We start from the raw sequence: 70,353 nt of genomic DNA on the forward strand, positions 1-70,353 counted from the left end.
GAGTTGGTTTTCTGTCATCTCTTACCTTACAATGTTTCACTCCTCTTCGTATCCCCACTATTCCTAGCACAAAACCCAATGCACAGAAAGTGTCAATAAATATTCATGGAATGAATGCCCAATTGCTATTTTTCTTCTTGTACCTGTAACGACTACCTCACAGATAAGCTATAAGCCTTTCTTGCTCCCTCAGCCCCAGCCTAAACACCTAAGGCAGCTGCGTGGACCTCATCTCTAGAAAACTCTTCTCAGATCCACCCACTGGCTACTTACACAGGGAGCTGAGGCTTCAGCTATGAAATAAGGGGGTTGAACTAGCCACACTAGCACACCATCCAGCAGGAACTTCCCCCAGCTCCCCGCCAGCTCTAATGTCCCGTGGCTCTGTCTGAGGCTCTGTCTGAAGGAATCGTTCCGCCATTCGGACTGAAGACCCTTCTAGTGCTAACAATGTACAGTCTCATGAGAGGTCCTTCCGGGTTCCTGCTCTAAGTCTCTGTGGCTCTATGGGAGGCCCCTTCCAGCACTAACGGTCCAGGGTTCTGTTTGAAGTCATTTCAAGCACTAAAGTCCTAGGAGTCTGTAATTCTGTGCTAAGCACAAGACATATTTTGGTTGGCTACTAGACTCTTGTCTCAAGCAGAAACAAGAAAGCCCTTAACTGTCCCATTACTGTCCTTCAAGATGAGACCAGAGGCTGGCTGTGCTGAGAAACAGGCAGACAAGAGCACTGTGGTGCTCAGACATTCGGTCAGTTCCTGCACTGGGACACTCAAGTTCCCTGCGTCCATTGCTCAACTATCCAGACTGCCAGTAGCGGGAACCAAGATGGAAGGCACGCCAGTTCCCTTCTTCCAGGCACAAGGGTTCCACCTTCCGCTCACTTGTGCAGCCTGGGGAAGTGTGGTGGGAAGGGATTGCCTCCTTCCTCGGCCAACTGGGATATGGGAGAATGAGATCTCAAGGAAAATGGCCAGCAAGCAGGTGCCGTGGTCAGCCAGCACCTCGAGGGCCCAGAAATACTCTCTCCTGAGGCTGCAGTGATCCCAGGTTTCCTTCCCACACCTTTTAGGGTTCCTATTTGCAGGACAGTTACCATGTACTGGACACCTGCTCAGTGTCCTACCTACGGTAGCTTATTTAATCTTTTCAGCAGCCCTGCTGCTATGTATTATTGTTATTTTTTTATTTTTTTTTTTTTTAGGCAAGCAAATTGAGGCTTAGAAAGGTGAAATCACTTGCTCAGAGTTAGTAAGTGACAGAGCTGGATTTGACCTCAGGTCTGAGAGCCACCCCAGCCTGGGTTCTTAACCAGAGTGCTTGGTGGGAGACTTTGAGAATTTAGTGGCGTCTTCTGTGGTCTTGTAACTTGAACAGGCATGCGGGCAGGGCATGGTAAGGCCCCAGCCCCATAAGGTCAGTGCCGATGGGGAGGAAGTTAGGACCAGAGAGGAATGCAGTCGCTGGAGAGAAGGGCAAGGTTGGTGGAGACCACCAGGCAACCTGGGCCAAGTGTACAAAGGGAGTGGCCAGCTCTGTTGGTTAGAGCCTACCGAAGCCAACCAGGGCTGGGTCAGGAGGAGAGGCACAGCCCAGGGTGGACAGAGGCTCTCTCAATTAGGGGAGTGCGGTCATCTGCATCAGGAGTCCCACCCCCTACCCAGCCCTGCAGCAGGTGAGGGGTGGCCACAGGAGCAGGAGGCAGCCTGGGAGAGGTCTGTGTCATGGTCATTTGTTTGGTTTGTTGTCACATCTACTCCATTCCTTTCTCTGTTCTGCTCAATATCTCGGAAAGCAAATGACACACCCAAGACCTCCTTGCCAAATGGCTTCTGATGAGGTTCACCCAGTGAAAGGTTCTGGAGGAATACGGGGGACAGGAGAAGGAGACAAGTCTGGGTATTTCTCCCAGTGCCCTGACTTGGGTGGCATCTCTGGCTGTGGCTGCGACCCCTGCGTGGCTCTGGCTCCCGCTGGGCAGCCCCAGCTGCTGGGCTCTTGGACCAACCTCTTCCCTCTGTTTTTCCAGGCTTGGGGGAAGTGGCAGTTTCCTGCCGCAGCTCATCTCTGGTTTGCCTCCCCACTCCCCAGGTGACTTTCAGCATTTCCAGCCATTCCCTCCACTGAACCTGGTTCTGGTCTCCTGACGGAGCCCTGCCTGATCCCGGCTGGAAGGACACAGTTGCGGTCCTCATCTCCTACCCCCAGCTGAGGATGGGGCAGTGACTCACTGGGCGAAGTGGCAGGAAACTTCCGAGCATGAGGGTGAGCAGAAGCCCCATCCTGTGGCCTGGCCACCAGGGTGCCCCCTGGGTGCCAGGTTAGGTGACCATGAAGAGAACTTAGCCGCCCACCAGCAGAACCCCACTGGATCCCAGACCAGGAGCCCTGGCAGTTGGTACATCCGGGTCTGCAGAATATCTTCCTGTCCGTCGAGATTCATTCTGTCACTCATGTCCTCCCAACCTCAATAGATTCCCAGCTGGGCCACTTTCTACCTGTGTGACCTCAGCAAGTCACTTAACCTCTGTGTACCTCAGTGTCCTCATCTGTATTACACGGAAAATAATAACTGCCCCCACAGGGTTGCTGTGATGATGAAATGAGACAAAACTTGGCCGGGCGAGGTGGCTCACACCTGTAATTCCAGCACTTTGGGAGGCCAAAATGGGAAGATCACTTGAGGCCAGGAGTTTGAGACCAGCCTGGGCAACATAGCAAGACCCTGTCTCTATAAAAAAATTTTTTAAAAAAATTAGCCGAGTGTGGTGGTGCATGCCTGTAGTCCCAGATATTTAGGAGGCTGAGGCAGGAGGATCCCTTGAGCCCAGGAGTTCAAGGTTACAGTGAGTTATGACTGTGCCATTTCACTCCAGCCTGGGCAATAGATGAGACCCTGTCTCTAAAAAAAAAAATTAATTAAAAAAAAACTTGGCACAATACCTGGCACAGAGTCAGTGGTCAGTAAATGGGAACGGCAGTTGTTGTTATTGTTGACAATGACACTAGCATGGGCAGCACTAGAGGAACCTGTCTGTGAGGGCCTTGGAGAGCAGCAGCACCTGGGAAGGGGTGGAGTGGAGGATCCTGAGACAGGGGGGCTGGGGTGGGACGCACAGGGGCTGCATGGCATGACTGCTCCTCCTGAGCGTCCACTGTATGCCTGGCTGTGTGTGAAACAAGCAGTTGCTTTCTGTGCACTGTTGCATGGAATCCTCCCACCACTGGAAGAGGCTGTGTCTGTTAGCATCACCATCATCGACAGCCCCGTTTTATAAAGCCCTGAGCCTCAGAGAGGTTCAGGAACCTGCCTAAGGTCACATTGCCAGAATGTGGCAGAGCCAGCATTCCGACCAACCCCATCTGATAGAAAACGCCAGTCTCCTAAGGAGGGGTTCGTGTGTCTCTCTGTGACCATGGCTCTGGCATGGAGCGGGCACTGGCCCTGGCATTTGAGTCAAGGAGGTGGGGGGCCCATAGATAAATGGATCACTCTCAGATCCAGTCTGTGCCCCAGCCCGGGGCTCCAGGCCTGTTCGTGTGTGTGTGTGCATGTGTGCACACAGGCACATGTGGACGCCCCCGGCCTGACCTCTGTCTTGGCCCAGGAGAGGACAGTGAAATGTGTTTGGCAAGTCAGGGGGAGAGAGCCAAGTGGTTGCCACTGTCATCCCCCTCTCTGCTCCCCAGAGATGCTCGGAGATTCTCCTGGGGAGCTGGCTGTGGGCCTAAGACCCTTGCTCCCCACAAAGTCAAGAAGAGAGGACAGCAGGGAAGTCTTCCAAAATCAGTTCAGACATCCCAGCCCCTCCGAGCCTCCAAGAAGGTGACTGACAGCCTTGTGGACTCGCGCCAAGTGAGGACAGGCTGCCTCAGCACATCTTGTCCCCAGATCCCACCGCCTCCCGGAAACCAACCTCAGAATGACCCCAGGCCTTGCTGCAGGCTCTGAGCAGCGCAGAATGGCTCCCTCCTAATAGCCCCATGGGACACTGCCTGGTGCGGCATAAGAAGATGAGCCGTGGAGTCAGTGTGACTCTCAGCCTGGACCCATAGTAGTGGTGAGGCCTTAGGCAAGTGACCCTTGGTTTCCTCATCTGTAAAATGGCAATAATGCCTTGCCATCAGTAGGTGCCTAGTAAATGTGGGTGCTTCCACCTCTTCCCTTGCTTCCTCCTTTCTGTAGATTCCATAACCTCCGCTGACCACTTTACCACCTAGCTGCAGGGCCCTCATTTCCCAGAATCCTCCCAGGCTGTGGCCCAGCCTCTGAGCCTTGCAGGAGACAGCGGTTTCTCCGTCCTTTGCTTGTGGCCTGCCGTGGGCCAGCTCCCCCAAGAGCAAAGGCCGCAGAGCTGGGAGGCTCAGGCCCCACCCTCTTTGTAAACACTAGTTGGGCATCAACTGACCTCAGGAGGGAAGTGCTCCACGGGGACCCTCCTCTTCTAGCCCTGCCTGCTGCTGTATGTTCCAGGGGAAGTGCCAGGCAAATCTGGCACACTTGCGCCCAGGCCACCTCCATCCTGGAAATAGTCACTTAGAGCCAAACCTCTGGCTGAAGGTGGAAGGGAGTTAAAAGGCCCTGAGTGTGTCTCCCTGACCTCACATAGCTTCGCGCTGGGCCATCCCAGACAGGGCAAGGTCTCTCTAATTTAAATATTTCTAATGAGCAGGACAGACAGACATAAATAGGACTCTGCTGTTATGTTACTGTTTATTTCTTAAAAATAAAGACAGGAATTAAATATAACAAAATACTAATCATTTTCATTTGGGGCAGCGGAGATGTAAGTGTGTGTGTGTGTTTTATTATTCTTTGGAACATGCTTTTCTGTATTGTTAAAATTTCTCTAAATAAAAACAGTTTTAAATAAATAAGATTAGCACAGGTTTACTGGAAAAAATTTAGAAAATACCAAAAGTATAAAGGGGAAAAAAAAATCACCAGAATCTTTCCTCTGGAACCAGACCACTGATTGACTTATTTCCTTCTGGTTCTTTCTCTAACATATTTATGTTATGTCATTCTTTTTACCAAAAAGAAAAAGAAACAGAATCATATTGTTAAATAACCTTTTTTCCCTTAACAATGTATTTTGAACAGTTTCTCATGCCTTTGTTTACTTTAGTATACTTTTCCATCTTTTTTCCATGTAATCATGAGTAAGGTGTTTTTTTTTTATTATTACAATCCATATAGATCTCATTAGAATCATACCATGTATATCTTTTATTATTTTTTCTTAGCCGGGCATGGTGGCGCATGCCTGTAGTCCCAGCTATTTGGGAGGCTGAGCGGGGAGGATCACTTGAGCCCAGGAGTTTGAGACCAGCCTGGGCAACATAGCAAGACCCAATCTCAATTTAAAAATATAAATAAATTAAAAAATATATATTATTGTTTCTTATTTAAAAAGTCATGTAGTTTTGTTATAGAAAAATTAGAAAATATAAATAAGCAAACAAAAGAACATGTAAAATCACTGTAGCCTACCACCTTGAAATAATCTCTGCTAACATTTTAGTTTTTAACATTCCTGTCTTCTTTTTTATATACATAGGGAAATATATATAAACATGCATTTTAAAATAAAATTGGAATCAAACAGTTCATACTATTTTTAACTTGCATTTTTTGTTTACTTAACAATATATCTTATATTGATGAGGATTGTTTCAGCTGCAAATGACAGAAAACCCAAAGTAACCATAGCTTAAGCATGTTAATTTCTCTCTCTAGTAAGTGACTTCCTGCCTTAAGCAGCCCAGGCTGGCACCACAGCTCCATGAACATCACAGACGTGACTCCTTCTAACCTGATGCCCTCCGTCCTCAGCACATGGCTTCTACCTCATGACCCAAAATGGCTGCTCATGTCCACAATCCAAAAAGCTGAAGGAGAAGGAAGCACAGGAGAGAGCAGCTTCTCTCTCCAAGGATGCTGCTTGTCTCTCTCACCATGTGAGGACACAACAAGAAGGCACCATCTTGGAAGCAGAGAGCAAGCCTTCACCAGACACTGACTCTTCTGGGGCCTTGATTTTGAACTTCCCAGCCTCCAGAGCTGTGAGCAATAAATGACTACTGTTTATAAATTACCCAGTCTCTAGCAGCAGGAATGGACTAAGACAGACACTTCCTGGAATTCACATACATCAGTTCTGCTTATATCCCACTAGCCAGAACTTAGTCCCACAGCCACTGGGAAATAGGATATTTATCTAAGTAGGGGTTCTGTTACTATGGCAAAAGGGGAGAACAGATATTGGGGAACAACTGGCGTGTCTGCCACGTGTCACAAACATCTTTCCAGTGTATATAGTTTTGTATCCTGCTTTCTTCTCTTATTTTTGGTGAACATTTCCCCATATCATTAAATATTCTTTGAAAAAAAAATTTTTTTTAGAGACAGGGTCTTGCTCTGTCGCCCAGGCTGGCTGGAGTGCTGCAATCATAGCTCACTGCAGCCTTGAACTCCTGGGCTCAGGCAATCCTCCTGCCTCAGCCTCCCAAGTAACTAGGACTATAGGTACATGCCACCACCCCTGGCTAATTAAAAAAAAAATTTTTTTTTCCTGTAGAGATGGGGGTCTATGCTACTCAGGCTAGTCTTGAACTCCCGCCTCAAGTGATCCTCCCACCAGGGCCTCCCAAAGTGCTAAGATTACAGGCGTGAGCCACCATGCCCAGCCTTGAAATTCTTAATTTTTAATGGCTGATTCCATATTCCATAATCTATGTGTAGCATCACTTATAGATCTTACTACTTGATATTTGGGTATTTTGCTCTGATACATAAGCCTCTTTTATGCTTAAAACTTGTCAGAGGAAGAGATTCCAAGCTGTCCTCTCTACCCTGTGGGTAACCACCTACAATATTTTATTGGGGTGTCAGAGCAGTATCTGCCTGGAAATCTGGCTTAAGGGTCTGAGTTTGTTCCTGCTAACGAATAGAGCTCCTTGGCAACAGGTGTACCCTGCTGCTCCCATTGCAGGGGAAACCACAGGAGTAGGCAGGGCCAGAGGGCAGTTCCACCCAGGTAGGTGAATGGAGGAGTGTCAGGGGATGGTGGGAAGTGAGTAGGAGGAATCCCCAAACTCTTAGGAGCCAAGGGATGGCCTGGCCCAGAAAGGCTTAGGGACTCCATGGGGCTGATTCATTCTTCATTAGGGTTCAACAAATGCTTTTGAGACCCTACACAGGGCCATGGCCTGTGTCAGGTCCTACGGATGTCTCAGAGAAGACATGATCCCTGCTCTTGAGGGACTCAGTCGACTCTAAATTCTTAAATGTTAGAATTCAACCTGAGAAATACAGGCTCCTGGGGCCCACACCCAAAAATCTGACACAATAGATGTTGGTGGGTCTGGAATCTTTCAGTATCTCCAGATGACCTTGATGATCAGGGACCATTTTGGGGGAGAAATATCAGTCAAGGCTCTTGGAGGGCTGACCAGGCGCGGTGGCTCACGCCTGTAATCCTAGCTTTCTGGGAGGCCAAGGCGGGCGGATCGTTTGAGCTCAGGAGTTCAAGACCAGCCTGAGCAAGAGCGAGACCCCCCGTCTCTACTAAAAAAATAGAAAGAAATTAGCTGGACAACTAAAAATATATAGAAAAAATTAGCCGGGCATGGTGGCGCATGCCTGTAGTCCCAGCTACCCGGGAGGCTGAGGCAGAAGGATCGCTTGAGCACAGGAGTTTGAGGTTGCTGTGAGCTAGGATGACGCCACGGCACTCTAGCCCGGGCAACACAGTGAGACTCTGTCTCAAAAAAAAAAAAAAATTAAAAAAAAAAATAAATAAAAGAAAAGCTCTTGGAGGGAATCTCCTAAACCAGCAGATCTGAGCCTTTATCTGCCAAGATGCAGCTTGAACCTCGATTGAGCCTTAGGCTATAGCAAAATAGTGGGGATCCCTGTCAGACAGACCTGGACCCAGAGCTCAGCTCCATCCTTCAGTGACTGAGTGACCTCAGGCGAGTCAGTTAACCTCTATAAGCCTCAATTTCCTCGTCTGTAAAATGAGGATAATCATAGTGCTTCCCACGTGAAATTAAATGTTAAAGAGCTTAGCAGAGTGTCTGGCACTCGATAAATGCCAGATATTATTATTAAATTAATTAAAATTAATTTATTAATTAAAATTGCCTCTAGGTAAGTAATTACAGCAAGGGACTGGAAACAAGGTATGTAAAGAATCTCACATACTGCTCGACTCACAGTGGGAGGCATTCAATAAATGGTTATTATTAGCATTATTACTATTAGTAACATCCTTACACATATTTTAATTCTAGGCCTTATTATCTCTGCAGCTGTACCCTCCACACAATTTTTAGCTTCCCGATAGAAATCATGCATTTGGGGGCTCCAAAATGTCAGCTTAATGTCTACCCCTAATGCCTACCCCAGCACGAAAGAGATTTTCTCAGCTCCTTCCAGAAGGATGTGCAAGTGGCAGGCCCATAAGATGAGAGTGAGTGGGAACCTCAGGCCTCTGCCTTCAACTTTCTGCTTTTGGGGGAGCCCAGACCTGGGCTGACCCCCAAGGGTCAGGGAGCTGCGGAGGCCCAAGGCTGCCACGAGGTAAGAAGGAAGATGCGGGGTTGCTGTTGATAATGATGTTTTCGAGTGCTCATGGATGGCGCGGTTGCCATGGTAATGCTGCTGGCTCCGAACAAGCTGCGGCCTCTCTTGAGTTGTGAATCAGGTTCAGCTTCATTTATTAAAAAAGAAAACCAACTCCCTGACCTGTGGAGGGCAAAGCAAAGGTCCAGGTGGAGGCCGCGGCGTGAATCAGCAGGTGACTCAGCAGCATTGCACACGGTCCGAGGGCCTCCTGACGACAGCTGGACCAGCCGGCTGCAGGGCCTGGAAAAGTCCACAGGGGTAAGTGGGGAGGCCAGCAGCTCAAACCATGGCCCAGGAGAGAAAGCACAAACAGACTCCACACTGCTGGTGGGAAACCACTTAATAAGAAGCAGATCCCATTTTCTCGGCTCTGGTCCAAAGGCCACAGTCCTTCATGGGGCTCTGCCTCACTCAGGTGTGGGAGGCCTCAGGGCCCAAGGGTGGACCTTGGAAACCATGAAAATGTTCTCCCAGGGCCTGAATTTGTGGGGTGGGGCCCCTTTTCCCAGAACTTCTGCAGGGTAAAGGCAGTGATGACTCCAGCTTCGGTAGAGACTTCTGATAGAGCCTGGTCTGTGTCATCGCCCCACGGGGAGGCCCATGGTCACAGTAACAACGATACATGGGAATCGTCTTCCTTGCCTTGGACACTGTCCCAGAATCCTAGATCTACAGACATAGGGGCCATAAAACCTGCTGGTTTGCCTGGGTTCACTGTTGATCCCACTGGCTGAGGGGAAACTTGGTTTCTCCTCCCCCTCACTCCGCACCGAGCCTTGTCTCTGCCCACTGCCTTCATTACTTAGCAGAACATTACAGTGGTTAGGCCAGTGGGCGCTGAAGTCAGGGTGGATGGGTTTAAGGCCTCCTTCTGCCACTTGCTAGCTGTACAGCTGAGCCCCCATTCTCCCGTCTATAATGCAGGGGTGATAAAAATAATGGCGCCTACTCACAGGGTTGCTATGAGGATGAAATGCAATCATATTTGCATGTTCGACACAGAGCCTGGCTGGCACACAGTAAGCACTGGATAACTGTTCACTGTTGTTAACTTTTGCTCAGGCTTCATCATATCCTGCCTGGAGAGCAGCAACAGCCTCAGAACTCACTGGCTGATTAGAGTCTTGTTCACCTCCAATCTATGGCCACGCCACAACAGAGTGGTTTATGTAAAACGCAATCCTGATCACGTGACTTTCCTCTTTAAAATCCATCATGGCTCCTATTTGCCTTCAGGATAACTCTTAGAATTTCCTAGAGTGGCCTGCAAGGTCTCGACAATCTAGCCCTTGGCTACCCTCTCCACCCTGCATCTCACTACACCCTCCCGGCCTTGATAAGTTACAGCCGTACCCAACTGTTAGCAGTGTCCCCACGGTGCCAAGCTCTGCCGTGCCTCCATGATTTGTGCCTTGCTCTTCCCTTTACCGTGAATGCCCTTTCTCCTCTGTTCACCTAGGAAACACCTGCTCATCCCTCAAGACCACATCAAGAACCTCCTATCCTGTGAAATCCCCTATACTATTAAACGTTCCTGTCCTGCCCGCAAGCGCAGAGCAGACCACTCCCTCCTCTGGACCACTTTGGTACTTTCCATAAAGGCATTTATCACTTTACACTGCAATTATTGTCATCCATGCCTGTGACCCCTTTCAGCTTCTTGAAGGTAGCGCCAACTCCAATTTCTGTATCCCCAGAACATACCACGGTTCTACCACATTCACAAGAGATGTTTGTGACTCAATGAATAAATGAAGACAAAAACCCCATTTATAGAAGAGGAAACTGAGGCCCAGATTGGAGCAGTGACTTGGCTAAAGGAGAGTCCAGAAGCCCCATAACTCCAGCCACTCTGGCTCAAGGGACTGTGGACCATTCATTCATCCAACAATCACTTACTAAGTAAGCACCAGTCACACACCAGACACGTGTTGCTCTCTGGGGTACAAAGAACAAGGAGCAGTCCTGGGCCTCAGGAGCCCAAGCCAGGTGGGATAGAATGACAGGTACACAGACAGTGCCCCTGCCTTTCACCACGAGCTAGAACAGAGGGAGTAGAGGAGCTATGGGAATTCCAGGGACCTTTGATCTGGATGCGGGAGAGCGGGAAGCCACTGGCTATGGTCTGAAAGTTTGTGTCTCTCCCCTCAAATTCATATGTTGAGATTGTTACTCCCAAGGTGACAGTATTAGGAGGCAGTACCTTTGGGGGGTGATTAGGTCATGGGAGCGGAGCCCTCATGAATGGTATTAGTGACCTCATAAATGAGACCTGTGAGACACCCCTTCCCCTTCCACCGTGTGAGGACATAAAGAAAAGACCACCATCTATGAACCAGAAGACACCTTGCTGCTGGCACCTTGACCTTGGGCTTCTAGCCTCCAAAACTGTGAGAAATAAGTTTCTGTTGTTTGTAAGCCACCCAATCCATCATAGTTTTTTTTTTAATTTTTAATTATTATGGGTACGTAATAGTTGTATATCTTTATAGTGCACATGTGATGTTTTGATATAGGCATACAGTGTGAATTAATCAAATCAGGGTAATTGGGGTATCCATCACATGGTAGTTTTTTTATAGCAGCCTGAGCGGACTGTTTCTATGTCTCCATTCTCTCTCCCCAATCCCTAGAGGTCAAGTTCCTAAAGGGCAGGAGGCCAAGACAGCTGCAGTCTAGGTGCTGTCAACATAGGTGAAGAGACACCCACCCATGCACACACAAGACAGATGACAGAGCGTGCCTTTCCCCATGGGATAGGGCGGGCGGTCACAAGGACATGTCTGACCCTGTAAGTAGTCACGTTAAGAGCCCCGCATGGGAGTAAGGACGAATGAAATCAGAGAGCAGAGCATTTTCTGACAATTCACACGCACAGACCCTTTCATCCTCACCAGGCAGGCCCTACAAACGAGACAGATGCTGTTTTCTCCCCACTTTTCAGATGAACAGACTGAGACTCGGAGAGATCTAAATGACTTGCCCAACCCCACTGCCTGGTCAGTGGAAGTGCCAGCACTGAATCCATCACTCCCCAGGCATCTGCTGGGCCTGTAGTCTGTGCCAGGCCCCCTGCTGGGCACGAGGGATATGAAGGCGAGTGGGACACAGTCCCTGCCCCTCTCAGGAGCCAACTGCATAATGGCAAATGCAGTTTCTCAAGTCAGACAGAACCTGTGTTTGAATCTCAGCTTCCCCACTGACTAACCCTGTGAGCCTGAGCTGGTTGCTGACTTCTGCACCTTACATTTTGAGTCTCAGTTTCAAGCAGAACCTAGATCAAGTCAGTCTCATGCTCAAACCCTCCATCAACTCAGAGTAAAATCCAAACTCCTTGGCAGGGCCACATGAGACCCAGATGCTGCTCCCTATCCAGCGCATTTCCTACCTGGTCTACCCCTCATCCCACCCTCAGCCGCGCTGGCCCCTGGCCATGCCTGGAGCAAGACAGGTATCTCCACACTCCGACCTTTGCCCTCCTCTTCTCTGTCCTGGATGCACTTTCTCCAGAAGGACACATGGCTGACTCCCTCCCACCTCTCAGGTCTCTGTCTCCTTGCGGAGGCCGTCCCTGACCACAGTGTCCAAAATGGTGGCCCTGTCACTCTCAACTGTACTTTTCTTCAAGGCAATTAGATGATGTTATAAATAGAAGATGCTTAGTCTGGTGCCTGAAGCTTAATTGGCACATAATAATGGTAGCCGCTATTATTATTGTCATTGTTCGTATTGTTGTTGTTATTTTGTCTCTTACTGGGGAGACAGGTGTGAAAATAATCTGTGATAACCAAGCTCTTACTCCTGAGCCCTCTGCTTCACTTTGGAGCCTGAGAAGCAGCCCGTTCGTCTGCCTGAAGAGCGGGGCCCCAAATTTTTGCCCCGTCTGCCAAGGTCACCCTCTGGGTCTGGCCCTGCTGGTCAGGAGACCTCTGAGCCCCGCGTGGGCTGGGGGCAGTGGGCAGAGCCCAGACCAGGCCTCAGAAACCCGTGATTTCCCCCCCGGAACAGGCCCCACATCAAAGCCAGTCTTGGAGGGGTGAGGCCTCAAGATAAATGGAAGATTAAAGAAGGCTCAGTCTCCACAGGCCACAGGGAGAGGCAGCCGGCAGGCGACCACAGTGGGGAGGCCCTGACACAGCCCTGGCAGTGGCCATCTTGGGGGGTAAGAGGAGAGAAGGGGACCCAGGCCTGGGCCGGGAGGCCTGGGAGGGCACCTTTGCATGGGTCTGGGCTCCTCCTTATTAAATGTTGGCCAACCCCTCCTGCCCATGCCTGCTTCTTAACCCTTTCCCAGCCAGGCAGCATCAGGGAGGCTCAGGAGAGGAACGTCTGGGCCTCTCTTCCAGAGTTGGTTTGGTCATAGGGTTTGGTCATTGGGGTTTGCTCCCTCCAGCAAGAGAGCCTGTAATGAGGACCTCCTGGGCCCAGTCTTCCTCCCCAGGGAAGGTCTGTAATTAGTGCAGGAGGCGAGGCCGGGGAAGCTCAGACAATGTCATTTGAACCAGGATGAGACAGGGCTCAATTGCTAGTCTGTACATTTTTTTTTCTAGTGCCATTTCATACACAAAACTCCAGCAAGCTTAACCCTTTCCTGGTTGGGCCCGGATGCCAGGGTTTCAGCTTGGCACATTGCCCATTCCCGTGTCTGAGCTGTGCCATTCTCGCCTCCACCACACACACCCCAATTCAGGCGAGCCATGGTTTCAGACTTCCTTAACATCAGCCAGTCAGTCATCCAGCAAGGCTTTGCTGAGTGTCACCAGCTGCCAAGCACCAAGGGAAAGGGACCCAAAGGAAAGTCTCCCTTCCTGCCAACAAGGCGATGACAGTCCTCTGAGCAGGGGAGGAATGCACACTAGAAACAGGTGGCAAGCAGTACAAAACAAGGTAGATTCAGATGGTGAGGACCAGTGCAGGGCAGGGAAAGGAAGCCGCAGGGAGGCAGAGTAGACAAGATGGGCACTTGGAGGCTTAGCATATGGTAAGTGCTCTGGAAATATGTCCTGCGGGAGCTGTCTTCCTGGAGCAGAGTTCCTCTGCAATCAGGGCCTGAGGGCTGAACCCATAGTGAGAGTGGAGGCAGGCAAAGCCAGCCCCAGGTGGAGACAGATGTCAGAGCCATTGCAGGCAGAGGCTATTGCTTCCTCACAGAGCTCCTGAAACATTCATCCCAAATCCCTGAGCTACAGTTCATCTCACAGTGGACCGCAACCTGTCTGATTACGGATCTGGCCCCCACACTGGACCACAAGCAGCCTGAAGCTCTGTCTATTCACCTCCAGGCTCAGGTGCCTCAGCAATGAGCCTGGTACACAAGAGGTACTCAATAAGTGCTCTTTGAATAGATGGTTTGGCTTGGATGAGAGGGTTGGAGGAGTGTGGAAGAATCTACTTCTATAGAGTTTCCCAGAGGGGATGCAAAATGTGACCCTACTGCCCTTGCAAATCACGTCACAGTCTCCCCAACATATAAAAAGCTTCCAGGAATCAATAAGACAAGACCAACCAACAATTTTAAGAAGGTCAAAGAATATGAATAGAGATTCCAGAAAGGGAAACATAAATTGTTCTAGGACATCTAAAAAAATGTCAAATCTTGGGCACACTACAGCTCTGACTAGGGCGGTGCAAAGACAATATATATAAGCTAAACGTTTTGTACCCCCGTAATATTCTGAAATTAAAAAAAAAAGATGCTAAATCCTACTCAAGAAAATGCAAATTAAAAATACACTAGAGGCCAGGAGTGGTGGCTCACGCCTGTTATCCTAGCACTTTGGGAGGCTGAGGCGGGAAGGTCATTTGAGCCCAGGAGTTTGACACCAGTCTGAGCAAAATAGTGTATACCCCATCTCTAAAAAAAAAAAAATAGAAAAATTAGCCAGGTGTGGTGCACACATGTAGTCCCAGCTATTCAGGAGGCTGAGGCAGGAGGATCACTTGAGCCCAGGAGGTTGAGGTTGAAGTGTGCTATAATGACCCAACTGCAATCTAGCCCAGACGACAGAGCAAGACTTTGTCAAAAAAAAAAAAAAAAAACCCACTGGAAACCATTTATTATCTATCAGATTAGAAAAATTCAAAAGTTTGATAATACCCTCAGTTTGAGACACTGTAGAGAAACCAGCAATGCCATATATTGCTGGTGGGAGTGTAAATCAGTACAAGGTATTCGAGAATATCTATCAACGTTACAAATGCACGTTCTCTTTCACCCGCAATCCCACTTCTGAGAATTTATCCTACAGATACAGAGTGTCTGAAAAAGTCTATCAGCCAGGCGCGGTGGCTCACGCCTGTAATCCTAGCACTCTGGGAGGCCGAGGCGGGTGGATCATTTGAGCTCAGGAGTTCGAGACCAGCCTGAGCAAGAGTGAGACCCCGTCTCTACTAAAATAGAAAGAAATTAGCTGGACAACTAAAAATATGTACAAAAAATTAGCCGGGCATGGTGGCGCATGCCTGTAGTCCCAGCTACCCAATAGGCTGAGGCAGAAGGATTGCTTGAGCCCAGGAGTTTGAGGTTGCTGTGAGCTAGGCTGATGCCACGGCACTCTAGCCCGGGCAACAGAGTGAGACCCGGTCTCAAAAAAAAAAAGAAAGAAAGAAAAAGTCTATCATTGCAGCATTGTTTATTACACTAAAAAACTAGAAACAATCCAAATGGCAGTCATTTGGGGACAGGTAAATAAATGATGGTACATTCATACAATAGATGGCTACGTAGCTATTTAAAAAAAAGAATGAGGAAGTTCTCTAGGTACCAATAAAGGAAGATCTCCAAAATAGATGAAGTGAAAAAAAAAGATGCAAAAGAGTGTGTGTAATACCCTCATTTTCAGTAAACAAAAAAGAGAAATATCTATATGCATATATGTATGCACACATGCATACACACACACACACACACATACACACAGCATATAAGGATGCCCAAGAAAGTAATAAAATTAATTATATGTTGGTTAAAGGGTGGGAACTTAGTGGTTAGGATATAGGATGCAGAGATGGGAGGATTGCTTTTTGTCATATTCTTTTTTTGAGTCGTGTGAACGCATTATCTATTCAACAAATTTAAAAAGAAAAAAAAAAAAAAAAAAAGAAACCAAAGAAAACTCTACCTAGGACCCAGGGCTCTGGGATTCTTCCCAAGTTGCTGGTAGATCTGATTCTACCTCGGCCGGCTGCCCCTCTGTCATTTGCCTTTCCTTGGTCCTGACAGGTTTTCCTGAGACCCTGGATTCCAGCAAATGGTGCTGCCATCTCAACTCAGGCCTCAAGAGCAAAGATCATGGACTATGAAGTCAGACCAAGTCACTGTGTAACTTTGGGCAAGTTACTCCACCTCTCTGAGCTTCAAGAAAACAGGGTACCTGCCTCCAAGTGTTGTATCAAGGTGTAAACGAGAAAACTCTCAGGAAATGCTTGGTACAGATCCTGGGACATGATAAATACTATATGCTATATATATATATATTTTTTTTTTTTTTTTTTTTTGAGACAGAGTCTCGCTCTGTTGCCCAGGGCGAGTGCCGTGGTGTCAGCCTAGCTCACAGCAACCTCAAACTCCTGGGCTCCAGCGATCCTCCTGCCTCAGCCTCCCGAGTACCTGGGAGTACAGGTGCACACAACCACACCCAGCTAATTTTTCTATTTTTAGTAGAGACAGGTTCTCACTCTTTCTCAGGCTGGTCTCGAACTCCTGAGCTCAAGCGATCTTCCCACCTCAGCCTTCCAGAGTGCTAGGATTACAGACATGAACCACCATGCCCAGCCCAGGGCTCACCTGGACAGCTCCCAAGGATCGGAGTCTTTAGTCGCTGACTCTGTGTCTCTGTGTCTCCCTGCCAGTCACCCCTGGGTTGTCAGAGATGGTCATTCTCTGAGGCACCTCCAGCTACAGCCCTGAGAACAACGCTACCTTCTACTCTAGATTAGACTCATTCTTTGGGTCCCCAGGTTTGTGGAGCACCTGGGTGATGCCAGCTCCTATAAGACATGAACTCACTGATGAGTACGCATAATGCCTCCCCCGGGAACCCTAAACCTTCACCCCAGAGGACGGAGAGCCCTGGTCAGCCCCTTGATCCCAGAAGGGGAACGTTGGGGGACTGGGTTGGAATACACAGCCCTGGGGCACCCCACCCTGATCCTTGGACACTTGGCACTCACTTGCCAGAGAGCTGAGAGAAAATGTGGCTCCCCTGGGCCCATATCCATTCATTTTTCTCCAGAGAATTGGTCCACCCTTCAGATCTGGAGACTCAAGAAATGTTCCTCGGAGCATCTGGAATATATATTTGCTTTAACCAGTGATTGCCAAGGCTGAGGTTGCTGGTTTTCTGTTTGTTCTGCTCAACCCCAGAGGCTGCAGCTGGTCTCTGAGGATGGAGTGTGCCCAGGGCACCCACTCTGTGCAAGACCGGGGATGGGGGCCCCCACCTGGACCTGCTCCTCGAAGAGAGGAGCCTGGGAGAAGGCCAGTGGGGGATAAAGGCTGAGTCTGCAAAGGCCCCAGGCTCCTCCCAACTCTCCAGAAAGCCCCTGATTACTATGCAATTTGTCCAATCCCAGAGTCTGATGCCGCAGAAAGATGAAGTCACACAGAGGCAAGATCAAATTTCCAACCCTTCTGCTTAACAGCTGTGTGACCTTGCACAAATAACCTCTCTGAGCCTCACTTTCTTCACCTATGACAGTAAAGCTATTTGTGTATCTCTGTCTTGCTTCTAAAGGCATTTAAGAAACCCTACAGACAATGGAATTAGACGGTGTCTAATAGGAAAAAGGACATGGAGCGAGGGGAATACAAACATAAGATGAAGGCAGGATGCAGTTAATTTGTGAAATGCATCTCCATGAGATTCTGTTGCAAGAGGTAGACCTCAGCAAATTCATTTCTGAGCTTCCTCATAGCCCAGGAAAAGAAGGCATGCAATGAGCTACAAAATCCAGAGTGTCTATTAAATTATTCATAAAAATAGGCCCACCGCTCAGAAGCAGCCAGCCTTTCTGGGCTCTGATGTCAGAGTAAAGACTCTTTCCTGGACCTTCGTAAAGGGGCAAGTTGGGATGGCGGGGAATGTATGTGCAGTGGGCCCCTCCCCAGATGAGGGTCATACTATCTCCTAGGGTCTTTGTGAGTTTGGAATAAAATGCTTGACAGTGCCCCTCAGACTGGTTGGCATACGGTAGGTGCTTAAAATGTGCCCGTTTCCTTCCTTCCTCCTATTCTGTCTTCTCCCAGGGAAAGGGCACTGTGAGATCTTACAGGCATGCGACATTCAGCTCTCCAGTCCCTCAGCAAACACTTATTGAATACCTGCTCTGTGGCAGACTCTGGGTTTGGCAACCGTGGGAAGCCCCTCATACCTAGCTTGTGCCTTCCCTGCTGTCTGTCCCCACATCCCTGGGCTCGGAAGCTCTCGCCTTCCCCCTGCCAGCCACTCTGTTGGGTCTCCAGGCCCTGCCTCCTCCCCAGCAGGGCTGTAAACCCCTGGGAGGCCTGCTCCTGTGGCTTCTCCCTCATTCCCCACATAGCTCCAGGCTGCTCCCTCCGACCACCACATTCATGGAGCTTGGCCACGTGCAAAAGCACAATTAATATTCCACTCAGTCTCCCCCAGCCCTGCTGTCTATTGGGAGAAGATGGAAACCAGATTTGCAGCCGCACGCGCGCTGGCAGGGCCGGACGCAGAGGCGGGCCTACCCCTAGGTGTGAGCTGGTGCTTTGTCCTCCACAGGCGTGAGCACGTGCACAATCGGCGGAAGCCCCACACTTAGATCCACACCTCCAGACACTGGGTCATCCTCCTGGGTAGGTGGGTGCACACAGGGCTACACCGCCATGGGCTGCACACCCAGGCCCTGGCCAATAGCTGCCCAGGGGACACCTGGGATCCTCACGCACAAGGACCACGTTTGATTTCTGGGCAGAGGAAGACAGAATCATAGCATCTCAGAGCTGGTAGAATGGAATTTCAGAGAACATCCATCTAAAACCCTCATTTTACAGGGACGAATCTAAGTCCCTGGCTTAACCTTGATTGTTATCAGTCCCCACAGAACTGAAATTGTGACGGGGTACATTTTAGCAAAGCCTTTGATTTAAATGCCCATGCTGCTTCCCTGCTTCCTGGTGACAAGCCACTTTAGCCCCTCCAGCCTCGGAGGTTGGGGAAACCAAGGCATGGGGGGCTGGGGTGGTGATAGGCTGGGGACAGGGACTTGGCCAGTAAATCATAGGCAGAGGCAGGCCTCCAACTTTCCATGCCCCTGCCCTTCCTCTCAGCCCCACAGTTCCAGCTCTGCCAGCCTAGGTGGGGCGGGATTTGCAGGGGAGTGTCCCTGACAATGTGAGGCTCACCAACCCAGGAGAAACAACTGGCTTTGTTGATTTTTCTCCCATTACTTGAGACGTAGAGAGAAAGGGGGACAGAGAACAGTACCCCTGAGTGTATGTCTTTGTGGGAGGGAGCCTGGGTTATGGAGACATCTAGAAGCAGAGCTGGTGCAGGTGATTCAGGCGGGAGGGAGGGAGAAGGGTGAGCTGGGAGCAGGAGGAAGCCGAGCAGGAAGCGGGTGGAGCTGTTCCCCAGATGGCAGGCGGACAGACGGCCAAGGGGCGGGCCTGCCTGCCTTCCAGAGATGGGACCGTAGAGCAGAAATTCAGGGAAAAAGAAGCTAAAATAATTACCAGGAAAAGGAGCTGGAAGGAAGGCGAGTGTTTTCTTAGTCCTTAAGGAACTTCAGTCTTCAGAGAATTTAAAGAAGAAAAGAAATCTATCTTTAAGGCTTTTCTCCAAGTCAGGGTGGCTGGTGATTCACTCGCTGCTGAGGAAGGCCCTCCCCGAAGCTCCTGCCTCTCCCCAGTGAGCAAACTCAGTTCATCTGGGGTGAGTGGCAAGGGCCCTGGGTGCAGAGGCTCGAGGCCCAGGTTTCAGTCCCATCTCTGCCTCCCGAATCTGGGTGGTCTAAGACAGGCCTCCGATGGCCCCAGGCCTTGGTTTTCTGTAAAATGAAGGAAGACATGTCATATAAACTCTCTGATCCTTGGTTTTCTCATCTGTAGGTTGGGAATAATAATATCATATTTCATCGAATCTAAGATGTCATCAATTACATGATGCACCATTATTTTACGTACACTAAGAAGGCAAAGAACGCTGTCCGTTAAACTACGACATACCACCGTTTGCAAGACACTCTCTGACTTCAGAGGTGTTCAAATGTGCAAAGAAATGTGCATCTCAGAATCAGCGAAATATGATACTTATTTCACAAGCTTGTTCCAAGAATCAAACGAGATAGTATAAGTATTTAACGCCTGGTACACAGCAAGTACTCAATAAATGTCAGGTATTTTTATGGTTCAGGGTGGAGTGGGGAAGGGACCACAGGCCAAGGGGGTGGAGAGGATAGCGCCAAGCCCACCCCCGCCCTCCTGGCAGGGTGCCACCCCAGGGGCTCCATGTCCAGCCCCAGTAGGGGGCACAGGGAGAGCAGCTATGTAGCCCATTTTAGGGAGCCACAGAGAACAAAGGGCCCCCCGTCTGCGCCCCGGAAGTTAGCCTAATCTCCAGGATGAATATGTTTTCATTTCTCAGAAGTTCCTGTTAGAGTGTGCCAAGGCATTTTTCCCTTTACGATCCAGGCAAACAAGGCAGGTTTACTTTGGGTGACCTTCTTACCACCACCCAGGGCCTGCCTGCCGAGTGTAAACACCCGCCTTGTACCCTCCTGGAGGCTCGGGGGCAGGAGCCTGGAAAATCAGAGTGCCCCAAGGGGTAGGCCCTCACCCTCCCCCTACCCGCCCCTGCTCCCCAGACCCTGTGCGGTGGAAAAGGCACATTTGGAAGATCCCTGGAGAGGATGAGACCCTAGGGGGCGTCAACACCTCCCCCACCTTATAGCTGTGGAAACTGAGACCCAGAGAAGGGCGGCGACTCTCCAGGGGTGTCAAACTGTGGCCGTAGCCAGCAAGCCCCCCACCCCTACACACATACACCCCCATTCCTGCTCGCAGCTCAGCCTGGCCTGGCAGGAGCCTCCCTCTCCACCTGATCTTCAGTGCCTGGGACAGACAAGAAGCTTATCTCTGTCCTTTTTTTCCTGTGTGTCACTGACCGTCACGTCACTAACCACGTTGGGATGTCATTATGCATGAAGCTTTTGCTTCACAGCTGGAACAGCTGTTGGGGAGCAGCAAGTGGGTATTGCTGAGCTCATTACAGGAGTGGCTGCAGTCTGTGCTTTTCTTGACCTGGAATATTTGGGGCTGCCAGAGGTGTTGTCTGCAGAACAGACCTTGGCCACTGCCCCCTGACTCCTTCGAATGTGCAGAAGGGGCCTGAGAGGGGCTGGGCTGTGGGACCAGGCCCATAGGCAGGCAGGGATGGAGCAAACCCTCCGCACTGAGTCAAAACCCAGACTTCAGACCCAATGAATCAATTCCCTCTCCTGGAAAATCTTTAATAGACATAAGGGATGTGCTGCTGTCCACACCCTACAGAAGGCATCAGGTGGGCACAATTCTTTCCAGTACTTGCACAGAACAGAGCCTCGGCCTCAGTGTGACCATAAATACCGGGTTTATGTAGGGGACTGGCGCTTCTCGTTCACCATCTCACTCCTGCGCCCCTGCCTGCCCCTCTGAGCCAGGCCTTTCTCTCTCTTTCTCCTCTCCTTGCTGTTCTCTCTGCCTAGAATGCGTTTCCCTCCATTTTGCCCCATACATGACCCCAGTTCTTGATTCAGTTCTCAGCTGGAACATGACTTGTCTGGAGAGAACTTTCCTACACACATGGTCACATCACACTATCTGATTTCTTCACAGTCCTTCTCACTATCTGAAATTATCTTCTTAAAAATTTTTATCCATGCTTTCGTCCACCCACCCTGTGCTCCCACCTTTGCTCTGGGATGTAAGTTCTTAATCGCCACTGTGTCTCCAGTGCCTGGTCTAGGAACTGTTCAGTAATACTTGCAAAATGTGTGAATAAATCCCCCGTTGTCCTCATCTCTCCTGAACTCTGCATCCCCTTCACTCCAGAAAGAAAGTTATCACACTCCTCTAGGTGCTGGGCTGCACACTGCCTGTTCCCCCCCCCTCGCCCACGCCACCCCTGTCCCCAAGATTTATCTTGGGAGATCCTGCCACTCAGACTCCACAGGAGGTGCTGGAACCAGAATGTCTCCCCGGGATTATTTTCAGTGGTTTCCTGGGGTGTTCACCTGGGTAAGAATAAGGAAAGAGAGGACACTCTAATCCTACTTATCTAAAACTATATAATCTTCCCCAATCACTTAAATGGTACCTGTGTCTCTAATTACAGAGCAGGTTGGGAGGAACACAGGCACAATTTCCAGCCAACCTCAGGCAGAGGGGCACCTTTGCTCCTAGGGGCAGCCTGCAGGGACTCCAGCTCAGGAGCCAGGACTCCAGACACCTGCTGTCACAATCTCACTCATGACAGACTGGCTTGTTCATCCAGCCAGAGACCACTTCCCTTGCCCAGAGAACAATCACCCACATGTCAGTGTTTGAAGGTTCCCCATTTGGCCAGATGTGATGCATCTGGGGAAAACACCCATGGTCCCAGCACCCTAATTCTTCCAGCAACTGTTTTGAGAGTGAACTGATTTCTCTTTGACCCACCTTAACTTCTCAGAGTTGCATTGCTGGTGAACCGGCCCCAGAGCATGGGCTATAATCCAAGCTTCTCAAGAGGCCTGGGAGCTAACAGTCAGGTGACAGCCTAGAGGGTCAGAACTTCACTAGCCAGAACTGTGTCAACTGAGTCATGAGATGGGGAGAAGCCACGTGCCTGCCTGGTGCCCCAGGCAAGCAAACAACTGCTGTCTCAGCCTCGGCATGAGCCCTTCTCCCACCCTGGCTCTGAGAGCAATTTCGATGACATCCATGTCTTAGCTGCAATGACATCTCCACTTCTGAAAGGCCTTTTGGTTCCTGAGCTAATTAAAAGCCCCAGACAGAGAGGACACACTTAATCCTATTAATGACTTCTGGGCAGGAAACTGTGTGCCCGGCCCTCCCAGGGAGCGCCTTTCTGAACCACCTCCATTTGTTCAGGTGTTTGGTGATTGTTTATCAGCCCTTTCAAGAGATTAAGTTGTACGCAGGAGCAGGTTAGGTAATGATCCAGGGGGCCTGGGAGTGTCTGGTAACAGGAGGGTGCAACCAGCCAGCACCTTGGCTCATCCGGACTCCACAGCCACTGTGCTCCACCTTCTTGCTCTTCAGAGGCACCAGGGGGACTCAGCAATTGATAAGAAGAGGAGTAGTCACCTATCTCTTGCTGTTCACCCAGCCCTTTCACACTCTGGGGAGCTGGGGACAGTCTTTGCCCTGAGGAATCTCACAGCCCAGTGAGGCACTTGAGCAAACAATGACAATACCACTTCAGATGCAACAATGAAGGCAAGCAAACATGTCCTTTGAGTGTATATAGGGGTGGTAACTGCTCCAGCCTGGGAGTTCAGGGAAAGCTTCCTGGAGGAAGAAACATGTGAGCTGAGAGGTGAGAGTTAAGAAGGTGAAAATCTCCCCATCCATCTAAGGTGAAAATCTCCCCATCCATCAAGGGGGAGACTACCCCGGGGGCTGTAAAATGGAATTCCCTGACTTTGGGTTTGATTTGGTTCAGGCATAAAGCTGGAAGAATGGGAATAACCCAGCTTCCTCACCAACTTATAGGACAGTGGTCGATAAAGCCTTATCAAGTTGCCAGTGTTCCAAGGAACACTGTTATCTGTTCAGGACCATTTTGCTTTAAGCCCCTACCTTGAACGTTGAGAGAACAGAGATTGCTGAAGACTAGGTTGCAGAAGTCTCTTTAAAAGAGGAGGGACGATTCCTGGAGCCACGCCCTCGTCTCATTAATATTAAATTATCGTGAATATTGATGTGGGGGCGTGGCGCCTTGGCCAGCTGGGCTAACCAGCCAGGGGTTCCCAGTTTCACAGAGGAAAGTGACAGAAGCCGTGCAGTGGGAGACGCAGAGACAGCGGAGCGGCCGGCAGCCACCCAGTCTCGGGGGAGCGCTCAGCTCCCCCGCCCCCGGCTCCCACCCTGCCCGGGGGGCTCCTGAAGCCCTCAGCCCCACCCCCGGGCTCCCCATGGAAGCCAGCTGTGCCCCGGGAGGAGCAGCGGGAGGAGGAGTCGGCTAAATGCCCACGGTGCGCCCGGGGCCCCTAAGCCCTGCCCGCTCCGCGCCGCTGCCCTAAGGCCCCCGCGCCCCCCGCGCCCCCCACCCGGGGCCGCGCCGCCTCCGCCCGCCCCTCCCCCGGGGCTGCGCCCCGGACCTGCCCCCCGCCCGCTTGCCAGCGCTCAGACAGGAGCTCTGGGCTGGGCGCGCCGCCGCCCTGGAGTGAGGGAAGCCCAGTCGAAGGGGGTCCCGAAAGCCGGCCGCGATGGACGCCGTCTTGGAACCCTTCCCGGCCGACAGGCTGTTCCCCGGATCCAGCTTCCTGGACTTGGGGGATCTGAACGAGTCGGATTTTCTCAACAATGCGGTAAGATGAAGGGTCTCGGTTCCCACTCCACCACTCCGCACCCCTCTTCGGCACCCCTCTTCGCGGCGCACTGGGCCCCCAGAACCACACATCATTGGGCAGGAGCGGGGGAGGGGGCTCGGTGCAGGGTCTCCTGGAGGGACACGTGCTTAGAGCTCTGAGGTTTGGCGATTAGGTTCCTCGACACCTCCCTTAGACCCCAGCCTCGGAGCCTGAGCGAGTGCGCGCCCCTCCTGGGGGCTCAATCCGTGGATACATTGGCCACCACCTTCTAGGGGAAGGGGACTTGGAGGCGTCAGGGCCATCCGATCCTTGGATATGAGCTCAAGAGACACCAATGGCCCCGTCCACGTCTTTTAGCCGTCCCCCACCCACTCTAGGGTTCCAGGACCAGATTGGGCGCAAAGTGGCAGCGCCCTGTCCTGTGCCCCCTTTGGGCCTCGGTGGCTCCGAGCCTGGACGTCCGCTGGGGGGCGCACAGGAGAGCGTTCGGAGGGCCAGAGTCCCGACGCCCCTAGGGGGTCAGAGCCAGACCCAGGTTCTGAGCCAGTCCGGGGAAACTTAAGGGTGCTTGCCCTGGCCGCTGCGGGGAGTCAGGCCCGAGATCCCCCAGCGAGGAATCTGAAGCTCAGGGAGTCAGGGCAGCACAGGGTGATCGCTGGGGAGGAAGGAGACCCTTCTGTCCATCTCTATGTCTCTAGGTGGCTGCTCTCTCTGTCCCTCATGTCTCACTGACTTTCTCTGTCTCCCTCTCCCTGTGTAGTCCTGTCTCTGTCTCTGTCCCTGTCTCTCTCCTTTTTCTCTCTCTTCCCTTCCCTCCCTAAGGAAACGTGGCTTTTCTTCCCTCCCTCCCTCTCTCAGGCTCAGCCCTGAGGCCTTGATGGGGGAGGGGCGTGGGCTCAGAACTGGAGAAAATATTTGGGTTCAAAAGGGCCTGCCCAGATGAAATGTGGACTGCTTAGGGAACCTAGCCCCTCTTCAGGGAGCCACCAGTTGTGCATGCAGCACACACACACATACACACACTCACACCTACCCTGTGGCCAAGCACTTGAGGGTCTCTACTTCTTGGGACCAAGATAAACTTGGCCAGGCAAGAGCCAAGTCCTTATAGGACTTGAGCATCTTGGACTTCCACCTAAACTGTCCCAGGCCACTAGACTGATGGTGGGGAAACAAGCCACGGGACAGGAGCCTGAGTCAGGGAGGCATGGGGTGTGAGGTCTCCCTGTTCTCCATTAGGCAGCACATCCTTGTCACCCTGCACTGAGACTCCTCGTTCCAGAGGAGCACAATCTTGCAGACAGGCCAAGGGGACAAAGGGAGAGGGTTTGCACTGGCAGTGGAAAGACCTGGGTTCTAGTCCTGGCTCTGCTTCCCCTGTGAGCTTGGGCTGTGCTGTTGGCTCTCCTCTCTGGGCCTCAGTTTCTTTGTCTGTAAAATGGGGAAAGGTTGGATGAAGTCTTTCTAAGAACGGTTCTGGCACAGATCCTATGAATAAACCTACAAGGATCTGGGGATCCACACACCCCTCTTGGAGTTGGTCAAAGATGCTGGTCAGAGGGAAGGGGGTTTGTTGAAGTTCAGACCCCCAAAGTCAAAGAGGGTGGTGGAGCCCCCCTACGAGCTTCCCTCAGTCCTTGGCAGCTCTGAGTTGGGCTTTCTTCTGAATGAACTCGCCGCCCGCAGCCTCTTCCTGCTGCTCCATTCAGCCCTGCATCCCCAGCTGCTCATCTGGGCCTTGGTCCAGGGCAGGAAAGGAGGCATGAACAGACAGTGGTATGCAGCCCCGGGACACGGGAGGGGAAGCCCTGCTGGAGAGGCTTCCGACCTCCAGCGGCAAGGCCAGTGAGGCAGGGGAGAGGAAAGGGTCTCTAAGGCGAGGGAGAGAGAGAACTTCTGCACTAGGAATCAGGAAATTGGACTCTGGCTGTGCTTCTGCCACCAGCCAGCTGGGCAATTCAGACAAGTGACTTTTCTTCTTCTGGGCCTTGGTTTCCTCGTCTGAAAAACGGGGATATTAGAACCTTTCCCATAGCATTATTGAAGACATTTAGTGAGAAAACTAATGTGAAGATTAACGTAGCCCAGTGTAAGAGTCCACAGTTGGCTTAATCCAGAGACTGGACGGGGTGGTAGTGAGAACCACTCAGCTAGGAGTTAATTACTACGTGACCTTGAGCAAGTTATTTTCCTTCTCTGGGGCTTCCATTTCTATGTCTAAGGTCCTTTCTAGCTAGGATCCCATACCAACCCCACCACCAGCTCCCTCTTCATTCTGCATGTGGATAGGAAAATGTTTCCAGGGTTAGGGATGAGTAGGGATGGCATCTGTGTGCTTCTCAGTCTGGAAAATGAGAGTAGGATATTCACTATCCTTAAAAATCCAGATACAGGCTGGGTGCAGTGGCTCATACCTGTAATCCCAGCATTTTGGGAGGCCGAAGTGGGAGGATCGCTTGAGGCTGGGAGTCAGAGACCAGCTTGGGCAACATAGTGAGATCATTTCCCTACAAAAAAAAAAATTTTTTTTAAATATTAGCTGGGCGTGGTAGCATGCACCTGTAGTCTCAGCTACTCAGGAGGCTGAGGTGGAAGGATCACTTGAGCCCAGGAGTTGGAGGTTACAGTGAGCTATGATCACACCACTGCACTCCAGCCTGGGTGACAGAGCAAGACCCTGTCTCTGAAACAAATTTTTAAAATCCAGACGCAGGCCATAAAGTCACATAGAAAACATGTGCTCTGTTGCTCTGTGCAAAAAGCAAAATGTATGCTCCCCCTGAATACAACTATGTGAGAAATGTACATTCACTGGACAGAGACTGAACACACAGTCAAGTCAGGTGAGTTTAGAGGTGTCGACAGTGCTTTATTTTTTTTCTTCTCTGAGGATACCTTCATGTTGTTGCAATCTTGTTTATGTGATTCTCAGAGACACCCCTCAGAAGGGGCTGCCCTTCCTGCTAGATGCCTGGGGCTTGTCCTCCCTGCCCCTCCCCCACTCTCCCACAGTTCCTGACTTGGCCGCCCTTGAGCCCTCTTCCTTTGCACCCTGTGATCCCTCAGCCCCTTGGCACGGAGGAGAGAGGGTCTGGGCTCAGAGAACTGGGATAAAGGGGCAGAGGGGGAGGTCATGTCTCTACAGACACTTGGCCTATGCACTCTTACGGCCTTCCTCTGGCTAAGGAGGAGGGAAGACACCAGCTTCTCTAGAGGGAACTGGCTTGGGATCCCAGAGAAGCCCCAGCTGGGAGGGTGTGGGGAAGAGAAGGAGAAGGAAGAAGAGTTCTGTTGTCTCAGAGGGGAGCAGCAGGAAGCTGCAAGGATGTTTGCCCAGCACACTCATTCACCTCCCAGCAGCTGGGGAGGCCAGGTGTGGGAATGACGGGGACCCAGGGACCAGCCCAGGGGAAGCGGGCTATGGAGGATAAGGCTGATCACTGCTCCCAGGCCCCCAGCTTGGCTTCTCCTGAGCTAACTCTGAAGCAGAGAACCACGGCTGCCCCCAGCCTGTGGGAGATTTAGGGAGATTAGAGAAGTATGTGTGTTTGGGTGTTCCTATGCCTGTGGGTGGGCCTTTAACAGCCCTTAAAAGGGGACGTGTGTGTGTGTGTGTGTGTGTGTGTGTGTGTGTGTGTGTGTGTGTGTTTCTGTTTAAATTCTCACCAACAGGAAAGAGGACGACAGAAGGGCCAAGGCACTCTGGGCTCAGAGTAGAAGCCACCAGAAAAGATCTAATGAAGAAAAACGAAGGGAGGAGCCCACATCTATCTCAGGGAGCCTATTCAGAAAGGGGACCTCCCAAGATACCTACTCTGCCACCAAATCTGGAGTTTGTTTTGGGCAGAGGTTTGGTTCTGTTTTTGTTTTTGCTTCCCCCACTGTGGAGAGAACAAGCTCTCTGAGGGCAGGGGCTTTGTCTCTCTTGTCCACTGCTATATCCCCAGTGCCTAGCACAGTGCTTGGCAGAGTAGGCCTCACAAACCATTGTTGAATGAATGAATGAAATAGGACTCAGGCCAGACCCACATTTTTTCAGGAAGAGGGGAAAAGGGTGCTTAAGCCCATCCACTTCCACCCATCAGGGTCCTGCAGCCCACGCTGTCTCTGAGGTTCAGGAAGGCGAGAGCATGGTTCCAATGAGTTGTCATTGCCTTGAGCCATCCCCATACTGTGACACAGGCCCCTGCAGCCCCTGGTCTAGGATGGGCTAGAGCTGGCTGACCCACAGGTGATTCGAGCTTGTGGTTCGGGCCTCACCCTAGAGCACTGGCTCTAGGGCTTCCATCTTCCCCAGTTTCTACTTCAGATTGCTCTAGGACTCCTGGATCCACACTCACTCAATTTAAAACTAAGCCTTTTCCAGTCCTGCCTCGGGGCCTTTGCACATGCCATTCCTGCCATCTGGAATGCTTTCCCTCCAGTTCTCTCCATCTCAGCTTTCTGGTCCCAGCTCAAATGTCACCTCTTTGGAGAAGCCTCCCTGACCACCTAAAGTGGGACCCCCCTCTTATTTTCTGTTTTAATCCCTTGATTTCTTCATAGCCCTGCACCCAGTTTGCAGTTATTTTATTGGTTTATTGTCTATTTTCTCCATGAGCAAGTAAGTTGCACGAGTACAGAGACCACATCAGTTTTGTAGGCTGCCAAAACCTAGCACGATACCAGGGCACAAGATGGGTGTTCAGTATTGTAAAACTCTACCACGATGCAACAAGCTACTCTAAAATTTCCAATTACGTAAAACATGGAGTTATGTTTGTATAGAATCAATGAAAAATGATATTTTTCAGGGGGTCTGTACTATCACAAAAAGCACACAAGTAAAGATTGTGAAACCTTGCTGTGCGCAGCAGACCGATCTGGGAAAGCCCCACAGGAGCGCGACAGTCGCTTCTGTATCAATCCCATGGAGATAAGAGCTTTACCTGCTTCTATTTGAGATGGGGCCCGAGTATAGGACAGAAGCCAAGTTTTGGTTCATATTGTAGTGGACCTTGCTATATTTTAAGGATTTACTGTATTTGAGGAGAAAATTACTTTAGGCTGGGTCAGTTCCTATAAGGGAAGGGGAAAATTGTTTAAAAAAAAAAAGGTAAAACGAGACCTGAGAGTTCAAGAAGTGTACTGACAATTCCCGGAGGGGCCCTGGTGTTCTCAGAGTCCTGGCCCGGCCAGCACTGAGGGTGGCAGGGACACTGGGTCCCACAGAAGTGCTGTCTGAACCTCAATCTGTTGTGAGGTCCCTCCGGCTTCCCTGGACCAACTGGGGATTCCCTTACTCATTCACTGATACGGACATCATTCCTTCAGCAACTGGACACTGAAGGAGCACATAGGCTGGTGCCAGGGTTACCTGGATGAAGATGACCTGGCCCTCCAGTCATGCACAGCTGAGCGAGACAGACAGACAGGGAAACAGTATCAACACCAAGGCAGGCGCCATGATGGGCCAGAGCATGGTGGGAGGCCGAGCCAAGCTAGAGGTCATGAAAGGTTTCTCAGAAAAGGTGACCTGTGTGCACCCCTCCTCAATTTCCCCCATGTCTAGAGGCAAAGGAGTTATTGGAAGGCATTTCAGCAAGGAGGGTTGGGGCTGTGTCCCTTTTATTGAGCATGTATAGGCATCATTGTTCCTTGTGCAGATGAGCAAACTGAGACTTAGAAAGGAGGGAGACATGTTCACTCTGTTGAAGGGTAGAGTCCTCCAGAGGGAGTCAAGGAGGAAGAAGCTAGAAGCTAGTTTTCTCCCACTGTTGTTCTGGTTTGAGCTTTGCCCTCTAGGGAAGGAAAATTCAGGATCCTGGATATCAGAGGGGCCCTGCCTTCATCCTTGCCCACCCCCATCCTTAGAGCTTTAGGGGCAGAGCCAGATCCCCTGGACAGGACCCCACATCCCATGTGGAACCCTCTCATATTCAGCCCAAAATATTGCTCCCCAGCCCTTCTGGGGACTTGGACCTTTGCTCTCAGTAGCTCCCAGGACTCCCCAGGAGGATCTGTTTACGTCTGGCCTGGCCCAGCCACCGTGCCGGGAGAGGGAAAGATAAAGGCCTCCCCTGCTTTGTGTCTTCTCCTCCCCGTACCATGTACCTCCCGCAAGCCCTGGTACCGAGGCTTTCCCAGAGCATCTCTCTCTGGGACCTGGCTTGCCCTTGAACCTCCCTCAAGAAACCAGCTCCAGATGCTGGAGAACAGGCTGTTCTTCTGGAATTCTCAGCACTCCAGGGGGCAGGATGGAGGAGGAAGATTTGGGTGGAGCTAAGACAAGACCGTGAGCATTACTCTGGCTGGAACTCCATGTAACCCCCTTGACCAGGCCAGGGGAAGAGTAAGTGGCAGGACCATGGACCAGGACTGGGGAAAATGTAGGGCTGGGAGTGTCTGGTTCAGAAGAAGCTGGGAGAGGCAGGACATGGCTCACAACTCTGCCCCTGGGAGGAACTATGTCAAAGGTATCGACTTCCTCGGAATGTCAAAGATCCTGATCCCCACGGCCTGGACACACCACATCATCTACAAGGCAACTTGATAGCTAGAGCAATAATGGGCTTCCCTGCTGCCGGGTTCAGTGTGCCTCCTCCCCCAGCTCTCCTGGGACAGAGCCCTCACTGCCTCTTCCTTGGCCCTTGGCTCGTGGCCCAGAATCCGTTTCACCCATCACAGAGAGGCTGACACATCTGGCCTGGGATGTGTGGTCCGACATAACAGCTGGACAGCAGCAGCCACTTCTCTCTCCTCCCCTTCCAAAAGAATAACAAAAATGAAAGCAGCAGTGGCGGGAGGCAGGCTCCTCAGGCCTTCACGGAGAGCCAGGAGCAGTTTTCAGCAGGGAAGAGGGGGCTCGCTTTGAAGGCAGAGTGGAGCCATGAGTTCCCTTCTGCTTGGAAAGGCCTCACCCCTCATCCTCATTTCCCTAGTATGCTGTGTGACTTTGGGCAAATCACTTCCCCTTTCTGGGCCTTAGCTTCCTCATTGCTGAACTAGAATGAATTCCTTGAGGGCAGGGATTGCTAGTTAATTATTTTGGGCTATTTCCTGTGTGTAGCAATAGTGACAGTGCTCGGGAAATGTTTATTTATTGGATGGATGGATGGATGACGGAAGGAAGGAAGGAAGGATGGAGAGAGGAAGGGAGGGCGAGTGGAGTAGAGAGGGGATAATAGAGGACTGAATAGGTGAGTGAATAGATAGTGAAAGAAAGGGCACTTCCACACTTCCAGCTTCGATGGTCCTCTTTTTTTCATTGGATATTATTTATTCATTCATTCATTCAAATAGTGAATCTTAGCCTAAATCCCACCTCTACCTTCCACTTTATCACAATGGCCTTTTCTATTACAAAATATATTATGCACTAAAAGAACATATATAATGCATATCTATGAATTATAAAGTATAATAAAATGGATACCCGGGAACTCACTACCTGGCTTAAGAAATAGACCTAGTTCTGAATATCTTGGTCTCTCAAAGCTGCAGGAGTTTGGGGAAGAGGTGATCTGTAGACCCTGAATCCACCCACTCTGGGCAGATTCCAAACAGGAAAGTCCCGGGTGCCTAGCCCCAGGCCCAACCCGAGCAGACAGCAGGTCTGCAGGTCAGATGGTGGATAACCCAAACACAGCTGAGCCTGCCTGAGGTGGGGTGGCTTTAGCACTGCTCAGACCCGGGAGCAATGCTGGCTCTTACCACTTGCCATCAGTTTGAGTTTGGGCAGGTGCTTTAACCTCTTCAAGCGTATTTTCCTTACCCATAGAGTAGGGATGGTGGTAAAACATAGGGTTCTTATGAGGATTCAATTAGCAATTCTTATGGAGGGCCTAACACAGGGCCTGGCACAGAAACAATAGCTTCTGCTGCTGTTTTTGTTCTCATTGTTGTTGTCACTGCCTGAAAGGAAGGCCCTCTGCATGGGACAGCCCTTGGGGGAATGTCCTACCTTGTCCTGTCCTACTGAGCCCTGATCACAGGGATTTTATTTTCCTATCTGTCTCACCTCTCTGGAGATGGAAGTTTCTTTCCTTTGGGTAAATCCAAAAGCCTCAGTCCCCTTCTCAGGGCTCTGTCTCTCTGGGCATCAGGCAAGGACTGGCCAGGGCAGGAACAAAACCAGGGCCCTGGCCGGGCGCGGTGGCTCACACCTGTAATCCTAGCACTCTGGGAGGCCGAGGTGGGAGGATCACTCAAGGTCAGGAGTTCGAGACCAGCCTGAGCAAGAGCGAGACCCCGTCTCTACTAAAAAATAGAAAGAAATGATCTGGACAACTAAAAAAATATAGAGAGAGAAAAAATTAGCCAGGCATGGTGGCACATGCCTGTAGTCCCAGCTACTCGGGAGGCTGAGGCATAAGGATTGCTTGAGCCCAGGAGTTTGAGGTTGCTGTGAGCTAGGATGACGCCACAGCACTCTAGCCCAGGCAACACAGTGAGACTCTGTCTCAAAAAAATAAATAAATAAATAAATAAAATAAAATAATAAAAATAAAACCAGGGCCCGGGGGTGAACCCAGTGCATAGAATGGGGATCCACATTTTTTATCTGGCCCTGTATTAGGTGCTGGGATGGGGCAGTGGGTTCATTCCTTCAGCAACCAGAGTTGTCGTGGGTGCTTAAGAATACAAGCTGTGCAGTCAGAGCTTGGGTTGGAGTTCTGGCTTGACCACTTGCTAAATGAATGAACTCGGGCAAGCTACTTAACTTCTCTGTGCCTCAGCTTCTTATCTGTAAAGAGAGAGTACTAATAGTACCTACTTTATCTTCTGAAGCTTAAATGGGATACTACATGCAAGGAAGTAGAGTAGTGCCTGGCACATAAACACTAGCTCTTATTATAATTATTACCATTACTATTAGGCATAGTATATGTTAGGTGCTGTGTGATGACCTGCAGAGGGCTCAAGGATGAAATCTGTCCTAGGTCCTACCCTCAAGAAGGTTAAAGTTTAGAATGAGAGATGGATCCCACAGTGCACAATTTGAGTTTAAGGTATATTCACCAATGACCTGACGTTCTATAAGTACAGAGAGGGAAGGGACCCTTCCAAGCTGAGTGATCAGGGAAGGCCTCCCGGAAGAAGCAGCATTTGAGTTGGGCCTTAAAGGGTGGGAAGAGATGGAATGAGGAGATAAAGGATAAAGGCATTCCAGGCACGGGGGTGGTATAAGCAAAAGCGCTGCTGTAGCAATGAAGCTCACAGCGGGTTGAAGGAACTGGGAGTGCTCAGTCCAACTAGGCGAGAGGGAAGAGAAAGATGAGGAGGCTCCAGCCCCAGTGGGAAGTTGAGATCCATTTATGCCAGACTCGAATACCATGCGAGGGAGCTGGGAGTTTTTTCAGCAGGCAGGAGGGAGCCGATGATAGCTCAGAGCTGGACAAGGTGGTGGTCCCCAGCTCCTCTGAACTGTCTCAGTGCTGGGAGGTCTAGAGTCCCTTAGGGGGATGTCAGCTGTCAGCCTGTCTGGAAGATCAGGGACTCTCCTCCAGGGGAGACAGAATTGAGGGCTCTCCCTGAGCCCATGGCAGCCTGAGGCAGCAGCTGACCCCAGGTCCCTTCTCTCCTCTGACTTCCACCCCATGCCCTGATGTGACTCTCATGCTGGGCAAGGAGTACCAGTTCCCGCCTGGCTCTTTCATCCCCAGCACTGGGGCCAGGCTGGCCTGGGGAGGCCCAAGGCAACTCCGCCCTTGCAGAAGGACAGTCTGTTCCTCTTCAGGGCTGGGAGCTCTAGCCTGAACCATGTCCTGCCTCCTGGCCCAACCCCAGGACCCTAACAGGTTTCCCCCACCCCCTACAATCGCTCAGGACCCTCCACAGGACCCTCCGCTACAGACAAAGCATGTCTCTATTAACCCCAGTGGCCTAGAAGGATCTGAACCCTCCTCCTGAGCCCAGCCCAGCGTGGCACCCCGCCCCTTTTCCCTCCCACCCATCAGCTGGGACAAGATGCCCAGAGCCCCTCTCAACATCCTCCTGGAGAGGAAGCCCAGCCCTGCCCTCTGCCACCCCAAAGCCTTCACCCCTTTCTCTCCAGGCCAGCAAATCAATTCCACATTTGGGATCTGGCATGCACTATCTGCTCAGAACCCTCCCTCCCAGTTGGCGCCCATCTCCCTCCACCCCATGTGTCAGCCCATGGGGTCTACAGGAGGGGAAGGGCTCCTGCTTCTGACAGCTCCTTCAGAGGATGGAGAGGGAGCTGGACTGTGGCAAGGTACCAGCGGGACAGTGGACAGGAGGCCGTCCCGGGGAGAGATGAAAGAAGAAGGGCAGGGTATGGGGCGGAGGCAGAGCTTGAGCAAGCATTTGAGGGGATGAGGGCTTGGGGGTGGTGAGGGAAGGAGCGAGGTAGTTCCCAGCTCAGCACATTCCTGAGACATCTGGACGTGCTGGAAGGGCCCCAGCTGGCCCACATGGCTGTGGCTCCAGCTTCTCCACTCTGTGATGTCAGGACCCAGCACTCCCCCGTCCTCTCGGAGTCCTACTGGCCTGGGGTCCACTTGGGGCTGAGTGCTGGGGTCTCCTCCCAGACCCCTCATCCTCAGTGAGCAAGAAAGAGGCCCCTGGGCGATGGAGGAAAACATGGCCTGCCACAGTGGTGGGCTGAGCACCACGGGAGGAGACAGACACTGAAGACCCGGGGGTTTGCCCATCTGATTGGCTCAAGAAAATTTTCCTTCGGGCTGGTGCCAGCCCCTCCCTTCTCCCTGGAAGGGAGATAGAGACAAATGAATGAGTCTGGAAGTACCTGCTTACCTTGAGCTGTGTGATCCTCGGCAAATCCACTCCCATTCCGGCTCTTACTCTTCCTCATCTATAAAAACAATGATAGCTACATTTAATGAGAACCTTCTACGTGTCCTGCATTGTATAAAGCACTTTACAAATGTTATCTCATTTAATCCTCACAGCAACCAGTGGGGTAGATATAAGTACTCCCATTTTATAGTCGCAACTGAGGCTCAGAGAGGTTGAGTGACTTGCCCGAAGGCTACACAGTATGTAGAAGAGCCAGGATTAGAACCAGGCCTGTCTGCCGCCTTTGCTAGTAACCACTGAACTACACTGCCTCTGCAAATAAGAGTGGGTGGACCTAATGATGCCAAAATTCCTTTCAGTTCCAAAAGTGTCATGATTTCTTTTGGCCACCATGGGTCTCTTCAAGAAGAGCAAGGGCAGCCATTAGTCACACATGGGTGGGGGAGGAGGGCAGAGGCAGCTGGCTTTGAAGCATCGGGTGGGTCAGGCGTCTTTGGAGGCCCCTCCCATGGAGGCCCCAAGAGGTCCAGACCCCAGGGACTGGAGTCATAGCCTGATCCCCAGCCGAGCCCAGGGGTCCCACACCTTCCCTGAAAGAAGGGAGTAAATAGGGAGAGAAAATACCGCTCCTTCCAAAAATAAAACCTGAGGACAACTCAGACAGGCCGGGACCGCTGAGGAAGCCAGAGCTGAATGCTGAGTGCACTGAGGAGAGGGAAGAGGCCAGAGGAATTCTAGCCAGAGCTAGGCGGTAGGCTCCAGCCCGGGAGGACCTTCCAGAGGGCCCGGGGCCAGGAGAGCAGCTCTGGCTGCTTGGCCACTGGGCTCTGTTTATACCCTTAAGCTTGGCCTACACCTGGGGGCAGCTCCTCCAGCACTGAGTCGGGTCTGTGCTGCCCAGGTACCTGGCCTGGCTGGGGCTTAAGAACAAAAAGGTCTCAGGAAAGAACAACCTGCAGAATGGGTACAGCGGCCCCGCTAGGGAGGAGCAGAGGGAAGGAGTCCAGGCACATGGAAACTCTGCCTGGAGCAGGAGCAAGCTGGCATTGGAGCGGAATTCGGGACAACCATTCCTGGAGGCTCTGCTGCAGAGAAAAGGGCCTCAGACCATTAGCTCACTGACACATTCCTTCATTCACCCACTCAGTCACTCAGTCACTCAGCAAACAGCTGAGCACCTACCATATGCTGGGACTGATGCTAGGCTTTGGAGCTATGGGCAAGAATATAGAGGCAATATGGCTGAATTATGTCAAGATTCACTAAGGAACTTGGACTCTATCCTAAGGGAGTAGGGAGTCATCGATGGCTAGTGAGCAGGGAAATGACATGGTCGCTTCTGGGTTTTAGATCTCTCTTCTTGGTGCAAGGTGGAAGAGGCGTCAGAGTTCAAGACTTGGAACTACCTTCATAACTGAGATAGTCAGAAAGCCTTTTGAGAGCAGGAATTGGGCCTTGTTCATTTCTGTATCCACAGAGCTGCGCACACAGTAGGTGCACAGTAAACACTGAACGAATGCATGAATGATGAATGAATGAATGTGACTGGATGCCCTTATTTTCCAGAAGCTCCCAGTGCCAGCCCTGGCACTTGGTTTCCAGTGTCCTAAACTGTCCCACAGGGATCTTCTGGCCACTACCTATGGACCAACATCTCCAGCAGCCAGACCACGGGCTGCTGTGCCCTTGGTGGTGCCAGACACAGCAAATCCCAGCCCCCAGCGGCGGCACTTGCTGCCATCGCTTCCTCCTGCCCAGACTGTGCCTGGCGCCTGCCCTAGGGTTGGGCCACAGCACATGGGCTGCCTGGTCAGAAGATGCCAGGGGCTGGCCAGGAAACTGAGGGACCTGTGGTCTGAGCAGGGCAGGGTTACCAGTGTCAGGAAGGGAAACTGGAGGGCCAGACTAAGAGGACTAGGGGCTGCAGAAGACACCCCCCACACCCAGGACCCCGCTCTGCACAGAAGCAGCCTGCGGTGGGCGCCAGCCTGCCCCGTCCTCTCTCCCTTCCTTTCTCCAGCACACACTGGCACAGAAAAGCTGTCCCAGGCTGGGCTCAGTGGCTCACACCTGTAACTTAGCACTTTGGGAGGCTGAGGAGGGAGGATTGCTTCAGGCCAGGGATTCAAGATTAGCCTAAGCAACATAGCAAGACCCCATCTGGACAAAAAATAGAAAAATTATGCAGGCATGGTGGCATGCCTATAGTCCCAGCTACTTGGGAGGCTGAGGTAGGAGGATTACTTGAGCCCAGGAGTTGGAGGTTGCAGTGAGCTATGATGATGCCACTGCACTCCAGCCTGGGTGACAGAGCAAGACCCTGTCTCAAAAAGAAAAGAAAAGCAAAGCTCAGTCCCCATGTTGGCCCCTCCTTCAGTCCCAGCCTCACTGTCCCAGCCCCATGCAAGCCCAGGGCTCCCAAATCTCCCTCACTGGGTCTCACATGACTCAGTTATCTCAGGCACATGGCTTGGTGCAGTCAACGTTTAGTTCTGTGGTTGTGTGAGATGTTGCTTGTGTTTGTGTGAGAATGTGCATGATTGTGTCTGTTTGAGCCCAAGTCTGCGGCAACTGCATGTGTGTGTGTGTGTGTGTGTGTGTGTGTGTGTGTGTGTGTGTGAATCAGTGTCTGTCTGATCACAATTGAAGAGTGTGTCCTTGTTGGGTTTGTGTTCATGCCTAACAGTGTCAGCCTATGTGAGCCTGCGAGGGTGTGTCTGTGTGATAGCCTCTGTGCAAGGCTGTACGTGGAATTGTCTGAATGTGTCAATGGGTGTGCATATCTGTCATCGTGGTGTCAAAGAGGTAGTGTTTCCCTGTGTAAGAGGAATCTCTCAGCCAGTGTCTGTGTAGCATGTGCGCATGCATGCGCACACACACACATTTCTGCTTATTTGGACTTGGGCTCTGTGGGGGGAAAATATGAAACCTCAGCAGCCGCCTTCCCTGGGCCTGTGGGGAATGAGGGATGGGGGAGAGGTTGGAGTTGGAACAATGCGCTCCCCTTAACCCCCATACTCTGCCAGGAAGGCTCAGGGAGGGGCTGGCCCCAGGGATCAGGAGAACTGGCTTCACTCCTTCCAGTCCCCAAAGGGGCCGGGGCAGAGGAAAAGGGCCCACATTCTCAGGACTAATTCACTTCACCCTGCCCCTGCCACCCCTGCTTCAATAGGGACACAGACTGCAACAGACAAGGAAACTGAGGCCCTGAGAGGAGACACCACCAGTCCCGGCCCAGGTCTCAGAGCAGGGCTGGGTCTTGAATTGGGGACTCTGGAGTTTGAATCTAGTGTCTTTTTCCCCCTTCACAGGATGGCCTCAGAGTCTCTGGGAAGGCAAGTCCTGGGTCTCTCAGGACCCCCAAATACTAGATGGGGATGCTTAAGGACAGGGAAAGTCTACGACAACTGGAGACCCAGGGGCCCTCCTCCCCTGCCTGCTGTCTCTTGACCCTACGCCCACTCTGGGCACAGCAGTGACTCAGACTGGTAGCCCTTCAGCTTGAAATGGGGGCAATTTTCTAGTGACCACGAGGCAAGTAACCGTCCGGGAATGTATGGGTCAGTGTGTGTTGCGGGGGGGAGGGGAGTCCTGTGGGCCCGGCCTGCGGGGGAAAGAAAGGGGGAAATGTGAGAGGACTCTCCTCCCATCTCTCCCCGGAGCTCGCTCTCTCGGAAGGAATGTCCGGGCTCAGGATTCCCCCCACCCCTTATCCCACAGCTCAGCCTGGACCCACTCCGGTCTCCTCCCTCCTTTCCCCAAGCACATACTGAACCAGCCTGGGCTGGGGGAGGGGCAGAAGCCGGGGATGGGGGCGCAGGCGCCGAGGATCCCGGGGCCTGAGGGAAGGGGTGCGCCGAGGCCGCCTCAAATAGGGGGAGACCCTCTTCCCACACACCACCCTGCCAGCAAACATCGGCGCCCCCGCAGCTTTACTCTCTTTCCGCACTGACCCCAGCGAAGGACTTAGGGATGGGAACAAAGGGGATCCTGAGCCGGTCCTGTCACCGCCCCAGGAGTGTCCCCACCCCGCCACCGGAGACAGAGTCCCCGCTGCACCCTCAAGAAGCCCGCGATAGGATTATTCGAGGAGGGCGGAAGGAGCCGAGCAGGAAGAGCCAAAGGGGACGTAAGAACCCGGGCCCGGCCCACCCTTTGAGCCGGGAACCTCGGCGGAGACCCTCCCTCTCCACTCCCCCGCTCGGGGGCGGGGCCAAGCTGCTGATAAGAGTCTTAGGACACCGCGGGGTTGCCGGGCCATTTCTGTCGCTGCCCCAGACGCCGCAAGGGCCACGGCCGGACCCTCCTCCGCGCGAGTCCGACGCTCCTCCGGCGCCCTCCCCGCCGCGGCGGGCGGCTGCTCGCAGCCTCCTCCCATTGGCCGGGAGCTCTGCAGCTTCCACCAATGAACAGGCCTCATTTCGACAAGGGGCGGCCCCAAGCCCCGTATTAACCATTTGTGGGGCGCGCTGGGCGCGCAGCACCCGGATCCTTCTCTGAAATTTAAAGGGTGGGAAGTTGAGGCCGGGCTCCGAGAGAAGTTGCAGCCGAGAGGAGAGGTACACGAGTCTGCGAGCCGAAGAGCTCGGAGACCTCTCCTCCAAGAGAGTGGAGCCACCGGCGGCTGCGCGTGGCAGCCGAGAAGGAGCTTATATTGGCAGGACTGTAGGAAAAAGTCTTTAACGAGGAGGGAAACAAATCATAATGTTTCCTTCTCTGGCTTCCCACCCCCGTTGCCTGGAAAGGCACCCCCGTAGAACGCTCACCCCCAATAGAACCCTACCCCCTCAGAACGTTGACACATGACCCCTGCCGTTTGCCGACTCCTGGCAGCAGGCCTCCCCCCTCCCCGCGCCCCATTTGCATCGGACAATCTAAACCCGCACTTTTTGTCTGTGAACTGAAGGGAGAGCTGGGTGTAGCGGGGTGGGGGGTGGACGAAAGACCGTGCTGGGGCTGGGGAGGTCTGGGGTCTCCAGAGTGGGCTTTCCTGGAGTGGGCTGAGGTCTCCAGAGTGGGCTGCGGGGAGGTGGGTACAGAGAAAGAAGTGAGAGGACAACAAGAAAGTACCGCACACCCCAGTGCAGCCCCAGAGCTGAGGAGAACCCCACCCTCGACATCACCAACTCACACTGTGACCCTGCGTAGATGGCTTTCCCTCTCTGGACCTAATGAGTTTTCTCATTAGCAAATGGGGAGCGGGGGAAGGACCATAAGCTTCCTCAGGTCCCTTGTCCTCTAAATTGATAATATACACTAACCACAATGCCGTGAGAGGCCAGGAATCGGATGGAAGTGGGGCTACAAAGCTCTCTAAGCGAAGTCCCCAATTGCAGTGCTCCCATGAAGGGGAGGTGGGCCTGGGGCTGATGGACGTTCCCGCCATCCACTGGCCCCCGAGGAAGCCCTGAGCAAGAAGGACCCGGAGCGTCTGAGTGTCCTCCACCCCCACCCTGCCTGCCCCTTGGCCGCCCTCCCCTTCCACTTGGCTCCCACTGCTCTGGAAACTCTATCCTGCTGGGCTTTGGCTGTTGTTTCTAGCAGGTGGGTTGGGGGCTGCTCACAAAAGGGGGCCAGCTGAGCTCCCTTAGTAGTTTCCTGTGGGCACCCTAAAAGGGTCTCTGTGAAGAACCTGATTCATCTGCCTGGAGTCAAGGCCTTCAGGGACCCCAGCCCAGCCGGGAGGAAGCATCTCTCCTCTCCCAGGCCCCTAGAAGGGGCTTGGCAAACCCTTATCGCCTGAGAAGCAGCTGCTGGAGAAATACCTTAGCAGCTGACTCACGGGGCTCCCCTCCCTCTCCTCACAACCCCCTCCCACTGGGCCCCACACCAGGCCTTTTAGAGACCCTAAGGGAGAGGGCTGCTAGGAAGCGCCCCCAGCTGGGCCAGAGGGGCTCTGCGAGGGTGTGGCTAGCCTAGCGCTGGCTGTGGCTGGGTGGGTGGGGGGTGGGGATTTATACCCTGTAAAAGGCTTCTATCTGGGATCACAGTTATTCTTAGAGACTCGTTCAGCTGAGGCCTCTTACCTCCTGGTTCTGCCTCACCCCAGGCACTGATGGGCAGTTGATATAGTGATGGCGTTGCCCTCTGGGGTACAAGGCCCTGTCCCTCCTCCACTAATATTTTTGAGTGTCTGTCGTGAGCCAGGGCTGGGATCCAGCAGGTGAACAAGGTACAGACCCTGCCTCAGGGAGTGTACAATCTGGCAAACAGGCAATTAGCACACGGGAATATCGGCTGCAGTTGGGGAGGGATCGGGCAGTGAGGGATGGTGGACGCTTCTCTGCTCTGTTTGGCTCCCTGGGCCTCGGTTTCCCTATCTGTCGAGTGCAGATATGCAACTTCCTTATCTCATTGGGTAGTTGTGAAGATTAAATGAAATGATGCGTATGAGAGCACTTTAGGAGGTTCAAATCATAACAAAAATATAGGATGACAGTTATGATTTATGGCAAACTGGAAATGGGGAGAGTACCCGAGTCAATGGGGTTCTGACCCCATTTTGTCCTGAATTCTCTGATCGGGCTTTGGAGGGAGAGAACAAACCACCTCCCCCAGTTGTTTCCAAACTCAGCTCAGGCCCAGAGCTTAGGGGCTGCAGTTTTCATAATAACAGTAGCTAACAATGATCAGGCACTCACTACGCACTAGGCACTGTTCTAAGTGTTTCATACGTTCAGTATTTACTCATTTTATCCTCATAAGCCTATGAGGTGGGTACCGTGCATCTAACAAACATTTGATCCTCATGGCGACACTATGAGGTAGGAATTGTTATTTCCCCCTTACGGATGAGAAAACTGAGGCATAGAGAAGTTAAGTAACTCAACAAAGAATGAAGCTAGGAGTCGAAAGCAATCTATGCAACTAGAGAGCTTGTGCTCATTCCCTGCTCCATGTGACAGACTCATGTGACCCCAAATCTTATTTTCTTTCTTTCTTCTGTTTTTTTTTTGAGACAGAGTCTCACTATGTTGCCCAGGCTAGAGTGTCGTGGCGTCATCCTAGCTCACAGCAACCTCAAACTCCTGGGCTCAAGCGATCCTCCTGCCTCAGCCTCCCGAGTAGCTGGGACTACAGGCATGCACCACCATGCCCGGCTAATTTTTTCTATATATTTTTAGTTGTCCGATTAATTTCTTTTTATTTTTAGTACAGACGGGGTCTCGCTCTTGCTCAGGCTGGTTTCGAACTCCTGAGCTCAAACAATCCGCCCGCCTCAGCCTCCCAGAGAGCTAGGATTACAGGCGTGAGCCACTGCGCCCAGCCCCCAAACCTTATTTTCAAACGGAAGATTTCTCTGCTCACCCTGTCTAGATTGGGACAGGTCCTGAGATTCCAGGCCAGAAAGGGCTAACAACTCCAGACCCTGAGCCAATCCCCAAAGCCAGTCCTTAATCACTCACCAGGTGGGGCTCCAGGGTCTAAGCAACCCCCATCCCACCCCATCTCTTCCAGCTCACCAGCAAACTCACTCTTTCAATAAATAATGAATGAATAATGATCACAGTTCTTCACACATTTATAATTCTTCAGAGGGAAAAAAATAACTCACAAACAACTACTATATGTCAGCTACTGGGGTGCTTTATTAATGATAAGCAATAATGTTTGTTGAATAATTACTATGGGCCAGGGACTGTTCTAAGTGCTTTACATGCATTAACTTGTTTAATCCTCACAACAATCTTAGCAGATAGGAACTGTTATCAGCTCCACTATACAGAAGAAAGAATGAAACAGAGAGGTTAACTTTCCCAAGATCATGGAGACCCAGATTTTTCACACTTTTTGGTTTCTAAGAAATATATGTTACTTTATTACCAAGTACGCGCATGCGTGTGCACGCATACACATAACCGAGATAAAAAAATTCACCAGGTATTTAACTTCACTATGTGCAGTGCACTCTGATATTTTCTACTCGGTTTTCTTCTGTTTTATTTTTACTTAAATTCTGGTCGTGACCCACTAAATTGATTTCACAACCCATTAATGAGTCACCACCCACAGTTTGAACAGCACTGAGTCATAGCCAGAAGTATCAAGGCCAGGATTCGAACCTAAGTAATGTGGCTCCAGAGCCTAATCTCTCTGTATAAAGAATGGCTCAGGAAGGGGGGGACACTGCAGGCATGAGGACAGATGGGACCGCGCTGATGAGGGGGCTGAGGCCTCACGAATCCCACCACCCTGCATCACTCCCTCCCCACGTCCCAGCAAAAGATAACACAAAAGTCACTTATGTCGCCTTTGGAATAAACTTGCTGGCACAGACACAAATTGTTCTTTTACTTGGTTTTCACACCAGTCTCTGAAGGAAATAGAAACAGATTCAAGCAGTGTCAGTGATTTGACCAAGGGCACAGAGCCCAGGGTCCTGTTGCCTGGTCCAGGGGGTCTGACCCGATCCACAGCTCACCCTTGAGGGCACCGATGGTGACGGTGGAGATGGTGGGGAGGAAATGTGATGACGGTGGTGATGGCAGTGACAGAAATGAGAAGAGCTGGTGTTGGTGGCATTGGTGGCGGGGAGGTTGGTGATGAAAGCAGTGGTATCAATGGTGGTGGGACGGTGATGGGAGGTCGCGGGGACAGTGGTGGTGGTGGCAGGGGTGGGGTACCACCGCAGCTGTGCCTCACCCCCTTCCCAAGCTAAGCTGACTCCCCTCTTTCCCTCCCTCTTCCCCACTAGCACTTTCCCGAGCACCTGGACCACTTTGCGGAAAACATGGAGGACTTCTCCAACGACCTGTTCAGCAGTTTCTTTGATGACCCTGTGCTGGATGAGAAGAGCCCTCTGCTGGACATGGAACTGGACTCCCCTATGCCAGGCATCCAGGCTGAGCACAGCTACTCCCTGAGCGGCGACTCGGCACCTCAGAGCCCCCTTGCGCCCATCAAGATGGAGGACACCACCCAAGGTAAGTGGCGGGAGGGCCCAGGGGCAGCACAAGCCCAGGAGGGAGGAGGCTTAGGAGCGACAAGAGTGGGCACCTGAGAAGCTCCCAGAGGAGCCACCCACAAAGCCCGCTCAGAGGGTGCTGCTCATGCCTTTCTGCTCTCTCTCAAATCAAACCCACGTGGGCCCTTCTCAAAAGGGTTTCTTAACCACTGACTTAGGGCAGAGGTGCACAAAATGTGGTTCCGCAGCATCACCTGGGGACTTGTTAGGAATGCGCATTCTCAGGTCTCCCCCAGATGGCGCTAAATCAGAACCCTGTGGGTAGGGCCCAGCCTTCCAGGTGATTCTGACACAGGCTCAGGTTTGAGAACCACTGACTCTGAAGAAATGGTGGGGGGGATTAAATAACAAACGTGGACAAGTTACAAAGACTCTAGAATCTTACCGCCTCCTCACACTGTGATGTCCTCCGAGATGCCACCTGGGAGAGATTCCTGTGCCCTACCTTTATTCCTGAAGGTGGGGTTCTCTAAAGCTCCCCTCTCCTCCAACTCTGCCCTTTAAAGCAAAGGGCCCCCCGGAGTCCTTCCTCTCAGGTAATCAGCATTGGAGACCACACCAGTCCCCACCTAGAAGTGGTCCCTTTGGGCATTTCCTCAAATACAGGTGATCTTGGTGCCACTATTTTTGGCTAGTTGATCACAGACACAGCTCTTAACCTCTTTGAGTCTCGGTATTTTCATCTGCAAATGAGGATAACAATAAACATTTCAGTAGCACTCTCTAGTCTATAAATTGCCTTCGTGTGAATTATCACATCTATTTCTCAACAGGTAAGGCAGGAATCCCTGTTATCATAATCCCCATCTGACCAAAAAGAGAATTGATACTTCACAAAAGCTGAGTTGTCTAGGTCAGACACACAGTAGAATGCACAACAGGGACATAAGAGCAAGCCCCCTGATTCTCAGTGGCACAACCTGCCACCACCATGATGGCCAGCCTCAAGGGGCATTTGGGCTATTGGGCTGGGAACCCAACCAGGCTTTGGTGTGCATCCTGGTGCCTCCACTGGAGGCTGGGTGGTCTTGGGCAAGTTGCTTAACCTCTCTGGGCCTCTGTTTCCTCAATTATAAAATGAACACAATATGTACATTGAGAGTTCTGGTCAGGATTTAAAAAAATATATGTAAAGTACCCAGCTCGGTGCCAGCACATAATATATGTCCATAATTATTGACTGTTTTCATTGTGCACATAAAAGTCCTATTAATACTATGAGTGGCAAGAACAATGAATGCCATTCTTATTCCTTTTCCCTCCAGAGGACAATGGTCTTGAGTGAGTGTTTTAATTTTCTCCTCTATTAAATGGGGAGAAAGACAGGACCTGCCCCATAGCGTTGTTGGGAGGAACACACGAGCTCATGTGTGTCAAGGGCTTAGTGCTGTGCTCAGCGCAAGATGTGTGAGCTGCTTCTGAGGGTCTTTGAGATTCCCCAGGGGCAAAGACAGGCCTTTGTACCTTCCCCCTCCCCATGGGGGCAGGGACACCTTCTGGGGGTTAAGTGGCTGCCGAGGTCCCAGCTTCCCACTATGCCCTGGCTTCAGTCAAGTATCTGAAGGCCCCAGCTGGAGGAAGGGCAGGGGTGTGGTGTAGACTCCCTCGAGTTGCAGGTTCTCCGTCCACCCCTGCTGGGCTTGCCCAGCAACTCCTCAGCCACCCCAAGTCTATTTTTAAAGCAATTTGTCTGTGGCCCTTTGCAGGGGGCAGCTTCCCGGAGGCCAGCTGCCTGGCCCTGTAATTTGGGAAGATTGTGGGTATTCCTGGAGCCCAGGGGCAGCCTGTGGCCCAAAGCTGGGGCATTCAGGCTCCCAGCTGGGTGGGGCCCAGCCTCTGAGGTGGGATCGGACAGCTGCTGACCCCTCTCCCCACCCACAACGGGCCCCTCCAGCCCTTCCCCTGCATGCTGGCTCCCACAGTCCTGTCTTCCTGCTGCTTCTCTGGCTGCCAGGCACTGAGACCACCGTGAGCAGGGCTGACTTGGGTGGAGGACTGTGGGCGCCCATCAGGAAAAGGGGTGATGCCTGCCAGCCCTGCTGCGCAGGTGAGGCCAGGAGGCCCATTACATGGACAGGAGGTGGACTCTGCCCCCTGCAAATATGAGCCTCACCTCCTACTCCTCCCCTCCCACCCCCTACATGCCCCCAGTCACCAGGTCCTGTGGATGCTTCCTTTTAAATTGTCTCTAGTAAATTCCCTCCTCTCTATGGAAACTGCCACTGCCTTTACGCCTCATCTTCTCATGTCCAGATGATTTCAACACCTCCTGCAGGTCTCCCTACCTCCATCTTGCCTGCAGCCAGTCCAGGCCCCACATGAGGACAGAGCGATCTTTTTTAAAATTATAAATGTGAGCATGCCAAAAACTCTTCAGTGGCTCCCCATCACCTCTAGGGTGAAGTAACAGCTCTGAACCCAGCCTCAAAAGCTGAACCACCCCCTGGCCTCTCTGACCCCGTCTTCCACTTCCCTTTGCATTCCAACTGCACTAACCTGCTTGTGACTCTTGCTAGATCCCCAGCACCTAGGACATGCTCAGCAAATGTTTCCTGAATAACAATAATTGTATTAACAACATTTCTTTCGGCCGGGCGCGGTGGCTCACGCCTGTAATCCTAGCACTCTGGGAGGCTGAGGCGGGCGGATCATTTGAGCACAGGAGTTCGAGACCAGCCTGAGCAAGAGCAAGACCCCGTCTCTACTAAAAATAGAAAGAAAAATTAATTGGACAACTAAAAATATATAGAAAAAATTAGCCAGGCATGGTGGCGCATGCCTGTAGTCCCAGCTACTCGGGAGGCTGAGGCAGGAGGATCACCTGAGCCCAGGTGTTTGAGGTTGCTGTGAGCTAGGCTGATGCCACGGCATTCACTCTAGCCCAGGCAACAAAAGCGAGACTCTGTCTCAAAAAAAAAAAACAACATTCACTTCTCATCAGGCACTGTGTTAAGTGTCTCATGTGCACGATACGATTTAATCCTCAAAACCTTCCTATTAGCTACATCCCGTTCCTTTCCCCATTTTACAGATGAAGATGCTAAGGCTCAGAGAGGTTAAGCAACTTGCCTAAAGTCACACAGCCAATCAAGAAGGGTCCAGGTCTGGTGTCCAAGCCCATTCTGTAAGCTGCTGAATGAAGAGGATGCCCCCATCTCTTCTGGCCTAGCCCACCCCACCCTCTTACTCCGTGCGTGTCCCCCACCCCAACTTTCCTATCTACCTCCTGGTATATCTAGCATCTCCAAACCAGTCCAGAGCAGCTTCCAGGGATCAGGAGTGGGACTGAGCCCTCCACCCTGGGAGTCCCCGAACCTGAGTCCTGCCCCCTTCCCCCAGACGTGGAACATGGAGCGTGGGCGCTGGGACACAAACTGTGCTCCATCATGGTGAAGCAGGAGCAGAGCCCGGAGCTGTCTGTGGATCCTCTGGCCACCTCCTCAGCCATGGCTGCTGCTGCCGCCATGGCCGCTACCCCGCTGCTGGGCCTCAGTCCCCTCTCCAGGCTGCCCATCCCCCACCAGGTGAGCCTGGGGACTGTTTGAAGGCACTGGGGGTGGGTAGGCCTGGGGGGTCTGTGGGAAAAGGTGCCCAAGTCCTTGTGCCCCCAGGGCTCTGTGAGCAGGGGGAAAGGTGAACCTCAGGACTGAGGGTGGCAACTCCAGCCCAGGCCTCTGCCTACCCCGCTGCCCACCCCTTCACCATCCTACAACGGGCACAAGCCACAGCACCCTTAGAGTAAGCTGAGGCCCCACTGTGTGCAGAAGGAAGCTTTCAGGGAGCCTGGCAGGGCTGGACAGCCATCAGGAGCCGGGTCAGGGTCTCAGAAGCGGAGACAGCCCAGGCCACTTTTCTCAAAGCTCCAGGATTTTAAAAAAGAAAGACGAACATGGAAATACAAAAATTGTGCTATATTTCAATTGTTTACATTCATGAGATTAATATATAAATATTTTTAAATATGAAGGGGGGAATGAGGAGGGTTGTTCAGTTTCCTTGTTTTGTTGTTGTTGTTTTTGTTGTTCAGACGGAGTCTAACTCTGTCACCCTGGGTAGAGTGCAGTGGCGTCATCATCGTAGCTCACTGCAACCTCCAACTCCTGGGCTCAAGTGATCCTCCTGCCTCAGCCTCCCAAGTTGCTGGGACTACAGACACACGCCACCACATGCAACTAATTTTCCAATTTTTAGTAGAGACGGGGTCTCAATCTTGCTCAGGCTGGTCTCCTGAGCTCAAGCGATCCTCCCGTCTCGGCCTCCCAGAGTGCTAGGATTACAGGCGTGAGCCACCGCACCTGGCCAAGATTAATATTTTTAACCCACACTCTCAGGCCAATCTTCCCATTCCATGAATCTACAGATGACAGCATTCAGCTATACATCCACGACCCTTCCAAACTGTGAGGCCCAGACCCCTGGCTCCTAGGAGAGGCCGTGCCTGCATCCCAGCTCAGTTCCCCATTTGTGCTCCGGGCACGTTACAGTCCCCCTTTCTTCCTCAGCTTCCTTCTCTGTAAAATGGGCACATGAACTCCCCTAAGGTGCTTCTAGCTCTAAGATTCTGGGATATGAGGGTCATTTAAACATCCCTGGAGTCAGAGCTTGGCTGGCTCTGCCCCCTGCTGGCCATGCAGCTCACTAGCTCTAACTGGATGTGGCCAACGGCAAGAAGAGTCAGCCCCTCCCTGCCCTGCCAGTGACCAAGAGTTGGCAGCAAATACACAGCATCTTTCGAGACCATCTCCAAGACTAGCTGAGGGACTCCTCAGGCCTTGCTGAAGCAGAAAGGGACTGCATGACAACAGCAATAGCTGGGGCATGGAGGCTGGGTATGGGCTTCAGAAAAGGAAACCGAGGCTCAAGTTCAAGGGGTTAAGCAATTTGCCCCAAATCACTGTCAGAAACAATTGAACTGCCTTCCAGACTCAGCCTGCTAGACCGTGAAGCCCACACTTTCCACTCTAGTGAGGTCAGGACTCCCAGTGGAAGGCACTGGGAGTGCCTGGAGTTGACATTGTCAACAATGACCTGTGCAACCCACCATTCTGCACTGCACGCCCCTCGGCTGTCACTTGAGGGCTGAGCTGGGATATAGACCAGGGAATCCCCAAGGTCCCTGCCAACTTGAACCTTCTGTGATTCCAACTCATCGGCCTAAATTCAGGATTCTGTGTCCCGCCCCCAATATCATGATCTCTCTGCTGGCTGCAGACCCAGAGCAGAGAGATGGTCCCGAAATCCAGCACCCAACACCATGCCTTCCTCAAAGAGAACACCACTCACATGCGTGCTGGTAGTCACATGTGCAAAGCCATGCATGTTCTTAAAGTCCTTTCTGGAACAACAAGTTGGAATACAAATAAATAGAAATGTATGTTTGTTAAAAATGTAAATCTGACTCCATCCAGTCCTTGCTTCAAATCCATTAGGGGCCCTCATTGCTTCAAGCTCCTTTGTCTGGGTTCTACTCCAGGACTCATTTCAGACATCTACTCAGGGAGCTTTCTCTGAGCCCCAACTAGTTAATGCCTCCTTCTTCTGTACTGTTGTCACCATTCACTGAACAGCTACAACGTGCCAGACGTTACCTCTCGTCCTCATGGTAACCGGCATACCAAGGCCTGCATGGCCTTCACAGGCAGTGCAGGCTCAACCTTCAGCAAGGAGGTGGCCCTAGCCTCAGAGGCCACAGGAGGCCCTAGCCTCCTTCTCTGAGCTTTAGGTCTGAACTAGACTACTTGGCCACTATTGTCTTAAGTGTGACTTGGCTTCTCTAAGTACAAGAACGTGCCTCTGTTCCCTTGGGGCTGTGCCTGGTACCCTGAGCCCAGCCACCTCCCCAACTGTGCAGGGCGGACCACCAGCCTTAGGGAGGGAGGTGGATGGACAGCATGGGAGGGACAGTCCCGGGGGCAGCTGACGGAGCTGGACCTGTCTCTTCCTCAGGCCCCAGGAGAGATGACTCAGCTGCCAGTGATCAAAGCAGAACCCCAGGAGGTGAACCAGTTCCTCAAAGTGACACCAGGTAAGTGTGTCCAGGGGAGGGGTTCTTACCTCCTACCCCCAGAGTTGGGCAGACAGCATCCCTACTTCCTTGGTCCAGCCCAGCCCTGTCCCTTGACACCATCACCTCTCCCCAGATTATCCTCTCCTCCCCCTACCCACTCTCCGTCCATCCGTGCTCCTCTCCTTCCAGTCCCCTTCTTATCCAGTCTGCCACTGCCATCGCTATGACCAACACCCTGTACCCTCTCTGCTAATCCTTCCACCTACTCACACACCGAAGCCCACTCTAGAGCCACCCATCATCCATCCATCCATCCGAGAGTCCACTGGGTGGCATCTCCCAGTCCCAGGCACTGGGAAATCAGAGAGAGGACAGTCCCTGTACCCAGGTAGATCACAGAATATTGAGGGTCACAGACAAACCACCAATCACACAGCAGTGATATGGATGTGCACAGGGCAGATCCCCAGGGAGTCTTGGGAGCACATCCCCGGACCAGACAGGGAAGAAGGGGACAGAGGAAGCTTCTCAGAGTTGGCCAGAAAGAGAAAGAGTCAATAGAATCTTTCCAGTGCCAACTCATTAATTCATCAAACACTGATTAAGCATCTACTGTGTATCAAGCTCTAGGCTAAGTACCACAAGGTTTAGAAAGAGAATAAGGCCAAAGTTTCACCCTGGAGGTGCACACAAGGACACACACAAGGGAGAAAGAGACTCATGTTAACACACTTTACATTGCGGAGTACCCTTGTGCCTAAAGCAGGTTCATTAGCTCCTTGCATCCTTGCAGCCCTGAGCTGGGAGTCGTTTCACAGAGGTTAGGTAAACATAACTAAGGCCACTGAGTTGGGAGGTGCTACAGTCAGGACTTGACCTCAGGTCTCCCTGACTCCAAGTCCGGTGCTCTTTACAGCGTGGCATCCGTAAGAGGCAGATAAGTGTCACAGGAGGGAGAGAGGACTCCTCCAGGAGGCAACGTTGTGCGAGTCTGGAAGGAGGCAGTGGTTCCTCCTCCGAGCTCAGCCCTGCGCTGTGGTGCGGTGGAGTTCCAGGTCTCCACAAGTGGAATGATCTGGGCATTCTGAGCTGTCCGGAGCTCTCCCAGCATCTAGGCTCTTGGTCCTTGGCTCTGCCTGGGCCTCTCTGGCACCTCTCCCTGACACCTGCAGTCTTCCTGATGCCATGGCCACAGAGGGGACAGCATGAGGGGGGGAGCTGGGCTCCTTGCTGGTCTGCTGAAGTCCCAGTGCCTGTTGTCCTGTTACCCTGAAATTGGACATGGAAACCTGGGGTGGTTATGGTGGCCATGTCAAGGACCAGACTCAAAGGAGCCAGACCTCCGTGGTGTCAGCGACAGGGCAGGAATCGGCTTCTGGGCCGTCACCTGTCTCTCTGACACCACAGAGCGGCTCCTGATGTTACAGCTGAGGCCGAGGACCTGGCAGTCCGTGTCCCACAGGGTCAGGGCTGCTGCAAGCCCATGCCGAGCTGAACTCACAATGTCAGAGCAGACCTGGGGTGCCACCCTGCTAACCTGGTTTCTCCCGCTCTCCCCAGAGGACTTGGTGCAGATGCCTCCAACGCCCCCCAGCAGCCACGGCAGCGACAGCGACGGCTCCCAGAGTCCCCGCTCTCTGCCCCCCTCCAGCCCTGTCCGGCCCATGGCCCGCTCCTCCACGGCCATCTCCACCTCCCCCCTCCTCACTGCCCCCCACGTAAGGATCCGGGGGTGGGCTGAATACATCTGCCCCAGCACATTGACCAGTGGGGAAGGTCTGGGGAGTCCCAAGCCCGATCCCCCTGACCCCATCAGAATTCAGAGAGGAACCTGCCTGGCAGATGGAAAGGAGAATCTTTTCATCCCGCCTCACGGTGAACAGGAAGCTGAGGTAGAGAGATGAGGCCGGAGAGGCCTGCCCAAGCCCACACTGTTACAGAACCAGAACTAGGACTTGACCTCCCTGGCCCCCAGGTGGTTTCCAGACTGCCTCCCAAAAGCACTGTTTGGGGAGCAGTGCTCAGGAGGCCCAGAACCCCCCGGGAAGCATGGAGCTGGGCCCTCCACTCTGGGGCGTGCGTGGAGCCTCCCAAGTCAAGATTATAAGGTGGGGCCTGAGGGGGTGCTGTTTAGAGAGCCCTGGACAAGTGAGCTTGGAGGCTGTGGACTCGGGGGAGGGGATCCAGGGAGCCCCCCGAACAGTGGACTGAGTGACATACGGGGCCCCCAGCACCATCCTAGCACTTGATACTCGTTCCTGGGTTTAACTCAGGCCCGACCCCTGTTCAGATAAGGAAACTGAGGCTCAGAGAGTTGAGCACCTTGCCCAGGCCAGCTAGCTAGCACGTGGCAGAGCTTGCGTTTGAACCCAGGGCTGTCCAGTCCCTAACTACCATGTCCTACATCCTGCAGAAATTACAGGGGACATCAGGGCCACTGCTCCTGACAGAGGAGGAGAAGCGCACCCTGATCGCTGAGGGCTACCCCATCCCTACGAAACTCCCCCTCACCAAAGCCGAGGAGAAGGCCTTGAAGAGGGTCCGGAGAAAAATCAAGAACAAGGTAAAACCTGAGCCAGCCCCCAGCCCTGGCCCTGGGGCTTTGGAGGGCTCCCCTGGGGGGTGGAGGCCTCTGCTCCCCTGACGATGCCAGCCCTGAGATTGGGGGGCAGGAAGTGGATACGCGGCAGTGGTAACCCTTGTTTGGGGGCCTCCTCTTCTAGATCTCGGCCCAGGAGAGCCGCCGTAAGAAGAAGGAGTATGTGGAGTGTCTAGAAAAAAAGTAAGGATCCCAGGAGGGTGGGGGGCCTGAGCCCCACTGCCTCCGCTGACCTGCCCTCCCCCGTCCTCGCTCATCGGGCACGAGAGGCAAGGGGCACAGGGAGTGGGATGGTGGTGGGCTGGGCTGAGGACCGTAGCAAGACCGGGGGGCTGCCCCTGAGCCTGCGCCTGCTTGGCCCCTGCAGGGTGGAGACGTTTACATCAGAGAACAACGAGCTGTGGAAGAAGGTGGAGACGCTGGAGAATGCCAACAGGTGTGTGGTGCCGCCTGCATTCCGCCTGGCCCCTGCCCTTCTGCAGCCCACGCGTGGCTCTGGGAGGAAGGAGAAAAGAGAGAGAACCAAGTTTAGGATGACAAGGACCCCAGAAATAGTCTCTGTGGCCTGGGGCCTCTGTCCTGCCCCTCCCTGCATTCCCATTTCTCCTCCCCTGTGCATAACTCCAGACACCTGACAGGGCCGGAGAGCTGCATAAGTGCGTATACAGCAGACATTTCCAAAGTGTGCTCCTCAGACCCGCAGCGCTAGCATCCCCTGGGAATATTAGAAATACCAATTGCTGGTCCCAAGCCAGGTCTACTGAGTCAGAAGCTCCAGGGGGTGGTGCCCAGCAATCTGTGGGGTTTTTTGTTTGTTTGTTTGTTTGTTTTTTGAGACAAAGTCTCACTCTCTTGCCTGAGCTAGAGTGCCGTGGCGTCAGCCTAGCTCACAGCAACCTCAAACTCCTGGGCTCAAGCAATCCTCCTGCCTCAGCCTCCCGAGTAGCTGGGACTACAGGCACACACCACCATGCCTGGCTAATTTTATATATATATATATTTTTTTAGTTGTCCAGCTAATTTCTTTCTATTTTTTCAGTAGAGATGGGGTCTCGCTCTTGCTCAGGGGGGGTCTTGAACTCCTGAGCTCAGACGATCCGCCCGCCTCGGCCTCCCAGAGTGCTAGGATTACAGGCCTGAGCCACCACGCCCGGCCAGCAATCTGTGTTTTAATAAGCTCTCCGGGTAATTCAGATGCTCCCTAGTTTGAGAACCACTGGTGTAGATCCTTGCTACTCAAAGCCAGTTCCCCAGTCAGGCAACACCAGCATCACCTGGGAGCCTGTTAGAAATGCAGAATTTCAGGACTCTCCAGACTAACTGAGCTGGAAACTGCATTTTAACAAGATCCTTGGGAGATTCACATGCACAATTAAGTTTAAGAAATATTAGTGTAGACAGACCAGCACAGTGCCTGGCATGTAGCAGCTACGTAAAATCACATCACAGCTCTGGGCTCCTGCCCTGCTCTGCCATTTTTGTGCCATGGGGAAATTGTGAAACCTCTCCTGGCCCCGAAGCATGATGCTGTAGGATTAATGTGAGGATTTAATGAGATAGTGCCCGCTAAGAACCCAGCATGGTGCCTGGCGCTTAAGAATGTGCAATTCGTGTTAGCTTTTATTCTTCTTTTATTACTATTATTATTATTCTGAATTCTTGGGAGTGCCCAGCCATCAGCCCATGGTAGGTCTTTAAGAATTATTTGCTGGGATTAATTACAGTAACATAGACAACAGCCTAGTATGTAGCAGGTGCCCAACACAAGACTTTTTCTTTCTTTCCTTCCTTCTTCTCCCCCAGCTTCTCCAGCGGCATCCAGCCACTCCTCTGTCCCTTGATTGGCCTGGAGAATCCCACCTGACACCCCCCAAATCTCGCCCCTCTAATTCTGGCTGGGATTCTTTTCTGACTCCAAATAGAGCCAAGCCCTTGGAGCTATTTTGCCACCTGCTGTACATTCTGGGAACTGCAACCCCCGCCGGCCTGCTGGGTGGAGAGAGGTGATTAAACATTTGCCCACCAAGCATGTGCCGAACACCCCTCCATGTGCACCCAGAGGATTCCACACTGGGTGAGACCCAGTCCTCACCATGAGGGAGACAACAGTTAGTGAAGGAGACTGACATGGAAATCTATAAATAAACTAAGTGTTGCAGGTGCTGAAATAAAAGCAAAAACGCTAATTATATTAACAAAGACAATAGCTACCCTCTACTGGACCCTCACTACATACCAGGCACTGTGCCCAACAGGTCCTTCCTGTCAGCCCAGGGTGTTGTGGGGTGCCCAGGAGGGAAGGTCAATGTCTCTGTGGCTGGTGCAGGGTAAGGGAAAGAAGGCTGTCCTCAGCCCCGGTGGGGACAGGCCTTCCCTCCTCCAACCCCCCACATAGGCCAGGAGCATCACAGGGCACCCCTGAGCGTCCATAGGGTGACCCGGCTATCCACCACGAGCCACACTGTGAGGAGCTGAGCGGAGATGACCTTTCTTGTCTTGATGGGCACCTGGTGTGGAGACTGAGTCTGGAGCCAGCCCAGGTGCCCCCGCTCCCCGGGAGAGCTCCAGGAGGCAGAGATGCCTGCCGGGTCAGAGCCTGCCGGGTGACCACTGTGCCCTCCTCAGGACCCTGCTCCAGCAGCTGCAGAAACTCCAGACTCTGGTCACCAACAAGATCTCCAGACCCTACAAGATGGCAGCCACCCAGACAGGGACCTGCCTCATGGTAGGTGCCTCTGTCCACTACAGGCCCACAGAAGGACAGCTCTTCCCTAGGCTGGCTTTTCAGGGGATGGGCAGAGCTCTGAGGGGTTGGTGACGTCGTGGGCAGCGTCACTGGGGTAAACCCTCCCAGTGCCCGGTGGGCTGGCCCAGGCAGACCCCAGCCGCCTTCTCTGAGCCCATGGAGCCCTCTGCAAGGCCACCTTCCCTGACCAGTTAACTCGGTGTGGGTGTGAAGGTGATTCCAGTGAACCAGCTAGGGGATGGCAAGGCAGGTCCCGTGAGGAGGTGGCTTCCACAGGCCCTGTAGAGTGAAGGGCTTGGGGAGACTCAGGGAAGAACGGACGAGCTCTTTCTGGAATGGATGGCAGCAAAAAGGCTGAGCAAACCCCTAGAAATCCAGAGGGTGCCCAGGCTGTGCTCAGGCCTCTGCCAGGCCCTCTTCCATCCTCCCCTGGAAACATCCATCCTGTTGTCACCTGGCTCAGCACTTCCCCGGCCCTCTGAAATCCTCCAGCGCCGAGTGGCAGGACCAGGATGTGGACGGGGGTAGTGTGCGCTCCCTGGCTCTCAGCTCCTCCTGCTGAGCATGTGACATGGTGACATGTCCCACTCCCAGGTCCCAGCCCCACCTACCCCGTTCTTCCTTTCCCAATTCCTCCAGCCTGTGAGCAATTCACTCAGACCCCTTCTCTCTGGTTTCTTGGAAAAATACTGAGATGTTTGTACCCATTGGTTTGGGGGAGGAGCATTGAGGGGGTTCAGGGCTGCAGCTCCTCCTTGCCCCTGACCGACGCCACTCTCTCCCTGCCAGGTGGCAGCCTTGTGCTTCGTTCTGGTGCTGGGCTCCCTTGTGCCCTGCCTTCCTGAGTTCTCCTCCAGCTCCCAGACTGTGAAAGAAGACCCCATGGCAGCAGACAGCGTCTACACGGCCAGTCAGAGTGAGTGCCCTCCTCTCTTGCCAGCTCTCTAGGCTGGCCTCCCCCAGTCCCAACTTCTGGGCAGAAGCTAAACCCAAGAAAGGAGACAAGTTTGGAGTTGGCATCATCTCATTCTACCTCCTCCTTTTCCAGATGGGGAAACTGTGGCCCAAGGAGGGTCAACGATTTGCTCAATGGTAGAACTGGGGCTAGAATACAGAGCTGCTGACTCCCAGCCTGCCTCCCAGAGGGCTTCAGGAGCAGCTTGTGGGGGGTGGGTTTTGGGGATAAGAGGAGTGTTCCGGCCTCAGCCCCCATGTTTTATGGTGCTGTGGTTATGGGCATCTGTTAAGTATTTCACAACAGGAATAGCAAAGGAGTTTCAGCTCAAGGGCCACTTCCAATAAGGTGGTGGCTGCCTGAAGCAATGTGTTAAGAAGGACTCTGAGGCACCATTCAACATCAACAAGAAGGAATGTCATGATCCTTTGGTTATGTTTACCATGGACAGAGGGAGGGCAGCCGTGGCGTGGGTCCAGATAGTTACCATTTCCACGAGAGATTGTGAGGTGCGATGGTTAGGAGCACGGAGCTTTAGGGTCAGTCCTAACTGCTGCTTGCTAACTGTGTGACCTGGGGCACGTGTCTTAAGCTCTCTAAGCTTTCATTTCTTTGTCTGGAAAATGGGAGTTGCGGTTCTGCACTTACTGACGCTCGGCAGTGTCTGTGCTTACTGTCTGAGCACACTCGCCCCCTTTTGGAGGCACTCAGGGGAGCAGAGAAGAGGTTCGCTATGAGGCTGGCAAGGGGAGAACTGTCGTAGGGCCCACAGAGGACAGTACGGGTTTCAGAGGCAGAGGAGCCTTCAGGTGGACCTACAGAGGAACTTCCTAGCTGTCCTTCATCATGGCAGGAGGAGGAAGAGGAAACAGATGGGAGGTCAGAGAGAGAGAGATTAGGGAGGACTGAGTTTTGAGAAGCAGGGATACTGCGCGGAGGATGTACCAGACATTGAGGGCCTTCAGGGGAGGAAGCCAGCGTGGGAAGGGCTGGGGAAGAGGAAGTGAGGGTGGGGAGAGTGAAAGCCACTCCCCGGACAAGTGCAGCCTGAGAAGGAGAGAACAGGACGGTTGCTAGGGGGGTGGGCACCAGCCACGCAAGGTCTTGAGAGCCACATGTCTGTTTTTCCAAGGCCAGAGAAGCCAATGGAGAGAAAGGAATGGAAGGGGGCGGGGTTGCAGGAGAAAGCCAGGCCGAGGGAGTGAATGAGCTCCTCGGAGGGAATGCAGGTCTGGGCAGGGCAATGAGGAAGACACGTCCGAGGAAGCAGATGGCTTCAGAGAAGGCAGGTGTGTAGAGCTAGCGCATCGCACAATTCCAGGGACAGCCTTTCACACGGACTCTAAAGTCATGGCTGGCAGAACTGGGTGGGAGCTGGTGGATCCCGGAGCCCGGCAGACCCGGGTTTGCATCCTACCTTCGGTGAGGACTAGGGTGGGACAACTTACCTGAGTACCTGGAACATCAGTCACCTGCTGTGGGAAGCAGGGCTAAAGAAACCTCATTCCTGACGGTTTCTGTAAGACTTTAGCAACTTGACTTGACGTAGGTTCAAGGGCCTTGCGTAATGCCTGGCACTTGGTGGGTGTCCAACAAATGTTTGTTTTCTTTCTCGTCATTTCCCTGAAGGGCAAACTAGGGCCAAGAATGGGGAAGAGACTTACTCCAGGTCTCACAGAAAGTAAGTGGTGGAGGTTAGAACCCAGCTCCCAGGTACCCAAACCCGGTACCCTCCGCTTAGGAAGAGCTAACTTTTCAGAGTATTTACTAAACACAGTTTCAATCACTTCCCCTATATCACATCTTTTTTTTTTTATTTTAATTATTATTATTATTTTTTTTGAGACAGAGTCTTGCTCTGTTGCCTGGGCTAGAGTGCTGTGGCGTCAGCCTAGCTCACAGCAACCTCAAACTCCTGGGCTCAAGCAATCCACCTGCCTCAGCCTCCCAAATAGCTGGGACTACAGGCATGTGCCACCATGCCCGGCTAATTTTTTCTATATATTTTTAGTTGTCCAGCTAATTTCTTTCTATTTTTAGTAGAGACGGGGTCTCACTCTTGCTCAGGCTGGTCTTGAACTCCTGACCTTGAGCGATCCTCCTGCCTCGGCCTCCCAGAGAGCTAGGATTACAGGCGTGAGCCACTACGCCCGGCCTGTATCACCTCTTAAACCTCACATCTACATGAGGTTGGTTCTAGTATCCCTATTTTACAGATAAGCAAACTGAGACTCAGAAAGATTCAAGCATAAAGTGTGTGACTTCCTCGAGGTCACACAGCCAGGAAGTGTTAGAGCTGGGATCCCGATCCCAGCCTGTAAGAGTCCAGGGCTAGAGTCCCTAACTACTAGGCCGTGGATGAGGCCGGGATGAGGGGCATCCTTGGCCACCCACGATTCATCCTGCGCTCCCTCTCCAGTGCCCTCCCGGAGCCTCCTGTTCTACGATGAGGGGGCGGGCTCGTGGGAAGACGGCCACAGGGCCCTACTGCCCAGGGAGCCCCCGGACGGCTGGGAAATCAAGCCCGGGGGGCCAGCAGAGCAGCGACCCCAGGACCACCTGCAGCACGACCACCTGGACAGCACCCATGAGACCACCAAGTACCTGAGCGAGGCCTGGCCTGAAGACGTCAGTGGAAATGGCACCAACCCCGACTTCTCCCACCCCAAGGAGTGGTTCCACGACAGGTGGGTAGGTGACCCCTTCCCTTCCTGGGGTCCCAGGCTCCACCTGCCCTCGGCCCACCCCTGGTCCCCGCATCAGCCACACCCTCTCAAGGCCCCGTCCCACTGGTGTGCGGGTCCAGCTTGCAGAGGGGTAAGAGGGTCCCACAGGACAGCGTCATCCCTGGCTTCTCTTCTCTTTCCAGGGACCTGGGTCCCAACACCACCATCAAACTCTCCTAGGCCGTGCCAAGACCCAGGACCCAGGACGCACCCCCGGCACCCAGAAGAGGCGTTGACTTGCTCACTAACCCGGATCCGGCTCGTCGTACCCCTGCCCCTGGAGCGTCCCCTCCAGGAGAAAGGGCTCCACCTCCCAGTCCTTCTTTGCCCCCATCTTGGCTGGAGCCTCCTCTCTGCCTGACATTCGGACTGTTCCCTTGGGCCAACCACTCTGTTCTCACCGCTCCCTCCCACAACCATCCGTCCTCAGATGAACCACTCACTGGCCGCCCCTCCTCCTTTCTCACAATGACCAACACGACCACTGCCTCCCTGCCCCACACAAGCCACAGCCAGACACGTCACCGTGCCCCACACAGCCCCCACCCGCTCCCACTGTACAGAGACCAAGAACAGAAATTGTTTGTAAATAATGAACCTTATTTTTTATTATTGCCAATCCCCTAAGATATTGTATTTTACAAATCTCCCTCCTCCCTCCGCCCCTCCCTTGTTTTATATTTTATGAAGTTAGTGCGGGCTTTGCTGCTCCCCGGCCCAGGACAGAGGGACCCTCCCACCCTCACCTGGCCTCCCCCTGCTGCTGCCCAAGCCGCTGGGCCTTTTAATTGCCAAACTGCTCCCTCCATTAGCTCAGCACATGCTTTAAGAAGGCAAAATTTAAAAAAAAAAAAAAGATGCAGCATCAATTTCCTGACTCTGTGCCTTTCTTCACGGTGGGGAGTGAGTAGGACTGAGGGAGCCTTCGGGTGTGGGAGTGAGAAGGGTGAGTTTATTTTATATCCCGGCAGGGGGGGTGGGGGGTAGAGGGGTGCGAGAAGGCCTTTCTGTTGAGCTCCCTCTTCCAGCCAGGTGCAAAATCCAAACTAGACAGTCAGGAATTCTGCTGCAATCCCCCAGCCCAGGCTGCTCAGGTACCTACGGCTGCTGAGTATGGAGGCACAGGAGCCACTGTCTTGGCTTTGTGGACCTACTGTGGACCTGGGCCTACTGTGGGCCAGGCACTGTGCTAGGCATGTTGCACCTGTACCCAGTTTGGTCCTCCTAAGACCCGCCAACTTCTTAGTTCTTGTATCCTTTGCCTCAGCTGGACTAAAAGCCCAGACTTCAGAGTAAGAAGAGCTGCATTTGAGTATCGGAGCTGCCACTTGCTAGCCGCGTGCGGCAGCCAGAATGCTAACATGGCCTCCAAGATCCCCACGCCCTAGAATAGGGAGGGGACCTGTGAACATGAGATTACCTTTTAGGGCAAAAATAAAGAGATTTTGCAGATGTAATTGAGGTCCTAAATCAGTTGGTTTTGAGTTCATTAAAAAAGGAGATATGGCCAGATGCAGTGGCTCGTGTCTATGATCCTAGCACTGTGGGAGGCCAAGGCGGGAGGATCGCTCGAGCCTGGGAGTTGGAGGCCTCAGTGAGCTATGATGATGCCACTGCACCCCAGCCCAGGCAGGCGACAGAGTGAGACCTTGTCTCGAAAACAAAACAAAACAACAAGAACACATGAGGTCATCCTGGGTGGGCCTGGCTTAATCTGGTGAAAGCCATTAACAGAGGGACTGGCCCTTCCTGAACAGAGAAAGCACCCCCTGCTGGCCACGAGCCAAACAGCCACACTGTGAAGAGGAGGGTGGTTGCTAGGAGCTGAGGGCTCCAGTGCTAGAGCAGCAAGGACCCGAATTCTGCCAACAACCTGAACAAACAGAAGAAGATCCCAAGCTCCAGATGAGAATGCAGCCCAGAGAACACCAGGGCTGCAGCCGTGTGACACCCCGAGCAGAGGACCCAGTTAAGCTGTGCCCATGCTCTGAGCCGTGGAAACTGAGATAACAAATGTGTGCGGTTTTAAGCTGCCACGTTGGTGGTAATTTGTTACGCAGCGTAGGAAACTAAGACACTCTCTCACCTGAATTTCTCTGAGCCTCCATGTCTCCATTTGTAAAACAAGGCTGTTGTGGGGACTCAAGGAGGTAAGTTACATAGAGTGCTTAGAACAGGCCCTACTCAGCGAGTTCCGAGAAACATTAGCTGTGCATCTGGAGGCGACAGCAACACAACCTGCTAGGGGCCAAGCAATGGGTGCCGTGATGGTGCAGAGGAGAGTGCTGCCCAGACTAAAGCAGCAAGGGCTTCCTGAAGGAGGTGATAGGAAAGACTGTTGGAAGGAGGCAGGAAAGAGTAAAGGGGAGTTCCAGAAAGAAGCAGCAGCCTGGGCAAAAGACTCCAGGATGGGAGAGAGCAGGAAAACGTCAAGAAAATTTAAATAGTTCAGAATAGCGGGAAGGTAGAGGACGGGAATGCTAAGAGTTGAGGCTGGCTGGTGGGCAGGGGCCAGATCCAGAGCGGTCATGAATGCCCTGCTATGGCATTTGGACTTCTTCACGAAGGCACAGTCCTTTCAGACACAGAAGCAAGGACATGGTGGTGGGACGGTGCCTACACCAGCTGCCCACCAGGAGAAAAGCTGGAGGAGACCAGACAGAATTATGAAAACTTAGAACTGGCCTCTGTGTCCCTTCCCCTGCTGCTTTAGTTTGCCCATCTCCAGTGACAGGGACCTCACTGTTGGGCATCAGTTTTAATGGCTGGAAAATGCAGACTTTTATAGCAAGGCTATTAACGGCAGGGCTCTGGATCTTGAGTTATTATTATTAGCAATAACTTTTAGCACACCCCCTTTCCTGACTGAGTCATCCATTCCTTCTATTAGTCATTCAACAAACTTCCCTCAAAGGCTGCCAGGCTGGGGGTGGAAGTTAAGTAAACCAGACATAGGGGCTGGTGTGATGGAGGAGCGTACATGGAGGATGTTAAGGGACACAGAAAAGTATCATGCGATTCAGATGTAGGAGTCAAGGAAGGCAACCAGGACAGGGTGGCCCTTGAACTGAGTCTTTTTTATTTTTTATTTTTTTTGAGACAGGGTCTTGCTCTGTTGCCCCAGCTACAGTGCAGTGGTGTCATCATAACTCACTGCAACCTCACACTCCTGGGCTCAAGTGATCCTCCTGCCTTAGCCTCCCAAGTAACTGGAACTACAGGCACTTGCCACCGGGTCTGGCTAATTTTTTTATTTTTCATAGAGACAGGTTCTCACTATGTTGCCCAGGCTAGTCTTGAACTCCTGGCCTCAAGCAATCCTCCTGCCTTGGCTTCCCAAAGTGTTGGGATTACAGGCATGAGCCACTGCGCCTGGCCTTGAACTGAGTCTTAAAGGATGGTAGGAGTTGTTGGTAAGATAAGGACGGAGTAAGAGTATTTGAGGTTCAGAGAATGGCGAATGGAAAGGCATGGAGCTAGGAAAAGCAAAACTGAGATGAGACAAGTGGGCAGTGATACCGCTCTGAGAAAGAGTACCTCCTTAAATTTTGCACCCTATGCAATAGCTTGCCTTACCCTAGTCCTGGCCCTGAAGAAAAGTACGGCCCTTTCAGAGATCTAAAGAAAGAACACTTTATCCTGAAGGTGAGCCGCTGAATATTTCCAAGCCAGAGAGTGAGATAATCAAAATTGCCTGTCCTGAGTCTCTGCAGGGGGGATGAAGAAGATGAGATGATTCCAGAGATAATTAGAAGGAATTACCAACAGGCTCTGACATCAAATTGGCTGTGAGGGGCAGGAGCGAGGGTGAAGCCTGCCATGACATTTAAGTGTCTGACTTGGAGGCCTGGGTGGATAATGAGACCGTTCTCCGAGACAGGGAATTCAGGAGGAAGATCAGGGTTGGAAAGAAAGATTAGAATTCATTTGAGCACATCTGTCATTTGAGTTGCCTGTAGAACGTTCACATTGACACGTAAGTCTAGGGCTTAGGAGAAAGGAATCCCAGCCAAAGATTAGGAAATTGTCAGCATCCGGGTGGTATGTTACGGTCTGCATAAAAGGATGTCAGGTAAGGGCAGAACTCCAGGGAAGACTGACATTGAGAGGGGAGTGAGAGGAGTGAACAAGAAGGCTGAGAAGCAGCAGTGCCCGGAAGCTGCTGGAGGAGAGAGCTTCCAGGAGGGGCGGTCAGCGGTGTCGGATGCCACGTGGGAGGTCGGGCAAGATGAGAAGAAGGCAAAGCGTCCATTCACTTTGACAATGAGGAGGTCACCAGGGACCTTGGTAGGAGCCGTGTCAGGGAAGGACTGGGGCAGAAGTGGGACATCCCAGGTGGAAGCGAGGACAGGAGGGTCAAAAATGAAGGCTGGGGAAGACGGGGCGCAGGTGAACTCTTCCAGAAGAAACAGAGGGTGGCAACCAGAGGGGGAATGTGGCGGGATGAACAGCAGATCGGGGCTGTTTTTCAGATGGGAGAGTGCTGAGCATGGTTATTTCTAGAAGACAAGGAGCCAACGGAAGGAAGACAGAGGGAAGAAAGAGGGTGATGGTTGGGGGGTGGGAATGGGATCCAGGGGGCAAGGAGGAGGTCCACCTCGGACCGCAGAGGCCTGGGCTGAAAGGTGGGGCGTTGTGTGGCTGCAGAAAGCAGGGAGGCAGGAAATCGAGGACCCCCCAGTGACTGGGAGGTGTGGGGCTTGGGCAATGCGGAGGGGTGGCGTGAGAGATCAACAGGGGAGAAAGGGGACAGTTCGAAATAGTCACTCAGGAGAATGGGAGACAAAGCTGACTTTCGGTATGACCATCGTCATTCATTCGTTCATTTAGCAAACATACATGGGTGCCTTTTCTGTGCCTGGCACCACACTAACAATGGAGCTCAGACGAGACACGGCTGCTAAGTCAAAGGGCTTGAAACCCAGCACGCTCCCATGTTTGACTTGTTACCATGTCCAGGCATTGGACTGAGAACTCTGCATATCCCCCTTAGGGATTGAAATAATCCTAAAGGGTGAGTATTTTCACACATGAAAAAAGTGAGGTTCAGAAAGGTGAAATGACATGACCAAGGTCATGCGGCCAGTAAGTGTCAAAGCTGGTGTCTGAATAGAGGTTTGTTTGGCTTCAGAGTTCATGTTTCCTCTCCAGCCCTTTCCCCAACCCCCCTGCCAGCCGCCTTGAGGCCCCCCTCCCCGCCCCAGCTTTATATTACTGCCCAGATCCAAGAACACAGGGGCTTCCGGGAGCAACTAACCCAGACAGCCGGAGAGCCCAGGTTTGGCAAGCTGGTCAGAGTGTGGTCATCTGTGACCACCACCCTGTGCCAGTCCAGCCAACGTGGTCTTCCCGGCCTGTGTTGGGATGCAAAGTCAGTCCCCTGCAGAAGCCACCTGTTGACACACCACCTCTTCTGTGCCATATGTCACTGCCCCTAAGAGGGCATGGTGTCCCCAGTGCATCCCCTGCAATGGCGCTGCGGCCTCCATGCTCCACTGGCAGCACTGGCAGCCTGCTTTGCCACACGTACATGATGGCTTTTACAGTGCCAGCCACCCTGCCAGATTACCACAACAAACCCTTTGTTATACCTGGAAACCAAACCTCTGCAACAGGGAGAGCAGCTGTGGGCGATGCCTGGAGCTGGGCTGGGCCAGGGCGAGGTTCCAATCCCAGAGGGGCTGGACGACCTCAGGAGCCATCTGGCCACACTGGGCACCTAGCTGATGTAGGTAACAGGTGCCTCTTTCCAAGGGGTGGGAACTCAGCTCAGAGGAGCCTGGTCGTTTTGTCATCAGAGTGGCAGTTAAAAGCCTGGATGCTAATAATGTCTGTGCTGCAGTTAAGTGTATGATCTTGGCAAATTCCTTAATCTCCCCAAGCCTCTGTGTCCTCATCTGTAAAGTGGTCCCCACCCCCATGAAGTTGCTATGAGGGGTAAATGGAAGCTTGCACATAAGGTCGGTTAGGCAGTAAACACTCAAAAGACATTAGCAATTATTTTCTGAGTGCAGAGATAATGAATGGGCTGGAGCCGTTCAGAGGAGCACACTGCAGCCGGGAGAGGTGGCAGACAGTGGCCAGGCCGGTCAGCGGAGGGGCTTTCACTTTTCCCTTCTCCTTGGGAAGAGGGAGAGCCACAGCTAAAAGATAATGCAGTCAGCAGCTGTCCTAAGTGTGCGTGGGCGGTGGGCGGGCGTGGGTGGTGAGGACAGAGGAAAGAAGCCTCACTTTAAAAAGGATTGAGTGGGGAGAGCTCGGCAGGGAAAAGCTAAACAAAAAACCAACCTGGAAACCCAGCAGCTAGGCAGCTGGTGCGGGAATGTCAAACCCAGCCAGAACTGCCATAATTCATGGTGTAGGAAGCTACCCTGGGCCGGCTGCTTAGAATTGGAGCCAAGAGTCCTGGAAGGGCGATCCCAAGGGCAGCTGGCAGGGAGGAAGAAGGGGGTGTCCCAAGTGCCCCACCCCACCCCCTCAGGCAGCAGGACTTCTCCAGATCTTGGCTCTAGGGAAGAAGTTCCACTGTGGCCAAGAAGTTTAATGCAATTCCGTTGGGGACTGCTGCACAAGAGAGATGGAAGGCGGAACTGAAGCAGGCCTTTCCCTGCCCTCTGGGAGCTTCCAGGATAGAGGGAAGCCAGCCAAGGCCAGGCTGCTACTGTGCGGCTGGCAGCGTGGTGAAAGGGAAGAGGGTGTGAGTTCTGGGGCCAGAAGCCCTGGATTTAAATCCCGGTCCCACCACTCATTGCCTGAGCCATCTTGAGCAAAACAAATCACTTGAATGACATCTAGGTGTCCTCCTCTGTAACAGGGAGGAAGTGATAATATCTACCACCCAGGCTGTGGTGAGGATCAAATGAGATGTTACCTATTGTTAAGGTATAAAGGGGAGTGCCCCAAAAAGAGGCCCAGGAAATCTTAAGGGGGCTAATGGAGGAAGGTAGCGTCTGTACTGGATGTCAGGGAAGCACTCATGGGGGAGGTGGCACTTGAGATGAACCTTGAAGGATGAAGGACTTCCATAGGCAGGACAGAGAAGGGGACATGCTCCAGGCAATGGGAACAACCCGAGCAAAGGCACAGGGCAGGACAGCCACCGTGGGGCTGGAGAGAGTTGGAGCGGCCGCAAGCAGCATGGCTGTCCCCCGAGCAGCACATTCTATACCTCTGGGAGCCTGGGCCCTCCCAGCTTCCACGCTCACCGTCACAGGGTCAGTGAGCAAAGGGGAGACACAGACTGGACTAGACATCTAGGACAGATAGCAACGGGGCCTGGGAGGAAGGAGAGCCTTTCAGCTGGGAGACTTTCATCCAGGGACTTCCTGGAAGAGGAGGCTTTTGAGCAGAGCCTCAGAATTTGAAACACATCCACAGAAGGAGATTTCAGATGGAGATGACGACCTGAACCACAGCGTACCGGCTGACGCCAGTCCCAGAACGAGGAGCACAGACGGGTGTAAGGAAATGGACGGGACTGGACCACGGGCTGTGGGAAGATCGAGGCAGACCCAGAGTGCCAGGCTAAAGGACAGGCAAGGGGAGCCAGGAAATGCCAAAGGGGGACAGTAGATGCTTGTGGTGGCCAAGGGAAAGGTGAGACTGGGGCGGTGAATAGGAGGCATGGGATCTGCCGCGTTAACCAGGGGCCCACCACGGGGCAGATGTAGGTTGTAGGTTCGGGTGATGAACACCCCAAGGACAAGAGGAGATGTGCAAGGAGGGACCATGGAATCTGGTGGGGGAAGAAGTGGGGGAATCCCAGATGGACCCCAAGAAGACCTTTTGGAGTTGGCTTCTCCCCTGTCCCATCAGCCTCTCCTGATCCAGGAGGCTGATGAAATCTTCTGAGAGAGCCTGGCCCTGAAGTCTCAGAGATTCGGCTCATAGGAGGCCTCCTCACCCTGAGGGGGCTGAGGGGCTCGGGTTTGGGAGGCTCTCCGCCCTGCACCCGCCCCACCTGCGTCCCTGTCCAGGCATGGGCCGGAAGAGCTCCAGGCCTAGAGATAGTGTTACCCCCGACCGACCGGATCCATCCCCAAAGACAAGGCCTCCCTGGGTATGTTTTCCTTCCCCGTGCCCCTTCCCCAAATCCAACTGTGTCTCCAAATTCCTGCGGCGCCGACGGGGTTAAAAAGCCGGCTCGTGTCACCGCCCCTGCCCCCCACCCCCACCTGCCGCTGCGGCGGCGAATGCCTGAAGCCGGAAAGCGAGGGACCGAGAGGGGGTGGGGGGACATCACGGCTGCTGAGTGACGGGCGGGGCGATGATTGGCAGCTGCCGAGCTGCCGGTACGGGTACCGAGGCGGGGGCGCAGAGGTGGCCCCAGGCGGTGCCCCGCACACCAGGCCGTGCCCCGGAGCAAGGCTCGTGCCCGCAGCCCGCTGGGCCGAGCGCACCCCCTCGGTGCCCCGAGCCAGGCTGGCTGGGCGGGGCGGCGCCCTCCCCCCGGACCCCACGGGTAGGCGAGTGTCTCTAAGGTGACACTCCGGTGCGCGGCAGCGGCGGCGGCTGCGGGAGCACGCTCGCCGCCCGGGCTCCTGCTCCGCTCGCGCTCGGGTTCCGGCTCCAGCCGTCCGGGGGGCGCCCCAGCGCGCAGGACGCAGCACCCCGACCCGGCCGAGGACCCCCGCCCCCAGGATCGCAGCCGGCCTTTCCCAGGCGCAGCTCCCAGCATCTCGCGGCTCCTGTCGTCTGAGCGCCGGCGTCGCGAGGGACGTGCGGGACCCTGCGCTTCCCTCCCTCCCGCATCGCGCCCGCGGCCCAGGCGGACGCCACTCTGAACTTCGGCGGGGAGTCCCGAAAGGCCGCAGCAGCCGCGGGAAGAAGGCGGCCGCAGGATGGCCGAGGGGCCGGGCGGCGGAGGGCCGCGCGGGGACGGGGCCGGCCGGGCAGCGGAGGAGGAGGTGGTGCGGCGGCGCTGCCGGCGGGGGGAGGAGGCCGAGGTCCCGCAGCCCTGGCCCGAGGGCCCCCGGCGCATGGCTGCTGGGCCCCTGGTGGAGGAGCGGTTCCGCCAGATGCACCTGCAAAAGCAGGTGTCTTACAGGTAAGGAGGATGCGGACAGAGGGGAGCGCAGCGCTTGGGACCACCCTTCTTTGCAGTCAACACTGAGCAAGCGTTCATTGAGCGCCTGTTGCCTGCCTGGCGCTGCCCTTGGTGCCGGGGCTTCAGAAATGACTACCAAGGGGTCTCTGGCTTGCGTGTGCAGGGGGAAGGAGGAAGCCTCTGGGACGCCTTCTCTGCATGAACCATGAAAGCCCTATTCATTCAATATGGATCTACTGAGTGTCGACTGTGTGCCAGGCGCTGTACTAGGCCCCGAGGAGAGAACTAGCCAAGACATGGTTCTTACAAACCTCTGTCTGCTGGGGAGAGCCAGGAGATGCCCCCTAGACCTTCTGAGGGAAAGAAGAACCCCTCCTATTCATTCCACAGGTCTTCCCTGAGTTTTCCTGTGGGCTGACCCTGCGCTAGGCACTGGCCTGTGGAAGTGAGTGAGATGCTGCCTGCCACCAGGGCAGAGACTCTGCTGACCAAAGATAGGGATGGTGGTCCCCTCATGAGCCCCTGTGCCACAACAGGCCCTCACTGGCAACCTTGGTGGCAGAGGGAACCTCCCTGCCCCCAACCAACATCTTCTTAATTAATCTCTCTTCTGCAACTGTAAGATTCCCAGCCTCCCTTGTCCTGCCACCTCTGCCTAGAGGGTCCCCTGGAGGAACCAGCTGGAGTGGGACCAGAGGTCACCTTTATGACCTGAGGTGGGATATTTATGAGGGAGGACTGCCCCCGAGAAGAAGGGTGGGTAAGTTACACCATGGGTGGAGCTGAGGAGGACGTGGAGGTGGGGCTGAGACAGCCCAGTACAGACTTTACCCTCCTCTTCCTTTCCCCCACCATAGCCTTAACTTGGACTTGCTGCCCCTCTGAAGCCCTTGGCCTAGAGTGACCTCTTTTGGAGAGTCCAGCAGGGACGCTGGGGCATCTGCAGTCCTTAAAGCCATCAGCCTGGCTGGAGAGGACAAGTTTCCTGTCCCCTTACAACCACATGGGGGTCGGGGTGTGTCTGAGACTGCCCTGGCTCTCCCTGGGGTTTCTGGAAAGACATTTCATAAAGCACTCAGCCCTGGGAGCTTGAAGGCCCCCAATATTCTTAATGGCTATGGGGCTATCGGGCCTCCAGCACTTGGGGGAGGATGGAGGAGAAGGGGAGGGGACTTTTCATCCATCCTGAAGTGAGATGCTCAGAGTAAATGGGAAGTAGGTCAGGCTCCCTTGGGCCCTGCCTTCACCCTCTGGGGTATGTAAGGAAATCATGGTATACTGGATCCATTACCAAGTCCTTCCGGAACACCATGCTGAGAGGAGTGCTTCATCCATCCCATGCCTCTGGTTGCAGATGGAGGAGAAAGTCTCCCTGGAGGAGGAGGAAGTGCAGAGGGACTGAGAGAGGATAGGGCAGGGAATGTAGAATCCTGGAAGAAATATTAGCCCAGGAGTCAGAAGACATGCTCTGTATTCTCACCTCTGCCAGTGACTTGCTGTGTGTCCTAGACAAAATCTCTCCCGGGGCCTCAGTTCTCCACCTATAACTTAGGAGGATAACCCCAAGATTTGCCCTGGCTGTGGGTCAAGGACAAAACACATCTGGAGTTGGAAAGAAGGCCAGAGTAGGGTACAGGCTTAGAGGTCAAGGAGCGGAGAATAATTAAAGGGCTAAGATGGAAGATGCTGCGCGCACACAAACACACACACACACACACACACACACACACACACACACAGCTACAAGGGCTAGGGTTCCCCCAGAATGGAGGCCCCTCCATAGCCCAAACTTGGGGCCACTAGTCACCAGGGATGCCAGAGGAACCTATAGCTCCTCTCTGGCTATGAAGGAAACAAGAGGCCTCCAGGTCACCCATGTGAGGGCTGCAGAAGACAGCACCAGGGTGGGCTCCAGCGGTCACCCCTGGACAGATTGGGCAGGGCACCTCCTCCCACCCTGGGGTCAGGTCAAGAGCCTAGAGCTGGACAAGGCATCATGGCAAGGAGAGCCCCCTGGGTAGAGGGCAGAGAGGCCCTGGGAAAGAGGCAGCAACACTTCCAGGCCCAGGGGACCCCAGAGGAACAAGCTGTGCTTTCCAGCTCAACCCTCCCGCGTGGCCACAGTCCTGCGTGGCCTGATGACGGATGCTGCTGTCACTAGTACAGGCCAGGGGGTGGGGGTGGGGGCTGGCAGGAGCTCAGGCCCACGGCAGCAGCGGCCCTTTTCCTCCGCGTGCCACAGTTTCATGCAGCTCTGGCTCGAAGATAAACCTCCCACCCTGCTGCGAGGAGTTGCTAAGAAAAGCAGCTGAAAGCCCTTCACGGAGAGAAAAGGCTTTTAGACAGAAATGCGGGGGCAAAAAAATCTGAGGGCGAGGG

At 53.1% G+C, this 70,353-nt stretch overlaps 1 protein-coding gene across 1 annotated transcript; it reads left to right on the forward strand.

Moving 5' to 3' along the window:
- Positions 1-23,611: 23,611 nt before the first annotated feature.
- CREB3L1 (cAMP responsive element binding protein 3-like 1) lies at positions 23,612-59,557 on the forward strand. Its single transcript, XM_012645225.1, has 12 exons — positions 23,612-24,166; positions 43,626-43,854; positions 47,235-47,419; positions 49,842-49,920; positions 51,463-51,620; positions 52,316-52,465; positions 52,626-52,684; positions 52,869-52,937; positions 55,127-55,226; positions 56,037-56,163; positions 58,622-58,889; positions 59,072-59,557. Exons 1-12 carry the CDS (start codon positions 24,065-24,067, stop codon positions 59,106-59,108), a joined length of 1,563 nt encoding a protein of 520 aa, XP_012500679.1. The 5' UTR covers positions 23,612-24,064; the 3' UTR covers positions 59,109-59,557.
- Positions 59,558-70,353: the final 10,796 nt, after the last annotated feature.

The sequence above is a fragment of the Propithecus coquereli genome, unplaced genomic scaffold, assembly GCF_000956105.1.
Source record: "Propithecus coquereli isolate 6110/MARCELLA unplaced genomic scaffold, Pcoq_1.0 Scaffold227, whole genome shotgun sequence".
Classification (NCBI taxonomy): Eukaryota; Metazoa; Chordata; class Mammalia; order Primates; family Indriidae; genus Propithecus; species Propithecus coquereli.

Excerpts from the sequence above, each read along its gene's own strand:
- CREB3L1 (XM_012645225.1), top strand. The coding sequence starts at position 24,065 with ATGGACGCCGTCTTGGAACCCTTCCCGGCCGACAGGCTGTTCCCCGGA. Across the intron at positions 24,167-43,625 it reads CGGATTTTCTCAACAATGCG|CACTTTCCCGAGCACCTGGA; the intron begins GTAAGATGAAGG and ends CTTCCCCACTAG. Across the intron at positions 47,420-49,841 it reads GGCTGCCCATCCCCCACCAG|GCCCCAGGAGAGATGACTCA; the intron begins GTGAGCCTGGGG and ends TCTCTTCCTCAG.